Source organism: Nicotiana tabacum, chromosome 22 (genome assembly GCF_000715075.1).
Source record: "Nicotiana tabacum cultivar K326 chromosome 22, ASM71507v2, whole genome shotgun sequence".
Classification (NCBI taxonomy): domain Eukaryota; kingdom Viridiplantae; phylum Streptophyta; class Magnoliopsida; order Solanales; family Solanaceae; genus Nicotiana; species Nicotiana tabacum.
In genome coordinates this window covers 193,574,917-193,647,005 of record NC_134101.1, presented here as the reverse complement: position 1 = coordinate 193,647,005, position 72,089 = coordinate 193,574,917, and the positions used below count along the sequence as shown (strand labels likewise).

Below are 72,089 nucleotides of genomic sequence, written 5' to 3'. Positions count from 1 at the left end.
GATTTGCCACCGCCAAGGAACAAAACAGAGGTAATGAGTTTGCTGGGTAGACTCAATTATATCAGCAGGTTCATCGCTCAACTCACAGCAACTTGTGAGCCCATATTTCGGCTGCTGAGAAAGGACGCTGCAGTAGGTTGGACAACAGAGTGTCAGGAGGCCTTCGACCAAATCAAAGGGTATCTGTCTAATCCACCCGTATTGGTCCCGCCTAAGCCTGGGAAACCCCTAATCCTTTACCTGACGGTCTTGGAAAATTCATTTGGTTGTGTACTGGGGCAACATGATGACACAGGGAGGAAGGAGCAGGCCATCTACTATCTTAGCAAGAAATTCACAGTGCATGAGGTCAAGTACACTCAACTCGAGAAAACGTGCTGCGCCCTAACTTGGGTAGCTCAGAAGTTGAAGCACTACCTGTCTTCATATACTACTTATCTCATATCCCGCTTGGACCCATTAAAGTATATCTTTCAGAAACCTATGCCCACGGGAAGGTTGGCAAAATGGCAAATTCTGCTCACCGAGTTTGATATCGTCTATGTGACGAGGACATCCATGAAAGCCCAGGCACTGGCAGACCATTTGGCCGAGAATCCCGTTGATGAAAAATACGAGCCCTTAAGAACGTATTTTCCTGACGAAGAGGTGATGCATACGAATGAGTTGGAATTACCCAAGGAACCAGGTTGGAAGCTTTTCTTCGATGGAGCTGCAAACGCAAAAGGGGTTGGAATAGGAGCAGTACTCATTTCTGAAACAGGACGGCATTATCCTGTTACGGCTCAACTACGCTTCTATTGCACCAACAATATGGCCGAGTATGAGGCTTGCATTCTGGGTCTGCGCCTGGCTGCTGACATGGGTGTCCAAGACGTCTTGGTCTTGGGAGACTCGGACCTCTTGGTACATCAAATTCAGGGTGAATGGGAAACACGAGATCTAAAGCTCATACCATACCGAAAATGCTTGCATGATCTGAGCAAGCAATTTCGATCGGTAAAGTTCAAACACATCCCGAGAGTTCACAATGAGGTTGCGGATGCCTTAGCCACCTTAGCATCAATGCTGCACCACCCTGACAAAATGTATGTTGATCCTCTACACATCCAGGTCCGTGATCAGCACGCCTACTGCAATGCCATAGAAGAAGAAGCAGATGGTGAACCCTGGTTTCATGATATCAAGGAATACCTCAGGATGGGGATATATCCAGAACATGCCTCTGGGGACCAAAAAAGAGCCCTTCGGCGTTTGTCGAATGGTTTCTTCCTCAGTGGAGGAGTATTGTACAAAAGAACCCCGGATCTGGGATTGTTGAGATGCATAGATGCCAGGCAGGCAACAACGGTTATGGCAGAAGTACATGCTGGAGTTTGCGGACCGCGCATGAGCGGATATGTATTGGCAAGAAAGATCCTTCGAACAGGTTGTTATTGGCTCACCATGGAACACGACTGTATCACTTTTGTGAGGAAATGCCATCAGTGCCAGATACATGGAGATTTGATTCATTCTCCACCAACAGAGTTACATACGATGTCAGCACCCTGGCCGTTTGTGGCATGGGGCATGGATGTCATTGGGCCCATCGAGCCAGCAGCGTCCAACGGTCATAGGTTCATCCTAGTGACCATTGATTACTTCACCAAATGGGTTGAGGCTAAAACCTTCAAATCAGTAACCAAGAAGGCAGTAGTGGACTTTGTTCACTCCCATATCATCTGCAGATTTGGGATCCCAAAAGTGATCATCACGGATAACGGTGCGAATCTTAATAGCAGCCTGATGAGAGAGGTATGCCAACAATTCAAGATTGTACACCGCAATTCCACCCCATATCGTCCCAAGGCGAATGGAGCAGTCGAAGCAGCCAATAAGAATATCAAGAAGATACTGCGAAAAATGGTGGAAGGGTCCAGACAATGGCACGAGAAATTACCCTTTGCCTTGTTGGGGTACCGCACTACCGTCCGGACTTCCATAGGCACAACTCCTTATTTGTTGGTGTATGGAACTGAGGCCGTGATACCAGCGGAGGTCGAGATTCCGTCCCTCCGAATTGTCGCTGAAGCCGGGATTGATGATGATGAATGGGTCAAAGCTCGATTGGAACAGTTGAGCCTGATAGATGAGAAAAGATTGGCAGCAGTGTGCCATGGTCAACTGTATCAGAAGAGAATGGCAAGAGCGTATAATAAGAAGGTGCGCCCCAGGAAGTTTGAAGTAGGGCAGTTGGTATTAAAGAAGATCCTCCCACATCAGGTCGAGGCAAAAGGCAAATTCGCCCCGAATTGGCAAGGGCCTTATATCGTGACCAGAGTATTGTCCAACGGTGCTTTGTGTTTGACAAATGTCGAAGGTAGATGTGTCGACATGGCTATCAATTCAGATGCAGTCAAGAGATATTATGCGTAACTTCTTTAATTATGGCAATTTTTGGTTTATTTGTTTGTATTTGGCATTTGTTGAATAATGAGATGACGGAGGCAATTCTTTCTTCTATCCAAACACTTTTAACATTTGCTTCCCCCTTCGAGCCTAAGTAATTCTTTCATACCCCTCTTTTGGAATCACTAATGGAAAAGACATGGAAAAAGAGAGAAAGAAAAGAGAAAGATAAATGAAAAAAAAGAAAAAAAAAGAGAGAAAAAAAGAAGATGAAATCATAAAGAAATACAAAACCGTGGGAACTACGTTTGACCTGATTCCTCAAAGAGGATACGTAGGCGCCTCACGGCTCGGTCATAGTATGCATCATAGTGATAGGATGCATAATGTACATAGTGTGCGTAAAGCGTGCGTAACGCACATAGCGCAACATAAGTATAAAAAATAAATTCCCCAAGCAAGAAACCTGGGGCAGAAGTTATGTTTTAAAATTCCAACAAAGGTTTGATTCCAAAAGTTGTAGCACATCACCCATCAAATTATTTTCATTTTTTTCATAGCCTTTCTTTAACTCCACACCAGAACCAACATTCAACGTCCAAAAGACCTCCCGATCAATGTTCAAAATATGTCGAGTCAGGTAAATAAGACCGAGAATAATACACCAATCCCCAGCAAAGAAGAGGATCGTAAGACTGGGAATGAATTGATAGCCAAAGGAGTCTCCAGAAGAGAGGGTCGTATCTACAACGCCCCAATTCCTCGAAAGAAATAAAATGAGAGAGTCTCATCGGTGAAAACCTTCGCAGGCACCGAGAGGCGATGTAAGATGAGGGATATGAAATGAGAGAGTCTTATTGGTGAAAACCCTCACAGGCACCATAAGGCGCCGGGAGATGAGAGAAAAGAGAGAGTCTCATTAGTGAAAACCCCTCGAAGGGCACTATGAGGCGACAAGATAGAGCAGCAAAAGCTACCACATTCGCAACAAGATGAACATCCATTTATCATCCCCAGCAAGTCAGACCATCGGACAAATCGATTGATACAAATAGACTGGGTCGGGAATCTATGGTGCGCGCCATGATCACGGGGACCAATCATGTCCTCCAGATAAGTTCTTTTGATTAGCTCCTCCCACAAAATATTGGTTCACAAAGTTTTTCTCTTTTCCATATCTTTATTTTCTTTTCCTAAAATGTGTTTTTAAAGGATTTTTCAAAGCTTACTACCAGAAATCGAAGGGGAATTCATCCAATGCAGGAGAATACAAACAGTCCTAAAAGCCGGCCCCAGGCAATGCAAGGATTGTGCTCGGAAATTTTGAAAGAAGTAAGCTCCAAAAGGGAGTGGTTTCGGGAGGTAGAAGCAGACTCCCACAGAATATGCTTAAAGAGAAAGCAGAAAAGGGGATAAACTGAAAACCGATCCCCAGCAGGCTAGAAACCCCCCCCACCAACAGGCAACTTTGCCCGCCAACCAATTATGGGGACAAAGAGCAAGAGAAGGGGAAGAGAGAAAAATGGCTTGCCAGAAAGGCACCACCACGATTAAAACTGACTAAATCCTTTTGTCTGTTGCAGGAGATCAAAGAATTGATGATGGCAGCAAGATGCAACGCCATGGAAGTCACCAAAAACCGGGGCAGAAAATTTTCTGCCGATTGTCGAAAATTTTCTGGAAGAACGGGAAAGCAATTTCAATACTTTTAAGTTCTAGGTCGCCCACCAGTATAATGCGGGAATACATTTAAGTTCTAGGTCGCCCACCAGTATAATGCGGGAATACATTTAAGTTCTAGGTCGCCCACCAGTATAATGCGGGAATACATTTAAGTTCTAGGTCGCCCACCAGTATAATGCGGGAATACTTTTAAGTTCTAGGTCGCCCACCAGTATAATGCGGGAATACATTTAAGTTCTAGGTCGCCCACCAGTATAATGCGGGAATACATTTAAGTTCTAGGTCGCCCACCAGTATAATGCGGGAATACATTTAAGTTCTAGGTCGCCCACCAGTATAATGCGGGAATACATTTAAGTTCTAGGTCGCTCACCAGTATAATGCGGGAATACATTTAAGTTCTAGGTCGCCCACCAGTATAATGCGGGAATACATTTAAGTTCTAGGTCGCCCACCAGTATAATGCGGGAATACATTTAAGTTCTAGGTCGCCCACCAGTATAATGCGGGAATACATTTAAGTTCTAGGTCGCCCACCAGTATAATGCGGGAATATATTTAAGTTCTAGGTCGCCCACCAGTATAATGCGGGAATACATTTAAGTTCTAGGTCGCCCACCAGTATAATGCGGGAATACTTTTAAGTTCTAGGTCGCCCACCAGTATAATGCGGGAATACATTTAAGTTCTAGGTCGCCCACCAGTATAATGCGGGAATACATTTTAAGTTCTAGGTCGCCCACCAGTATAATGCGGGAATACTTTTAAGTTCTAGGTCGCCCACCAGTATAATGCGGGAATACTTTTAAGTTCTAGGTCGCCCACCAGTATAATGCGGGAATACTTTTAAGTTCTAGGTCGCCCACCAGTATAATGCGGGAATACTTTTAAGTTCTAGGTCGCCCACCAGTATAATGCGGGAATACATTTAAGTTCTAGGTCGCCCACCAGTATAATGCGAGAATACTTTTAAGTTCTAGGTCGCCCACCAGTATAATGCGGGAATACATTTAAGTTCTAGGTCGCCCACCAGTATAATGCGGGAATACATTCAGCTCTAGATTTTGGAATCAGTCACCCCACCTGAAGACAGAAGGTTACAACAGAGATCCCCAAACGGGAAACAATAAAATCCCCAGCACAAGAAGCAGACAACTGCAAAAGCAAGCGCACATTCAAAGGGAAGAAGGAACGCGTCTCAAAAGAAGTAGTTTGGGAACGTTGTAGCATGCCCAGTATAACAATTCTGATGAAAAGCCATACCATTGAAGAAACCATTGGAAGATCTAAAGAAGAAAGCCGTGTCCCCAGCAAATCAAGCAAAGTGATGAGAACTGACATTCAGAAAAGGTGAAGGACCAGCATCATCTCCAAGTTCACAAAATAAAGGCGTCGGAGGAAAGCATTAGCCGACAAGAAAGCAAGGCAACAAGAACAAGTTGAAGATGGATGAAATTTCAGGATCCTCAGTTTAACTTAGCTTCTTGTTTTCCTTTTAGAGCAATGTAATAGGGAGATCGGTTGAGCAGTAGCATCCTACAGCAGCATACAACAGCGCACAACAACAGCAAACACTACAGTCACACGGTAGTCCCAGCTACCAAAATTTCCCGAACTACATTGACCTGATTCCTGTTTCAGCCCAGGATATGTAGGAAACCTCTGAAGCAAAGGTTCGGTCAAATCTTTTTCAAAAATGCTTCACACGGAGTATTCGGACGGGCAAAAATCGCTCGCTTATCTTTGCGCGAAAACCCTTCGTGTCTTCGTGCAAAGAGGGGCAGCTGTAAGCACGTGATTTTTGCTTTACGAACAATCACTCCAAAAGAAAATAAAAATAGTGACAAATGATTTCGCTGTACAATTGTTCGAGTTTTTCGTGACATGTGTTGTTAGTCATTTGTGGATCTGTCCATTTTGCATTTAATCATTAACAAACAAAATACAAAATATGCATGTCAGGGTGATTAAACCATAATTCGGTCAGTAAAAGAAAATTCAAAAAATATATGTGCATCATTCGTTCTAGGCTTTTAGTTAACTTACCGAAATATTTTTGTGATAATTGTGTTAAAATGTTGCATTGTTGTTGGTTTTAATTTCATTATTTTATTGTTTGTTATTTCATTTTTTGTTTTAAAAGAAAAAATAAAATAGAAAACAAAAAGAGGGATTGAAAAACGGGTTAGGCCCAGGAAATAAAAAAAAAAATGGGCCCAAACCAACACAAGTCCGATCCAGACCAGGCCTGCCCAGGCACCTCCTGAAACGACGTCGTTTCAGGGACGGTTAATCTGGGCCGTTCATTTCCATTAATCCGATGGCCCTTATTAGCCCTCATGACCCGACCCATTCCCGTTTTTGACCGACCCCTTGATTAACCAAACGGCACCGTATGGTCTAGCCTCCCCAATCCTGGCCATCAATTTTAATCAATCCAACGGCCAGGATTGAATCAGCCTCCCCGTATATAAGCCTCCTATCATACCCCACGCCCCCTATTCTAACCCCCCACTCATCGTCTTCATCCAAACACTGAAGCCCCCCCAAACCCTAGCAGCCGCCCTAGCTTCCCTTTCACCAAAACCCGGCGGCATGGACGCCGGTGGCCACCTCCTGAACACCCTAGGACCACCTCACTGTCCTGAACACAAATCCACTAACCACGAGCCTCGAATCACTTCCGTTCGTCTCGAATCTTCATTTGAAGATTTGAGTCGAACCCGGATCTATGCCAAACCATCCCATCTTCATACCAGACACTCCCCTGACCTTCCTCGTGACCAAACCAAGCTTGGTTTGGTTCGAATCTACCCACAACTCCTAAAAATCCAGATCTGGAAATCCAGAACTTGAAACACATGCACCTGGGGAACCCGGCCAGTTTTGACATGGGTTTGAGGTCTAATAGACCTTAATCAAGGTGTTCTCATGTGAGAACACCCTGATTAAAGTTTGTTCGGCCTCAAAAATTCGAAGTTGAATCAGATTTGGGTCTGTTTGATTTAAACATTTTGGTAAGTTTTCCTTTCTTTTGTTTTATTTCTAAATAAGTTATCAGCATATCTCTTTGTGTTTGGTTGTTATTTTGTTATTTTTTGGATTTCTTTCATCTCTGTAAAGACCTTTTATTTGGTCGATTGTTTTCTGTGTATGATTTGAATGTATTCTGTGATGAACATGTTCGATTAGATTGGTCGTCAAATGAATAAACTTATATAGGTTCCCAGTAATTGAACACAAAATTGTCTGATGCCCTTTAGGTCCCTGAACATATTGTTTATGTGAGCGACTGATTATTACCTGCTATAATTAGTATAGTCGACTCGATAAATGTCGTTGATTAGTTTCTATAACTAATGAATCAAACGAGCTAATAATGTCGCATGACTAATTGATACTTTGCCACTGATTGAAGGCCCCAGCATTGTTTGAAATAGTTTGTTTGCATTGAAAAATGACTGAAAGGTTCAGTCTAGGCAGTCCTGAATTTGAACTTTCATCAGTTCAAAAATGCCCTGATGCGGCAAAGGGTCAAGACAGTGGTAACCAGGGTTTAACAGGGGTAGTCTGGGGTTTGCAAAGAACAAAAATGATTAGTTTAAATGAGCTGACAAGTAGGGTACTAATTTGGGATTAAATTAATGCCAATGGGGAACAAGACATAAGAGTATGGGATTTAAATTGAATAAAAAATGATGCCCATAACTCCTGATTAAACAAAACCAGACGTGGGAATAAAGGGGGCTGACACCAAAAGATGCTTAGGCATGGGCTTTAAAGAGTATGGGCAGGCTGCAAGTTGCAGCAAAAAAAGGGCAGCTTAACTGCACTGGTTTTTGGCTTATAAATAAGCCATTTGAGAATTTAAACGGGGCTGGACTTTTTAGTCTTGAGAAAAAGAGAGAAAAGCTGGAATTTTTGGTCTTAAAGCTGAAACTTTCAGTCTAAAGAGAGGTTTACTGAGTTCAAAGAAAGCTGAAAACATAAGTTAGTTCCCAAATAGATTGTGACCAAACACCATCTGAAAATTGAATAAGAACTCATATTGGTCAAGCTGCCTTGGCCAAGTTCTGTCGTTCGCATTAACTGAGCTGTGTGTTGGTTGTTGAACTGTTAGTGGTTGCTGCATTGAACACTCTGCTGTCTCTTTTGTTTCCCACTCTGTTTCCTGGGATCACTGGTTTGGTATTCGACTATTTGCTGGTTTCTCTTTGGTTCTGGGAAATATTGTTGTTTGTCTGTGGACTGTGGACACCACTGGGATTGTCCATTTGTTGTTCGACTCTTTGATGAGCTTCATCATTATTGGCTGGTTGTTTGTTTGCTGTGTTGTTGCTGTGAATCTGCTAATTGCTGTTGTTTCCTGTGTGCTGCTCAGCTGATCCCTTTCCTTCTTCTTCTGTTCCTCTACATCAGGTACACAACCAAGGCATTATCAAATGTAATTGGAACATTGAGCATGAATGCAAAAAAGGGGAAAAAGACTTGAAGTTGATTTTCATATATATACTGTTATATTAGATATCATGTATTGTATGATAATTTACATTCTTGTGTTGACAATCGAAGCAGCATGTATGCCTAGTGTATATCAATATAAGTCAGCTAAATGGTAGCTTACATATGTATGCTGATAGATGATAATATGTTCAATGAGATAGGTTGCATCTCAGATTTTAGTTTACTTTGCAGTATATGTTGTAATGCATACCAAGTATGAACACTGTACATCCTAGATTAAGTTCTTCCTTTTCTGATTGATGGCCTCATATAACTAGTAAACCACCTGTTAAGATAAAGAACGCCAAACTTGCAATCTCAACCTCATAAAGGTCGAGTTCAGGCCAAAATAGGCCTAGCCGGCCTGCTTCGAGCAAAGCAGTGGCCCAGGTTTGGCCCATCACGCATGGGTCGAATTTGGGCCCATGATTATTTATTCGACTGGCTGTGCGCGCAGCCTTGTCCCTGATCTTAGCATTTCCGAATTCTGTTATAAAATAACTTACAAGCATTAATTAATTAGGACTATCTACTGCTTTCGATTGATAGAGACAAACACGACAAGAAACGTAGTTGCTATAGGATATCCTTTAAAAATAAGAATGAGATGAGCCTCGCCGAATAAAAATACAGATTGCGGGGCCCTCAGTAAATACTTGTTTTAAATTACTTAGAATTCAGGAGGGCCGCTTAGTGAATTTCGTGGCCTTCCCAAAAATAATAACGCGATAGTCTTTTAGGCGTGTGTTTAATAATTTACTTTCTTAAAACTTGGGGTGTGCATTTCATGAGACCCAAATCCAAATCCCAAAACGTCAAATAAGATATGTTCCGGATTGCGGGTGCATTTCATGTGACGCAGTCCAAAGACATGTTTTAAGCGACGTTCACATTCCTAATAATAATAATTAATAAAGTGGTTAAAAGATAAAATTTGCACATGGTTCATAATTGTATTAAAAATCAGATAAATAAGCCGAATATAACAGTTGAGCGATCGTGCTAGAACCACGGAACTCGGGAATGCCTAACACCTTCTCCCGAGTTAACAGAATTCCTTATCCGGATTTCTGGTACGCAGACTGTAATATAGAGTCATTATTTTTTTCCTCGATTCGGGATTAAAATTGGTGACTTGGGACACCCTAAATCTCCCAAGTGGCGACTCTGAAATAATTAAACCAATCCCGTTTCGATTGTCCTTTAATTGGAAAAAACTCCCCTTGCGTCCTCCCGGGCGCGGAAAAAGGAGGTGTGACACTTACTATACCGATTTGGTCTACTATCAAGATACCCCATCTATCTAAATTCCTTCTGATTCATCTTCAACTTGATATTCCTTCTTGCTGTAGCACCACAATTTCCTCAACCTAGGTTATCACACGAAACCCAAGCATAAAGCTACACCGTCTAAGGCTCCTAAGCCGCTGAATACTCTTTAAGTGTTCCCCAAATCCATTACCTTCACCTTCCCGATACTGATATATAGAATCCCATAATTAATATAGAAAATACCACAAATCTTTCCATCTTCCACTGAGAACTTAGTTTCTATCCATAAGTACAACTTAGAAGCCTCCAATTATTGCATGTAGAGTTTTGAACTAAATATGACCATTCTCTAGAGTCATCCACACTACTCAAACCGTAGTTAGATTGATTAAACGAACCGAACAACCTATGCTTCATTAGCACTCTGACACTGCAGAATGTGACCTTATTCCAATATAACCAAGCAACTTCTTGCCCTATGCACCGAGCATTCGTTACCAACCACAACTCAAGTCATTCCCCGATTTTCGTACACCCATAAAGCATAACATAGCCTTTATTGAAATTTCCTTACTCGAGCCACAACTGATTTACAAATACGCCTCGAACTGGAACCATTAGAGCACATAACCGTGCAATCAACTATTTAATAGCGAACTCCCCCACTTGGCTCGAAGCCATAGATAAACACACGCTCAATAACTCATAACAATTATACTCTATTGATGCCATGATACCATAATGAGATTAAACTCAAATCTTTTATAAGTTTGTGAAAACACAGATCATCTAGAATTTTAACTCTTCTGCAAATCTCGCATTCCACTCTCGCAACAGTTACACCCACTCACTAAGCGACCCAATTTAAGTTGCAACACATATCCTTCACTCGCAAATCTAACAGACACATAAAGATCGTACAACCTCAGAACACTTCGCATGAGATAACCCACTTTCTTCGCCTTAAACTAACATTTATGTATACCTTCCACCGTCATAACCATTACGCAGTCACTTAGTCTTCCTGAGTCTGAACTCATATCGCAATATGAAATTTACTTAACTCCCAACTAGGACACATGAAAAGACTCTTTGCACACCCATAACTCAGGGCTATACCTCAAATCAAGATGGATACATCTCGCAGTACTAACATACTCATCACATAGTTATCCAGCCATCACTCCCACTAATAGGGACACTACCGAACATATAAGTTCAAAAATACTTGCTCACACAATCAGCACCTCGGTGCTCAAGCCATAGGCAAATATTCGGCCTCAAGTCCTCCAGACTGGCCCAACATCAAACTCACAGAGATCACATCTCGCCCCTCAATCGGGGAATCAAGAGACATCAAGGCACATCTGATACTGAGCGCTCATGCGTGCATACGAATGCGTAGAAGGAATTCAAAGAGTTACATTTCAAGCTAAATCAAAGGACGCACAATAAGAATTCAAGAATGTGAAGTTTTCCTAAAGGTTCTGCAGCCTCTCGAGGATAAATACAGACGTCTCCGTACCGATCCGCGAGACTCTACTAAACCTGCTCATGACTCGTGAGACCTATGTAACCTAGGCTCTGATACCAACTTGTCACGACCCAAACCCCGCTCCGGTCGTGATGGCGCCTCTCGTGAAGACAAGGCCAGCCAACAAACCCATATTGCCTTTTCAAAAATAGTTAAACATTAATAAACAATTTAAATATGATTTAATGATATAATTAACTGAAGCACAACCCGACACAGCCCTAACCGGGGTGTCACAAGTCACGAGCATTTACTAGGGTATAAATACAACTGAAAGCCTGGAGTGTACAAATACAGACTAATGAAATGGGGAGAGAGAAAAGCAGTGCTGCGAACGCCGACAACTACCTTGCTAAACCCTGATGACTCTGCCTCCGATCAGCCAAAACATACCTGAATCTGCACACAAGGTGCAGGGAGTAATGTGAGTACTCCGACTTAGTCAGTAATAATAATAAATAAAGACTGAAGGAAAGAAATCACGCAAAAACACAAGGTATTCCATACTGAAGCAGTAATATCACTTTAAACAGTAAAGCAGTGAGAAATCAAGTGAAAATCCCTTTTTTGTCCAACAAGTAAAGCAAGTAGTTTACAAGTGAGTAACAAAAATGATAGAAATGTAAACAGCCCCTCGGGCAAAACACGTACAACAAACTGCCCCTCGGGCATAATATCAACATAACCAGCCCCTCGGGCTCAATATCAGAACAGTGCCATCCCCTCGGGCTCAATATCAGAATAGTGCCAGCCTCTCGGGCTCAATATCAGAACAGTAACAGCCCCTCGGGCTCAATATCAGAATAGTAACAGTCCCTCGGGCTCACTCTCAGAATAGTATCAGCCCCTCGGGCTACCTCACAATCACTCATATCAGCCCCTCGGGCATAGTATCAATCACTCAGAACAATGGGTACCCGTGCTCACTGTGGGTGTGCAGACTCCGGAGGGGCCCCTTACGGCCCAAGCGCTATATCAAGCCACCTCGTGGCATCATCACTCAGCATATCCTCACATCACTCAAACCACCGCGTGGCATATAAAGTAACTCAGGCCCTCGGCCTCATATCACTCGGCCTCACATCACTCAAGCCACCTCGTGGCATAAATAGTATCTCAGGCCCTCGGCCTTATATCACTCGGCCTCACATCACTCAAGCCACCTCGTGGCATAAATAGTATCTCAGGCCCTCGGCCTCATATCACTCGGCCTCACATCACTCAAGCCACCTCATGGCATAAATAGTATCTTAGGCCCTCGGCCTCATATCACTCAGCATATCCTCACATATGGACCTCGGCCTCACTCAGTCCGAAAATCATCATAAGCCCCTCGGGCATTTGTAAAACAATAGTTCTCAGCCCAAAATACCATTTAGAAATATCATTTGAGTTTTCAAATCTGCATAAAAGCGGCTGATTTTGTAAAACAATAATTATCAACAGGACTAAGTTTAAATATAAGTCAAAATAGTGAGGAAATAGTAATAAAAATTTCCAAAGAATTCAAATAATTGGCACGAAGCCCAAGTATGACAATCAGCCCAAATCATGATGTTAACAAATAAGTTTCAATCAAATATACGGTAAAATCATCAACCGGGATGGACCAAGTCACAATCCCCGGTAGTAAAAGACCTCGCGCTCATCATCCAACACATGTCTCACCTCAATATAGTACTACGATGTGCAAATTCGGGGTTTCAAACCCTCAGGACATCATTTACAATCATTACTCACCTCGAACCGGCTAATCCTCTAGCTCGCGATGCCTTTGGCTCTCAAATCGACCTCCGAATGCCTCGAATCTAGCCACAATAATTCGATTCAGTTAATAAAAATTATAGGAATTAATTCCATATGAAATTCTACATTTTCCATTAAAAATCCGAAATTGCATTCAAAATTCGCCCGTGGGGCCCACGTCTCGGAACCCGACAAAAATTACGGAATATGAAACCTCATCCAACCACGAGTCTAACCATACCAATTTTACTAAAATCCGACATCAACTGGACTCTCAAATCTTCAAAATAAACCAAGAGAGTTTTCAAGATTTTCCCAACTAAAATCACCAATTAAATGCCAAAACTAGTAATAGATTCGGGTAATCTAATCAAAATTTAGTCCAGAATTTCTGTGGTTACTGTTCACACATTTTACTGTTCATGGGTATTGTTTATGGTATTGTTCATAGGTACTGTATACGGGGGTACTGTTCATATGTACTGTACACACGTACTGTACACGGGTACTGTTCAAGTTTACTGTACATGGTACTGTACACGGATACTGTTCACGCAGGTGCGGTTACTGTTCACACATGCGAAAAATGCAGAAACTGCCCAAAAAATTGCAGCAGCTTTTCTTTTCACTAAAAAGGCTCTAACTCCATCATACAAACTCGGAATTCGATGATTCTTGTTCCTATGAGTCACAAATAATAATACGAACATAGCCCTTCAGTCGAAACTCAATTCGGAGCTCATTTGCTCAGTTCAATACCCATTTCGCTTGTTAAACAATTAACTCATGTTTCGTGTCAAAAACCTAATCGCGACTTGATGAAATTAGACCAAACTTTCTAGATCAGTCCTATAATTCATTATCAAAATTCTGGAAGTCTCGAAATCAATTTTCGGTCTCTAGAACTAAAAATGGACCTTTGGATCATTACATGCTTATGCTCAAAACGGCAAAATCTTCCAAAAACTCTTCCAAAACATATCTGAGCCTCATGGGACCCCGACCAAACATGAAAACATACCCCATAACATAATTCAAACTTGTTCCAACCTTCGGAACACTCAAAACAACATCAAAACATCAAATCACCCTCGGATTCAAGCCTAAGAATTCCAAAACTTCCGAAATCCGAATTCGATCAAAAAGTCGACCAAACGACGCCCAAATGACCTAAAATTTTGCACACACATCACAAATGACATAACGAAGCTACAAAAACTCTCGGAATTCCATTATGACCCTCGGATCAAAATCTCACCTATCAACCGGAATTCGCCAAAATATTAACTTTGCCAATTCAAGCCAAATCCATCCACGGACTTCCAAAATGCATTCCGATCGCGCTCCTAAGTCATAAATCACCCAACGAAGCTATCCAAATCATAAAATTTCTGATCCGAGCTCATATACAAATAAGTCAACTCTTAGTCAAGCCTTTCAAATTCAAAGCTTTCAACTGAGATTGTTCCTTCAAATTCATTCTGATTTTTCCTGAAAAGCAAAACCAATGATCTATATCAGTCATAATACGTTACATGAGGCAAGTCATGCCTGGGAACTGGAGATCAAAGTGCAAAAGTTCAAAACGACCGGTCGAGTCGTTGCACTCACATACTTAAGTGTGTTGGATAATGATCCCCTCCCTAGCACAAAAGAATTGGAAATGCTAGTCTAAGTCAACTTAACAAGCTAGTCTCCAAGAACTTAGTGATAGGACTGCCTAACATTAAGTTAAAGGAAGACAAAGTGTGTGAGTCTTGTGCAAGGGGGAAGCAGGTAAGATCCTCTTTCAAAACCAAGAAAATGGTAAGTACCACCAGAACAATAGAACTGGTCCATATGGATCTTTATGGACCAATGAGAACTCTGAGCAGAGGTGGTAAGAGATATGTTATGGTGCTTGTTGATGATTACTCTAGGTTTACTTGGACAGTGTTTCTAACATCTAAAGATGAAGCATTTGACATGTTCACTTTTTTGTTAGAAAAACTCAAAAACAACTAGGTAATCAACTTGCATCAATTAGGTCTGATCATGGTACTGAATTTGAAAATGCTAAGTTTGCTGAATTTGGTGATGTGCATGGCATAGATCATAACTTTTCTGCACCTAGGACTCCATAATAAAATGGTGTAGTTGAAAGAAAGAATATAACATTAGAAGAAATAGCTAGGACTATGCTTCTTTCTAGTAAACTGCCTCATAGTTTCTGGGCAGAAGCTGTGAACACTGCATGTTACATCATAAATAGGTGAATGACTAGACCTTTTTTTTGAGAAGACTCGCTATGAGTTACTTAAAGGGAGAAAGCCAAATATATCCTATCTTAGGGAATTTGAATGCAAGTGCTTTGTGCACAATAGTGGCAAAGACTCCCTAGGTAAGTTTGATCCCAGAAGTGATGAGGGAGTATTCTTGGAATATTCTTCACATAGTAAAGCTTATAAGATCTATAACAAAAGAACTATATATGTAGAAGAAAGTGTACATGTGGTTTTTGATGAAACTAACATTCTTTCTGAGAGACAGGAACATGAAGATGAAGTAATTGGGCTGGTAAGAAATTAAAATAAAATCACAGCCCAAACTGAAGCTACACCAGAAGAAGAAACATGTGATGGGACAGGTTCTTTTACTCAGGGGGAACTGAACAAAGAGGAACTGAATCTCAAACCTCGATGGAACCTATCCATGAACCTATTCCTCAGCAACAAAACATTGGAGGAACATCTAGAGGAAACCATCTGTTTGTGAAATCTTATAAGTACCAAAGTTTTCATCCCATTGAGAACATAATTATTGATCCAACCTTTGGAATCAAAACCATATCTGAAGAATCTTTGTGCTTTTAATGCTTTTCTATCTCTTATTGAACCTAAAAATATTGCTGAAGCTTTCCAGGATGCATACTAGGTGAATGCAATGCAAGATGAACTCAACCAATTTGAGAGAAGTCAAGTTTGGCATCTGGTACCAAGACCTAGGGATAGATCAGTAATTAGGACTAAATGTTTCTTTAGAAACAAACTTGATGAAGATGGAATAGTTACAAGGAACAAGGCAAGATTGGTGGTTCAAGGGTATAGTCAAGAGGAGGGCATAAACTATGATGAGACTTTTGCTCCAGTTGTAAGATTGGAAGCCATTAGACTCCTTATAGCACTGCTTACATGGAATTCACTCTCTATCAGATGGATGTCAAGTGTGCCTTCCTCAATGGCTATCTAAAGTAAGAAGTGTTTGTTAAGAAACCTCCGGGCTTTGAAAGCAAGGAATGTCATGATTATGTGTACAAGCTTGACAAGCACTCTATGGGCTCAAGCAGGCTCCTAGAGCATGGTATAAAATATTATCAAAATTCCTACTTGCTCATGGCTACAAGAGAGGTAAAATTGATAACACTTTATTCTTGAAGGAAAAAGGTAAAAACCTCTTAGTAGTGTAGATATACGTTTGATGATATAATCTTTGGAGCAACTACTGATAAGCTAAGTAAAGAATTTGCTAAACTAATGGGGAATGAATTTGAAATAAGTGTGATGACTGAGCTTAATTTCTTTTTAGGCCTACAAATTAAACAAAACTCAAATGGAACTATGATCCATCAGTATAAATATGTGAAAGAGTTGCTTAAAAGGTTTAATATGGAAGAATCAAAAGAAATCGATACTCCTATAGCCAACATCCGCAAAATTGGATATAGATGAACCTGGTTCATATGTTGATCAGAAGTTGTATATGGGAATGATTGGTTCTCTTTTATATCTCACTGCTAGCAGACCTAACATTATTTTCAGTGTAGGCCTTTGTGCTCGATTTCAGACAAATCCAAAAGAGTCTCACTTGACTGCGTCAAGAGAATCTTAAGATACTTAAAAGGCACCACTAACTTTTATCTTTGGTATCCAAAAGGTAGTAATTTCAACCTAGTGGGCTATGCTTATGCTGATTATGCATGTTTTCTTGTGGATAGAAAGAGCACCTCAGGTATGACACACTTTCTTGGTTCATATCTTGTGTCTTGGGCTACCAAAAGGCAAAATTCTGTGGCCCTATCTACTACTGAAGCTGAGTATGTTGCTGCTGCCTCATGTTGTGCTCAATTGTTGTGGATCAAATAGCAATTAATGGATTTTTGAATTGATGTAGGTTGTATCCCTATATTTTGTGATAACACTAGTGCCATTAGTATGACAAATAACCCGGTTCATCATAAGAGAACTAAGCACATAGATGTTAGGCATCATTTTTCTAGAGACAACTATGAGAAGAGTTTGATCACTGTGGAATTTTGTTCTACTAACAAGCAAATAGCTGACATCTTCACAAAAACTTTAAGTAGAGATCACTTTGGGAGGAACGGGTTGGAATTAGGGATGATTAAGATCACCTAAAAGGACCAGTTCAAAGTTTAATAAAAAATAAAAAATGAAATTTTTTGGCTAGAAAAACTGTAAATTGTGCATAAAATTATATCAGTTTTTGCTTAGTCTCATACTTTTAATAGTATACTCTTGTGTCATGTGCTAAAATAACTCATTAATCCCTAATGATATTTTCTCTATTTTCTTGGAAAATTTAGACCTACACAAGAGAATTCTCAGTGAAGAACCTGGTTTATCAAGATCACTCGGTATGTTTTCTACCCTCTGCATAATTTGAAATAACTATATTTGGATCATGATTAAAAGTAGAGTCCCATCTAATCCCAAATCCTTTTTGGACTTATCCGCCAGTTCTGTTCAAAAGAGTCCTAACTGCATTAAAATTTAAAACTGCCTAGATTCTAGGGATAGTCTTGAACGTCTTTTCAAACTGACTTGCAGTTTGATTAGACTTTTGCAAAACTATTGTTACTCAATTGAACTCCACCACTTTATAATGATGAGCATATCAAGAAAATAAACAAACAATTGAAAGAAGGTAGGGAAGAAGAATCCCAGAAATCTGATGAATCTTTCAAGTCTGCTACTGAGGGTGAAGAAACCATTTTTTCTAAAACTGAACCGCTATCATCTGGCCCTAAAGTCACTCCTGAAACTATTTCTGAGGTTGCTACAAATTTAGAGAATAGGTTTGTGCTGGTAGGATCTATAGCAGGTGATGAATCTACAAAGTAGGAAGGGTTGGTGGTAAAAATGAAAAAGGAAAAAAAAAGAGTGAGGGTGCTCAGAGTACTGTGAGGGGAAAGGATAAAAGAGTGGTTGATTCTTTACCCACTCTTGTTAGTCTAACCAAAGAAACAGGTGCAATTATTGTTTGGGAAGAGGAATCTATTGGAATAGAGGAGAGTGTGAGCAAAACAGGGGGAAGTGGGTATGACGAAGCTGCTAAAGGGTTGGTTCAACTTGGGAAAAATATAGATAAACTTGTTCCATCTGAAGAGGAAACCCTCACAGACCTACTGAAAAGAGTGACTGAGAGTTATAACCCAAAGAAGAGAGGAAGTTCAAAGGCTAAAAACCCTGGAACTGCTAGGGCAAACAAGAAAAAGGAAGGCTGCCCCTTCTGTCCCTTCGGTTACTGTTGAAATTCCTCCTACAAGAGGCAGAGCCACAAAAAGCCAAAAAAAGCAGAATGAGGGAAAACTGGAGAAAGCCTTGGAAGAAAATAAAAGAAAGCCAATACTATTGAGGCTGTCGATATTGATGAGATGGACCTGGTCCTTCGAGATAAAGATGAGATAGAAGAAGTGGAGGTTCGGAATCCTAAATCAAAGAAAGCCAAGACTTCCACAAAGAAGTCTGTTTCAAAGTCAAAATCTACAGAACCATCCACTTTAGCAAAAAGAACCAGGTCTGCTGGAAAATCAAGAAAAGTGAAAATTGTAGAGGAAGAAGAATGGAATGGGGAGGAAGAAGAAGATGATTCTGATGTTGAGAAAGACAAGCTGGCCAAGTTTGGCAAGAGAACTATCTTGAAAGGTAGACTCCTCAAGGACTTAGATGAGGAAGGAACGGTGCTGCTTCTGGAAAAGTTTGCAAGGCTGGAAGGACATGGTCCTTCAGATGGATGGCAGGTTGGCCAGAAATGAAATTGTAGAGTTTATGGCCAATTGTGAGGTAAAAGATGGAAGGGTCACCAGTACAGTGAAAAGAGTGAAAGTCACTTTTGATGCAAAGGAACTGGGTGAGATTTTGAGTGTACATACTGAAGGGTACAGTGACTATAAGAAGCTCAAGTGGCTAAGACTAGAAAATCTTCCTACTGCCCTTGCCATTACTAGAAAATTTAGTGATAATGAAGAGGAATTTGAGCCCAAGGCTATCTATAAAAGTGAGATGAAGTCACCCCACAAAGTGTTGTTCGAATTTGTCAACAAATGTGTGCTGCCAAAGCAGGAAAGGAGGCACATTGCTATATTTATAGACTTGGTCCTCATGGAATGTTTGGATAGTGGGAGGCAGATTAATTGGCATGGGTTTATAATCCAGCTTCTTGATAGGGTTCTAATTGGCACCAAGACTCATGCCATACCCGATGGCTTTATCCTCACGGCTGTACTTGCAAATTTCAAGGTACCCATGAAGAAGTGGTAGGTTGGTATAAGAAAGGATCATTTTGGGGCAAATACTCTGACTGCTTGTGACTATGAAGTTCAAACCACTCCCAAAGAACCTGGTTCATCCAAAAAGGTACCAGTGAACAACAAGGTACGAGCTTTGCTGTAAGAAAGTAGGGCTAAGGATACTGAAATTGATAGGCTGAAGAAGAGGTTGGCAGAAGTGGAAACTGATAGAGATGATCTCAAAGCTGAGCTGGCAAAAGAAAAGGAGAAGAATGATGGCATTCTTCAAGATATGCTGAAACTACTCCAAGCCAAAAACCAAGCACCTGATCCTTCCCAACCTTAAAGCTCCTAGCCTAGTGTAGATCAACCAGTGACCCAGTTCAGGATTTCTTTTGCTGCTTTTGCTCATGTTTCCAATGTTTTCATTTCTTCTTATGCTTTGTGGTAGGATCTTATCAATCATCAATGAAATTCACTGTCTTTTGCTCTAACTGTTTGTTTATTTTTATTTGATGGTTAATATCCTTAGCTTGATATATGATGATTAATCCATGACTACATTTGAAGTAGCCCCAGTGGCCATGAGTAATTTCAATAATCTGGTTATCTTACTTAGTTATGTAACTTTTGGATGATGCCAAAAGAGGGAAAAAAGTTGTGCTTTGACCAGTGATGTTTATAACCTAATGAACCTGATCTTTGATAATAAGTGATAAAATGTTCTAACATTGTGTACATTGTGTTGATGTTGAGCTGAGTCGAAATAGGGATTAAGCTTATTAAAAGCACAGAGAAGCACAAAGTTTATCATTACCAAAAAGAGGGAATTTGTTGGCCCAAGTAAAGATTTGTTTTGAAGATTGACAAAGAAAGCTTAGGCAAGAACCAGATCCACCCCTTGTGAACATAGACACGGGCAAGTTCGAGCATATGAGATACACGTTAAGGAGATAAACTTAACTTCGTATATTTGATATCTCTTGATCGAAAAGGTTACATAATTGATAAGGATAAGAACTCCTTACTCAAAGAGAACATTATCTAAGATAAGGAATGAGTTAGAGATTGAAGTTAACTAGAACTTTTCCACCAAGGAAAAGTAGCATTAGAACTCTAGTTATTTTCTACTCTACTAACTCTATAAATAGCAGGATATTCTCACTTTACAGGTTACACACAAAATCAGAAGTTAAACGTGAATTGAGAGCAAAATAGCAAGGCATTTTGCAAGCAGTTCGTGTGTGATTTAAGTGTGCAAACCTGAAGCTACATGAACCAGATAGAAGAATCAGTTCCAAGTGTCTGTCTTTTGTTCTAGTTCAATTGTAGTAGGTGTTTTCATATTGTACCTTTCAACTTTATCTAGAGGTAATTGTAATAGGTACTTTGAGTATTCAAGTTAGAGTTAACTTGAAATTGTCGCAATAGTTAGAGGCTGGTTGCTACAGCGGGATTAGGTCGTGGTTTTTTCACCTTTTGAGCCATGTATTTTCCACGTAAAATACTTGTGTTCTTTACTTTCTGCATTCATTATTTCTGCAATAGTAGGTTAAGGAACACATAGAAGAATCATGTCCTTCTATAGTCTGTGCACACGAAAAATTGGACACCACACAAATTACCTCCCCCTCCTTGTATGGTATTGAAGTATAAAACATCATAAACCCTCTCTTCCTTCTAATGATTCAAGATGTTTATTTTTCTTTTCTGAAATTCTTTATATCAGATAATGAAAATGAATACTTCAACTCTCAAATGACTGAGCTACTACAGACTATGGGTATTACGGTCCAAAGTTCATGTGTATATAATCCACGATAAAATAGAGTGGTAGAGCGAAGGCACAAATACATTCTGAAAGTTGCCAGTCACTGAGGTTCTAGGTTGCAATTCCTCTTAAGTTTTAGAGTGAGTGTGTTAATATTGTAGTGTATATTTTTAATAGACTGCCTTCTTCTGTAATTCAAGGCATGTCTCCTTTTGAAGTTCTGATTGGTCATCCTCCTTCTTTGAATCACATGAGAGTGTTGGGTTTCTTAGGCTATGTCACTAACGTAAGAAAAACTAATAAGCTTTGTCCAAAAGTTGTTCCAACAATTTTTCTTGGCTATTATATGACATAAAAGGGTTACAAAATGTATGGTATTCATTCCAAAGAATTCATGGTTTGTAGATATTATCTTCAAAAAAGATGTGTTTCCTTTTAAGTATATCCACATTGCTGCCTCAACTCTATTTCTATGTTAGATATGCCTACTACTCTTTCTTTAGGTTGTGTGGACACCATAGCTCAGCCTCATGTGCTTCTTACCACCAATGCATATAAGGATCCTAATACTGATCCAATCAGTTTTGATATTGATGATGCTCCTGCTCAAGTTGATTTGAATATTGCTGATACTGAAGCCTCAATAGTGTTGTTACCCATAAGTTTGATGTTGAGCATCATGATAAGCTGTACAAGTAGGAAGTCTTGCAGAGTAAGTAGGCCACCTATTTGGATGAGAGATTATGTTACTCAAGGCAAACAAAAGGCACATAATTATTTCTAACTATGTTAGTTATGCTAGTATGTCTCCTTCCCCTGGCAATACTCTTAGCGACTTATTCTACTATAGTTAAACCAAAATCTTTTGCTAAGGCTATCAAGGATCCCAAGTGGATTGATGAAATAAAATGTGAAATCATATCTCTCGAGAAAAATAACACATGGAGCATAGTTGATATTCCTTCAGGGAATATGTCCATTGGTAGTAGAATGGATATTTAAGGTCAAATACACATCATCGGGAGAGGTGTAGAGATATAAGGCCAGGCTTGTAGCTAAAGGCTATAGCCAACAAGAAGGGTTAAACTACACTGAAAATTTCTCTCTAGTGGCCAAAATGATCACAACAAGGGTTGTCTTGACTATAACAACTGCTAAGCACCGGTACATCAACTTAAGGGATGGTGTCAAAGAAATAAGAAAAGATGCCAGCAATGTACAACTAGCACAACCAACTAAGTTAGTGGAATAACTATCCAGTTAAGAAGTTAATTTATTATTAGCGGTAGCTTAAGGGGTCGTTTGGTATTAGGTATAAAAAGGTATATTGCAGGTATAAAAATTTAATATCACCTTAATACTTTGTTTAGTTAGAAAACTAGGTAAGTTATCCCGGGATTATAATTAGTACCGGGATAACTTATATCTTATAGAGGGTGGGGTAATTAGCACCGGGATAACTTATACCTTCTTCTTAGAAATTATGTAATTATCATTTTTAATACAACATACCAAACAGTGGATAAAAAATAATCCCAGCATAACTTATCCCGGCATAACCAGTATTCAAACCAAACGACCCCTAAGTCAGCTTTGTACAAATGTACAGGCTTGTACATAGGGGCGGATCTACAGTATATGGTATGGGTTCCGGGTAACCCAGTAAATTTTGCCCCGATCATATATTTGTATTAAGAAATATATTAAATATATATATAAGTTATTTTAGCTGGGAACCCAAAATTAAAATTGGTTGTTGGTTCAGCGGTAAAGAAGGACCCAAATTTTGGATTTGTTTTGAAAATCGATTGACGAGGTTTCGAATCTCATTTGGCAGTTTTTAACTATACTTCTGTCTTTTTCACGAAATAGGCACCTGCGCTGTTTCTCTTTTCTTCTTAGAAAAAAAACACTATGAAGCCAAATTAAAAGAGACCAGCCAAATAAAAAAAGCTTGCTGAAAGCAAAGTCCATATCAATTATCGTTCTTTTGCTTGTACAATATTATTATTACATAGAATAGTGGGAAATGAAAGTAGTTTCCTTTTTCCTTTCTCATGCAGCTACTTCATTTTTGCTATTCTAGGAATTCATCATAGGGATTCCAGCTGTTGAATATGACAATATCCCACATCGGTTGGGAAGTAAACTTGGTGGGAATTTTTTCCTATAAAAGGAGGCCTAATGTTTAGGATTTAAACACACCTCTCATTTGCCTTCTTATCTTCTTAAGGCATTTGTATCTTCTCTCTTTAGTATTATTTCACTTGTATTTTTGGAGTGGAATAAAATATTGGTTGTGTCCGAGGAGTAGGAAAAATTAGCCGAACCTCGTAAATTCTGGTGTTTTTTTTATTGTTGTTTTATTGTCTTATTTATTATTTGGTGGTTGTCATAATTTTTGGTATAGTAGTTGTGACTTATTCACACTATATATATTTGGCTTCCGCAGTAATTGGTATCAGAGCCAAGGTACTGTCTAAGTATGCTCTGTGGTTGCAGCATAGTCTGATCTTCCACATCAGAAAAGATTTATCTTGGTAACTGAGTCAAGGTTCTGTCTGAGTATGCTCTGTGGTTACAGCTTAGTCTGACCTTCCACACCAGAAAGGAAATAATCTTGATTTGTGTCAAAGATGTGAGACAATAAACAAGAAGAATCTACATCAAGTGTCAACAATACGTCATCATTGGCATCTTCGCTTATGACAAGAATTGTGTCAAATGCGAAATTTGCGGTAGAAATATTTGACGGGTCCGGACATTTTGGGATGTGGAAAGGCGAGGTTCTAGATGTCCTTTTTCAACAAAGGCTAGATCTGGCCATTGAAGAAAAGAAACCAGATGTTATTGGAGAAGAAGATTGGAAGATTCTCAACCGCGTTGCTTGCGGTATCATTCGATCCTACCTTGCTAGAGAGCAGAAATATCCATACACAAAGGAAACTTCTGCAAGTAAATTATGAAAAACACTGGAGGATAAATTTTTGAAGAAAAACAGTCAAAATAAATTGTACATGAAGAAGAGACTGTTTCACTTCACCTATGTTCCTGGTACCACGATGAATGAACATATCACCAGTTTCAATAAGTTGGTCACAGATTTGAAAAATATGGATACAACTTATGATGATGGTGACTTGGCCTTGATGTTGTTGGCGTCACTTCCTGATGAGTACGAGCACCTTGAAACTACTCTACTCCATGGAAATGATGAAGTTTCTCTCAGAGAAGTTTGTTCGGCTTTGTACAGCTATGAACAAAGAAAGCGAGAAAAACAGAAGGGCGGAGAAGGAGAAACACTATTTGTGAGGGGTCGTCCTCAAAATCAAACGAGGATAAAGAAGGGAAGATCCAAGTCAAGATCCAGACCCAGCAAAGATGAATGTGCCTTTTGTCGAGAAAAGGGGCACTGGAAGAAAGACTATCCGAAGTTGAAGAATAAGGCCAAACATAACAATGGAAAGGCCATTATGGATTCAAATGTAGCTTATTGTGATGATTCAGACTTCTCATTAGTTACAACAGAGTCATCAACATCATCAGACATATGGTTGATGGACTCGGCTTGTAGCTATCATATGTGTTCCAACAGGGACTGGTTCATAGATTTTCAAGAAGGAAAATATGGAGTCATCCACACAGCGGACAACAGCCCTCTTACCTCATATGGAATTGGTTCAATACGATTAAGGAACCATGATGGAATGATCAGAACATTAACACATGTTCGATATGTACCGGACTTGAAGAAGAATCTCATCTCTGTGGGAGCCCTAGAATCAAAAGGGTTCAAAATCATTGCAGAAAATGGAGTGATGCGAGTATGCTCCGGTGCACTAGTGGTAATGAAGGCTAATCGGAAGAACAATAATATGTACCGCTATCGTGGAAGTATAGTTATTGGGACAACGACAGTGACATCCAGTGACGACAAAGAGGCAGAAGCAACCAAGCTATGACATATGCGCTTGGGACATGCTGGAGGAAAATCCTTACAAACTCTATCAGATCAAGGATTGTTAAAAGGAGTAAAGGCTTGTAAATTGGAGTTTTGTGAGCATTGTGTCAAAGGGATTCAGACAAGGGTTAAATTTGGTACAGCGATCCATAATACTAAAGGCATTTTGGATTATGTACACTCTAATGTTTGGGGTCCTTCCAAAACACATTCATTGAGTGGGAAACACTATTTTGTAACCTTTGTTGATAATTTTTCCCGAAGAGTGTGGGTGTATACAATGAAGAGCAACGATGAAGTGTTGGGAATTTTTCTCAAATGGAAGACGATGGTGGAGAATCAAACTGGCAAAAGGATCAAGTGTATTCGCACAGACAATGGAGGTGAATACAAAAATCATTTCAATAAGGTCGGTGAAAATGATGGCATCGTCCGACACTTCACTGTCAGACATACACCACAATAGAATGGAGTGGCAGAACGTATAAACCGGACCTTGTTGGAGAAGGTACGGTGTATGTTGTCCAATGCTGGCTTGGGCAAAGAATTTTGGGCTGAGGCAGTTACATATGCATGCCACCTCATTAATCGCTTACCATATGCTGCTGTTGATGGCAAGACACCATTTGAAAAATGGTACGGAAAGCCTGCTGTAGATTATAACTCCTTGCACGTGTTTGGCTCAACTGCATATTATAATGTGACAGAGTCAAAATTGGATCCAAGGGCAAAGAAGGCTATTTTTATGGGAATTACTTCGGGAGTCAAAGGATATCGCTTATGGTGTCCTATGACAAAGAAAGTAATATTCAGCAGGGATGTTACCTTTGATGAATCTGCTATGGTAAATAAGGTAACAGAAGATACCAAACAAAATGAAGGTGCTTCTAGGCAGGTGGAGTTTGAGGGAAAATTTATTTTTCCTACACAAGAAGCAGAGGAGGAAACAAATAAAGATTACCCTATGGAAGGAGAGCCAGTAGAGGAGATTCCAACTCAGGAACCTCAACAACAACTTGAATCAATAGCAACCAGCAGACCAAAAGAACAATAACGAAACCTGTTCGTCTCATAGAGACGGTTGCTTGTGCAACCTCAATTGTAGCTGATGATGTTCCTACCATTTATAAAGACGCAGTCCAAAATTCAGAAGAAGATAAGTGGAGGATTGCCATGAATGATGAAATACAGTCCCTTCATCAGAATCATATATAGAGATTGGCCAATCTCCCGAAGGGAAAGAAAGCAATTGGGTGCAAATGGGTATTCGCAAAGAAGGAAGGATTTCCTAACCAAGTAGATATTCGCTACAAAGCAAGATTGGTGGCCAAATGATAAGCTCAAAAGGAGGGAATTGATTACAATGAAGTTTTTTCTCCAATTGTAAAACATTCCTCCATTAGAATTATGTTGGCTTTGGTAGCACAATTGGATTTGGAACTAGTTCAGATGGATGTAAAAACTACGTTTTTACATGGAAACTTGGAGGAGGAAATCTACATGACTCAACCAGAAGGATTCAAAGTTGTTGGAAAAGAAAATATGGTGTGCAAACTTGAAAAATCGTTGTACGGATTGAAACAATCTTCTAGACAATGGTACAAGCAATTTGACGAGTTTATGTTGCGGCAAGGGTATAAGAGAAGCAAATACGATCATTGTGTGTATTTGCACAAGCTTAAAGATGATTCCTTTGTATATCTTCTCCTATATGTTGATGATATGTTGATAACTTCTAAGAATTCAGAAGAAATTGATAAGTTGAAGATTCAACTGAAGAAGGAGTTCGAGATGAAGGATTTGGGTGAGGCAAAGAAAATTCTTGGCATGGAGATAATAAGAGATAGACGTTCAAAGAAACTCTGTTTATCTCAGAAAGAATATTTGAAAAGAGTACTACAACGTTTTGGCATAGATGAAAAGACTAAGCCAGTTAGTACTCCACTTGCTTCCCATTTTAAGCTAAGTACTACTATGTCGCCAAAGGATGAAGTTGAACGAGAGTATATGTCAAATGTACCATACGCAAATGCTATTGGTAGCTTGATGTATGCAATGGTCTGTACGAGACCTGACATTTCACAAGCTGTTGGAGTTATTAGCAGATACAGGCATAATCCAGGAAAGGAGTATTGTCAAGCTGTGAAGTGGATTCTACGGTATATTCATAATACTGTAGATGTTGGGTTAGTTTTTGAGCAAGAATGCAATCAGTCTGTAGTTGGATATTGTGACTCAGATTTTGCCGGTGATCTGGACAAACGAAGATCAACTACTGGTTATGTATTTACTTTTGCAAAAGCACCAGTTAGCTGGAAGTCTACTTTGCAGTCAACAGTTGCTTTGTCTACAACAAAGGCAGAGTACATGGCTATTACAGAGGCTGTGAAAGAGGCAATTTGGCTTTAGGGGTTGCTAAAAGAGCTTGGTGTTGAACAAAAAAGTATCACAATTTTTTGTGATAGTCAAAGTGCTATTCAATTAGCGAAGAACCAAGTTTATCATGCAAGGACGAAGCACATTGATGTTCGGTATCATTTCGTACGAGAAATTATAGAAGAAGGTGGAGTCACAGTGAAGAAAATTCATACTACGGAGAATCCTGCTGATATGCTGACAAAAGTGGTGACTGCGGTCAAGTTTCAACATTGTTTGGATTTGATCAACATTGTTGAACACTGAAGATTGAAGATGAAGACACAACCAAAATTTGTTATTGAGAGAGAATTGAAGATGTGGAATTTTTCCAAGGTGGATATTTGTTGAATATGACAATATCCCACATCGGTTGGGAAGTAAACTTGGTGGGAATTTTTTCTTATAAAAGGAGGCCTAATGTTTAGGATTTAAACACACCTCTCATTTGCCTTCTTATCTTTTTAAGGCATTTGTATCTTCTCTCTTTAGTATTATTTCACTTGTATTTTTGGAGTGGAATAAAATATTGGTTGTGTCCGAGGAGTAGGCAAAATTAGCCGAACCTCGTAAATTCTGGTGTTCCTTTTATTGTTTCTTTATTGTCTTATTTATTATTTGGTGACTGTCATAATTTTTGGTATAGTAATTGTGACTTATTCACACTATATACATTTGGCTTCCGCAACACCAGCAACCCATTTCCAGCATTGTCCAACTATATTTTAAGCCCAATACATGCTCATTCAACTGCTTACTTCTAAATCAACCGTCAATACCAACTCCTATATTGATACACATACCAACATAAGACATTGAGATTATACTCTAATCATATTTATCGTTGAATAATATGACATGAAGCTTCAAAGGTGTCAAAATTATCTGGGATTTAATAGTTGACTGCGAGAGAAAGAAATTTTCATATTGGTGAAAATACAAGTACAATTGAAAATAATAAAAAAGTAAAAATTTCATCAAGCTGAGATTCAAGTTCGTTGTGGTAGAATCTTCATCGATCCAACAGTAACAATCTTGACTTGTCTCCTTTAAAATAAAACAACCGACGATGTCGTACAATCCAAACAACTTTTGGACTAGTTTTTGAGTCCAAAGCTCCACAAAAAAGAATATATTCATTTAATAAAATAAAACTTTCTTTTGTAGTGAATACATGGGAGACTTCCACTTTTTACTTTTTTCAAAACTCTTTTTTTTTTGCACAAATACACCCTTATTTTTTTTGCACCCTAGAATACTTTTCACACGCCATCACAATGTAAGAGATACTATTATTTGTAGGTATAGAAATTTTTTCTCGTAGTAAATTGAAGGTAGTGGATATAACGACCCGACCGGTCGTTTCGAGCATTGATATTTTGTTCGATGGTTTGAGGTCTTGAATAGTATATCATATGATGTATTACGACTTGCATGCATGGTTGGTTCGGTTCCGGAATAATTTCGGAGTGATTTGGAACACTTAGTTCCTAGTTTAGAAGCTTAAGTTACAAGTATTAATCAAGTTTGTCTTTTATATATTTGACCTCGAATCGGAGTTTTGATAGTTCTGAACGGTGCTTTTGAATTTAGATGTATGTCCGGATTTGGATTTAGAGGTTACTAAGTTTATTTGGCTCTAATTGGCAAAAGTTGGAAGTTTGAAGGTTTAGAAGTTCATAAGTTTGACCCATAGGTGACGTTGTAGTTATTGATATCCGTTTGAGACTCCGAGAATTGGAATAGGTTCGTATGATGATTTATGAATTGTGTGTAAAATTTGAGATCATTTTGCGTGGTTTAGGCATGTTCGGCATAAGTTTGGAATTCAGAAATTTAGATTACTTCATTAAGCTTGAAGTGCTGTGTAATTTATTATTTTTGATATTATTTTGTGTGATTTGAGGCCTCGAGTAGCTCCGTATTATGTTTTGGTATTGGTTCGAGTAATTGGACGGGGTCCGGGGGCCTCAGATGTGTTTCAGATGAGTTTCGAACCATTTTACTCATGTTTGCAGTTGCTGATGTTTGGTGTTATGGTATTCATCGCGATCGCGGAGGGAGTGTTGCGACCGGGAAGTGTTTGGGTGGTTATAGATTTTCCCTTTGCGTTCGCGATGAGGCTCTTGCATTCACGGAGCATGGAGGGCAGTAGTGATCGCGTTCGCGTCCTGGTCGTCACGTCCGTTATCAGTGCGTTAAGGCATAAAGTGACTCTAAGCTATTGGTGCACTGTGTGAATGGTCTTAACACCACCCCTTGGAGGATAGCTACAGAAGTTCAAGAGCTCAAAGAGATCATGAATCAACCCAAAGTCACGCTTAATTATTGTTATAGGGAAGGTAATTAGGTGGCAGACAAATTGGCCTCACTAATAGCAAGTTTGGCCAAGCTTCTTTTTGGCCAAAAATGCTTTTTTTTGGCCAAAAGACTTTCGGCCAAAAATGTTTTTTTTGGCCAAAAGACTTTCGGCCAAAAATTGAGGTGTTTGGCCAAGCTCCTGGACGGAAAAAAAAGTGTTTTTGAGGAGAACCAGAAGCAGTTTTGGAGAAGCAGAAAAAAATAGTTTCTCTCCAAAATTTCTTTTTTGAGAAGCACTTTTGAGAAAATACATTTAGAAGCAGTTTTTTAAAGCTTGACCAAACACTAATTGCTGCTCAGAAGTGCTTTTCAAACTAATTAGCCAAACACAAACTGCTTCTCACCAAAAGTATTTTTGAGAAAAGCACTTTTCAAAATAAGTCGATTTTTGTAGCTTGGCCAAACAGGCTATAAGTCACAATGCAACTCAATTCCTGACGTATGACTCCTTTGCAGAGCTGCCTACTCATGTTAGAGGTATTTTGGATATGGATAGATGGAGATGGCATGTTTTTCGCAGATCTATAAAAAAAAATAAAATCCAACATCACCTTCGAGCCACCTTGATCCCAATATGATTTGTAAATTAGTAGGATTAGTCCTTTTGGAGGTTCTTTTGTATGGAATGGATACTCATGGTTGATGCCAATGTATCCTCTCTCCAATGCATTTACCTCATCTTCATTTGTATCAAAGATAGTTTATGCTATCTTTCAAAAGTTAGTAGGGAGGTAGTTAGGTTTTTTTGATTACTACCTCAACTCCAATATAATCTTTTTGAACATGAATAAAATGCAAAGTTTGAAAAAAAATAAAAATTCATAAGCACGATTTGGTCTTGCTACTTTTTAACAATAGACAAATGTGTTTTACTTTTACTATATTTTGGTCTATAATCATGTGTAACTACTTTGTTAAGTTAGATAGATTGCCACATTAATTACACCAATACGAGTTTTATGGTCAAAATTATGTAATTTGATAATCCAATTACTTGGCACTTTTCAGTTTAATCATTTTTCAACTTAAACATTTAGATTGTAGAATACCTTTTTAAAAAAAGGTAAAACATTATATGGCCCGACTATCAAAAGTCAAAGCAGCTTCAATGCTTAATAGGATTTTATATAAATTACATAACAATTTAAGTTCTACTTTTGCCAATTAAAGTTAAATTAAAATAAATCAGAAGGATTTCACTCTGGAATCCCTTTTGGGAGGTTGCTTGCCTTTTACAAAAGAAGCGCCAAAGGAATTGGATCCACAGACAGAAGTGGAAAACGCAAATAACTGTCCTCTAATTTAGTCTATGCCTTCACTTACGCTAAGATTTAGTTTTTCTGGTTTCCCATGTTCACGTTGCTGCTCCACTCCCACTCCCAAACTCTCTTCTTTCACCTCTTTTCAGGTAACCCGTCCTTCTCTCTCTAGAAGTGTGTGTGTGTATAATTGTTTTTATTTGTTAGTAAGCTTTTTTCTGGGGAAGATTTTTTATGTATATTCGCCCATTCATCTGTATATCTGAAATTTTATTGGGTGTGCTGCGATTTTTGTAATGAATCAGTTCTGATATACATTAGCTTTTGTCTGTTGAGATTTGGGTGATTGAAATGAACCTGGGCTGATTTGGCATTTTTAGATCTTTCTACTTGTAGATTGTAAGGATTTTCTGTTTCTCTGGTGCTTTTATTAGGAAAATTTAACTAATTTTCTTTAATTGCTGAAATCGCTGGAATTATAAGTGAATTCATTTATTTTAAGTTCAGAATATAGTTAAAGAAAAATGTCTTTAGAATGTAGTGATAGTTCTAGAAGTATTCCTAGCCCCTTTGCCAAATTCAAGTTTGCTCCAGCAGATTTCATCTTAATTTTGATTTGTATCTTTATTTTGTAATGAGCGGAAAGTTAAATAATTTTTTTATGCCTTGATACCTGAGCTTGCTATTGTGATTTGGGTTAGCTTAAAGTTTGATCAGCTTTTGTTCAGTCCAGTCGATGAAGCTGGCCTGTCATTCAGCTGTCAATAGAACTCCAAAACAGCGTGATATATTGGCCGAAACTCTTAACTGCGAGTGTCACAAACCCAAGTTATCCTAACTGCTCAACATATTTGTTCGGTCAAGCTTGACTGTAGAAGTTGTTTTTCTTAGTCATTCCTTTATCAAATTGAAAGCTAATCAGGTTTAGCATTTTCCAAATTAAAATGCTCTTGTCAAGCTTTATATGTTAAAGTGGATGATATGATACATAGACAACTTCCTTATCCAAAAAAAAAAAAAAGATACACAGACAACTTCCTGCATTTTAAGCGATCAAGATTGATATATGAATGAATATGATTTATCCAAAAAATAGTGGTCAAAATTGATATTTCAAAGTGTTTAACATTAGTGGAATGTTTATTCATGATTCGTTCTATTCTATGTCCAAAGATTTAGCTGCACTTTATATTTGTTCAAACTCAACTCTGGCAAGAGATCTTCTAGACATTGCTTGGTTTGGGACCTTCAAGTTTCTTTCTCTTAATTCCCCATTTCATTCATGCTTCTAGCTTAACAGATCATTATATGCAAGAAGATTAAACAGAAAGGAAAATTTCATGTTCAGATGACCTTAGTAATTGATGGTTGAAAGCTGAGGCAATGTGCTCCACATGAATGCTTCGTTACTTCTCTTTCTCCTATTCACTTGTTAATTGCCGTCTTTGCATGTGGAACGTAATTTGATGCAAAACATGCACAAATTCTGTTTACTAAGGGCAATTACTTGCTCCAGGCACCTTGAGTCTATAGTGTTGTTTGGTTTTGAGATAAGTGATGTATTTAAGTGGGACTGGCCTAATTAGTCCAGCGTGTGGTTTCATGGACTAGTTAGTCTATGATACTCATGGTAATTTTGTTTTCATATGGATAGCTAAAATCTCCTCATCACTGTCCCTTCCTCGTCCTTTAAGTATAATCTGGCTGTGATTTGATCCTACCTACTCCTATAGCTAACCAAAAGCTCCAATGGGGTTTTTGAAAATCATTAATTGATTATGACATGATGTGACGAGGAGACAAAGAAATTATTGGGCTACATTACGAAAGAGTTAGCTGCTATTTGCTTCTGGCCTGCTATAGGCATATTTCTTGTTGAGAAGAGCTTTCTCTTGCTTACTTTCAATGATAGTTGAAAGATGATAGAAACTAGGACTTCAAGGCAATCTGTGTCTTCTAGCCTAGAAAATAGAATATAATAATGCTTACTTTTAGTTTCTCTTAGTTTTGTGTATGGATGTGCATTCCAGAGGATAGGCAACTTCCGTAATACTTCTTCATGAAAAGTTTACTCACTTTTCTTCTCCTGCTTCTTTCTCTTGTTTCAGACTGAAGTTAATTTTAGATCAATCATGGATCGGCTAACCAGTGCTGCACGTCTCATGATAGTCTCAGATCTTGACCATACCATGGTGGGTTGTTGTAGTTCGCCTTTCCTCCTTATGCTGCTGTAACTTATGTGAGGCTTTCATTACAGGTTGATCATCATGATCCTGAGAACCTTTCTCTGCTTAGGTTTAATGCTTTATGGGAGGCCAATTATCGTGAAAACTCCTTGTTAGTGTTCTCAACTGGGAGATCACCTACCCTTTACAAGGAGTTGAGAAAAGAGAAGCCCATGCTAACCCCAGATATTACCATTATGTCTGTGGGGACTGAAATAACTTATGGTAACTCTATGGAGCCAGATGATGGTTGGGAAGCATTTTTAAATGATAAGTGGGATCGGAAAATAGTGACAGAGGAGACAAGCAAATTTCCTGAACTCACCCTTCAGGTACAACTTATGTTTGCGTCATTTTATATATTGCTTCACGAAGTTTAAATTTTGATACCAGAATTGCAAACACTTTCGGTGTAAAATCAGTTTGTATGCTGGATATAGTTATCGTAATTGATGTCTCATATATCAACTTCTTTTCACCCTTCAGTCAGAAACAGAGCAGCGACCACACAAGGTCAGTTTCTATGTTCAGAAAGACAAGGCTCAAGATATAACGGGAACTCTTTCCAAGCGCTTGGAAGAACGTGGGGTATGATGCCACTTTACACTTCTAGATTATGGCACAATATGATGTCCCTTAAAAGTAAAATCGGTGCATGTACCTGTTGTCGTGCTGGAGTGAGCAGAATTTTTGATAATGTTTCATATCTGTTTATTCCGATTTTAATATTTCTTTATTTACCATCAGTTGGATGTCAAAATAATTTATAGCGGAGGGATGGATTTGGACATTTTGCCACAAGGTGCTGGCAAAGGACAAGCACTTGCATATTTGCTTAAGAAATTAAAGAGTGAGGGCAAGTTACCAAACAACACGCTTGCCTGTGGTGACTCTGGAAATGATGCTGAGCTTTTCAGTATCCCAGATGTTTATGGTGTGATGGTCTGTAGTTTAGCTACTTCTCCGATTTATATTTTGTGATCTTATGATTTATTGCTTATATTTTGAGTTCAGAATTGCTCTAAAAATCTAGTCTCACTCTGCAGGTAGCGAATGCACAGGAGGAGTTATTACAATGGCGTGCTGCAAATGCAAAAGATAGTCCAAAAGTAATTCATGCAACAGAGAGATGTGCCGCGGGTATAATACAAGCAATTGGGCATTTCAACCTGGGACCAAATACCTCTCCTAGAGATGTTACAGATATGTCAGACTGCAAGATGGAGAATTTTGTTCCTGCTTATGAAGTCGTCAAATTTTACTTGTTTTTCGAGAAATGGAGGCGTGGAGAAATTGAGAATTCTGACCTTCACTTGTCAAACCTGAAAGCAGTTTGTGTATGTTAAGTACCCTATACCTATTTTGGTATTGTTGTCTTCTGTCGAATGATTGTGGTAATTCTATCTTTGAGAATTATAGATGGATGCGAGCTTCTTTTCTTTTCATTTTTTTTCTTTTTTCTTATCTTTCTGGTGTGCTTTCCAAATATAGATTCTACCTAGATCTTAATTTCAACACTGCTAACAGCCTCTCCTGCTGCCATATAGAGAAAAAAAACTGTTAATTTTCCTTTGCTTATATGACTATAAAGTGACAAAACTTATGAGTTTCCAGTATCCTATGCTCTTCATTTCCTTTCTCTCTCTTTCCTTCATTTTTTTCTTGTTATTCGATTGAGTCAGTTGGGAAGGGGTAGAGGCTGTGGGTGGGTTGAACCTGAGTTTTGGTTATTCGCTAATGCCTTTTCTTTTACGACAATCTGAATTTGCTAACTCTTTTGTTGCTGCAGAGACCATCTGGTACTTTTGTGCACCCATCTGGAGTTGAGAAATATCTTGAGGACTGCATAAATACATTGAGAACTTGTCACGGTGACAAACAGGGTAAACAATTTCGTATTTGGGTTGATCTAGTGTTACCTACACAGGTTGGTTCAGATTCATGGTTAGTGAGTTTCAAGAAATGGGAGCTTTGTGGTAAGTGTCTTTTGCCTCATTAGATGGCCTTTTATTTTTCTTGCTTCATTTCTCGTGTCTCATTTGACTTGATTTTATACAGTCCAGCTGAAGCTTTCCCCTACACGGCTTTGGCTGCAATTGTCTGTGACCGCATTCAGAAAATTCTCTTTAACCCTTCCTTTATGTGCTCATATCATGTGTGGCTCAAGCACTGTTTCATTAGACCTGCCTCTCTTTCTATGAGTGATGTTTGATTATTGTGATTCTGTAAAGGAGGTGTATTAATTAACTGCAGCTGAAGATGCACTACAATTGGGGTTGCACTTTCAGCAGCAGAGACTAGCCCTGTTTTGGAACTTTTTGATGCCTCAAGCTAATTATATCTAACCAATAAAAGAATGGCTCTTTCTACCAAACTCTTCCCTGGCTCCCGTATTCTCACACAAAACTCTGCACAGATAGACAGCCCTGCAACCACCACTATACTCTACTATATGTACACTGATTCTGTGCCTTGTCCAAAAAGATGTTTTGTGCACTTACCATAGTCTGTATCATGCACTTTTATAGCATCAGTGCCAAATAAGCCTCAGAATGAACATTTAACAACAACAACAACAACAACGACCCAGTATAATCCCACAGGTGGGGTCTGAGGAGGGTAATATGTACGCAGACCTTACCCCTACCCCGAAGGGTAGAGAGGCTGTTTCCAGGAGACCCTCGGCTCAAAAAAGCAACAGGAGCCGATATATTAGTACCATAAAAATACATAATAAAATAACAGCAATATAAGAGATATGAAATACAGAATACGAAATACGAAATAGATGGCTGGTATAGTAAAAATACAGAATGAACATTTAAATTTGCAGCAAATAGTTAGATGATTGAGGTGTCTAACCTTTTCCATATTTGAGCTACTTTGCAGTGGAAGCATTTTGATATTAGTATTTGAGCCTCCATTTTTCAGATTATGGTGCACACCATGTGAACTAGTGCTTTTTAGCTTTTGACACTTGAAATTTTGTTAAGATGCTCTAGGAAGATATTTTCACCCACCAGGAGGTCAAACCAGAAAAAAGTTAAGTTATAAACCAAAGAGGCACCGTTTCTACGATGGGTCGTAATCGGTCAACCGTCTCTTCTAGGGATGCTAGACGCTCCCCATGATTCACCATGGTCAGAAATGGTGATGATGGCAAATGTTTTCCCTCGTCCGATGTCGAGCCTAGGCTCTGATACTAACTGTTACGCAACGCCTTCCTGATGATCTTTGGAAGGGCAACGTAAGGCTAAGCAACCGATGTCAGTGTGGTTGCTGTCCGCCAATGAGGTCCTCGCCGCACGCTAGACTAGATTGTCAGTGCCGTGCGGGAAAACCAATGTCGTGGGCAATTGCGGAAGCTGAGAGAGAATTGGGTTTTGAATGATGATGTTGATTTTATTGCTGAATGAAAATGATGATTACAATGATGTGGTGTCGAGGGGGAGAGACACCAGAAAATGCTGATTGAAATGTTTGATTGTTTGGTCCCCCTTAATAATGCTTAAAAAAAATAAACCAACATTACAAGACTAGTCCTAATAAAGCTGTAGAAGCACACTGAAAATGAAAATGATGTAAACTAGCCTATGATTACAATGAAAAGGACTTAGATTATTACAAGGAAAAACTAAGTCCGATGGCAGCATCTTTGTCTTGCGGGTCTGCGCGCGCGTTGCTGTGGGCGCGCGCGACACTTGATGTGCTGGCCTGAGGCTGGGCACTGGTGCTTGGCATCAGGGTCTGTGCGCGAGGCGCTGTTGGAATGGGCCTGCAGCTGGGCGCTGGCGAGGCATCAGGATCTGCGCGCGCGGCATTGTCAGGGCGCGCGGCGCTGTTGTCAATAGCCAGCCCTTGGGCGCTGGCGAGAGGCATCGGTGGGGCGACAGAGGCACATGCGCGCTTGTCACTTGGCGCAAGCCAAGACCACGGGGCCGACCATGGCGCTAGGCATTGTGAGGCTTGCTAGGCCGCCATGGGGCGCGGCCAAGGGGTCATGGGGCATGTCTGGAAAGCAGCCCATGACATTCTCCCCCACCTGAGTTGGCGCCGTCCTCGGAGCCTTATGATGATGATGATGATGATGATGATGATGTTTCTGATGGTTGTTGGATGGGAGGTCTGCGCCCCTCTGTTGTTTGAGCTTGCTGTTGTAGCGAAGCAATGATTTCATGCGGCTGACATGGAAGACTGGATGGATCTTCCACCAGGATGGAGTTTTCACCTGGTATGTGGACTCCCCAATGCGTTTTTCAATGGACAGGGGCCCAATGTATTTTTGTTGCAGGCGAGGGTCATGGGTCCTTTCTGCAAACAAGTACTGCCTTGGGATGCGTAGCATTACTTTATCCCCTGGTTGATGTTGGGAAAAGCAACGCTTTTGTTCGGTGAACCTTTTTGCCCGCTCTTGGGCCCTGGTGAGATAGCTCCGCACTATCTCCATGTTGCGCTCCCATTCGCTCGAGAAGTTGGCAGCTCGAGGAGATTTCGGCATGGTTGATGCATTCACCGTCTGCGGGAGAAGCGGTTGCTGTCCGGTAACAATTTCAAAAGGGCTCTTGTTTGTATGATGACTCTTTTGAGAATTGAAACACAGTTGAGCAGCATCCAGGAGCTTCACCCAATGCTTCTGTGATCCGGTTGCGAAGTTGCGGAGATATTCCTCCAGCATGTCATCGAACCGGTCTGTCTGGCCATCCGATGGTGGATGGATGTCTGTGTTGTGACTCAATGTTGACCCAAAGCACCTGAAGAGATGGGTCCAGAAGTTGCTAGTGAAGCGTGAGTCGCGCCTACTAACAATGTTTTTGGGCAGGCCCCAATGTTTGACAATGTGCGAGAAGAAGAGTCGAGCTGTATCTTCTGCTGAGATGTTTTGCGGGGCTGCTATGAAAGTTGCATAGTTTGAGAACTGATCTATGACAACCATGATGGATGCAAGATTGCCGACTTGGGGCAATCCCGTGATGAATCTGAGGGAAACACTTTCCCATGGTCTCTGAGGGACATGTAATGGCTGCGAGGGTCCCGGCTGTGATGAGTGATCCGACTTGTCCTTGTGGCATGGCTGACAAGTCTTCACACGATGATGAGCGTCACCAGTCTTTTGAGGCCGATGACATGATGACTGATTGTTGCTGCGAAGGGTAGCCTGAACCTGAGGTTCATGTCTGTTGACTACCTTCTCCAACTGCATGGCCGAGATGTTTTCAGCGGCCATCTTTATGGGAAAGCATGGTATGGTGCAGGGCTTGGCCCCGTTTTCTCCCATCATCAGGAGCATGTTGGCAAATGGTACTGGAATGGTGTTGGTCTGCCTCATGAACTCCAGACCCACTATGATGTCGAAGTCATCTATGATTGCGATGCGCAGGTCGATGCTTCCTTTGTATGGGCCAAGTTTCACTGGGACATTTTTAGCTGTTCCACCCAATGTCTGGGGTGGTGAGTTGATAGCCTTGACGCGGCCTTTGCTCTTTTGCACAACAAGACCTAGGCGCTCTACTTGCGTTGATGACAAGTAGTTGTGGGTGGCACCCGTGTCTATCAAGGCGTGAAGGGGCTTGCCGTTCACTTTCAATTCGACGAACATTAGGGTCCTCGCTTGCTTAGGAGGTCCTTCGTCCATCTTTTCTTTCCCTTTCCTGGTGATCGGGACTGATGTTTTCTTAGGAGGACATGCACTGGTCCCCGCTAAGGCATGAGGGATAGAGCCAACAATTGCATTGAAGGCGCCTACCTGGTTGTCTTCTGATGTGTCTGATGCATCTGTCTCATCCTCGACAGTCTGATGAGCATTGACCTTGATGTTTGGGCATTCATTGTTTCAATGTGCCCCGCCGCAATGACGGCATTCTGAGGGAGGCTTTCTCCCCTGATTGTTGTTGATGGATGCAGCACTGTTGCTGTTGGAGGGAGGAGTCTTAGTTTTGGATGCACTCCGATCTCCCCCACTTTTGCTTGGGCCACCATTGCTGGGATGGTGCCCGTTGGATCCCCCTCGGACAGACGGCTGGGGCCTGTCGTTCTGAGTTCCCAAATGATAGTCGCCAAGGCATTCTGCAGCTTGAATGGCCTTGGGCAGGGTGTCTACCCGTTGTCACTGTAGTTCCATACGGGCATGAGGTTTCAAACCTTCTATGAATGCGAAGAGTTTGTCTTTGTCCCCCATGTCGCGTATGTTTAGCATGAGTGCGGAGAATTCGCGCACGTACTCCCTCACTGATTTGGTGTGGCGGAGGTCCCGTAGCTTTCTCCTTGCATTGTATTCCACGTTTTCGGGAAAGAATTGCAGGCGTATGACTACCTTCAATTCGTCCCATGTCTGAAGAGTATCTTCACCGGCCTTGATGGCTTCGTATTTGACCCGCCACCAAAGTTTGGCATCGCCCTGAAGATACATGGCAGCAGTCGCTACCTTTTTGGATTCCTCCAAATGGCCCACGGCATCGAAGTATTGTTCGATGTCGAAGATGAAGTTTTCCACTTCTTTAGCATCCCGGGATCCGTCGTATGGCTTTGGCTCCGGTATCTTAAGCTTTTGTGGAATGGGGGTGAGGTCTGCTGCACCCCTGATGTGATGGTTGCCTTCTCGAAGTAGGCTCTGTAAGGCAGCATTGACAACGTTGAGCTTGTCAGTCAAGTCGTTTATGGTTTGCTGCATGGCAGTTAGTCTGTCTGCCTCATGTTGCTGATGGGCTAAATCGTCGGCACGCTCCTGTTGGAGGTCCTCAAATTTGCCATGAATATTGGCAGTTTCGATGGCTGCCGTTTGTCGGTCCTCGTCGGAGTCACGACTGATGTTTGCAATGTCATTTTCCGCCTGCCGCATTCGGCGGTCCAGGTCGTCCAACCTTTGCACTAGGTTGTTGCTTTGATCAGGCACCGTTTCTACGATGGGTCGTAATCGGTCAACCGTCTCTTCTAGGGATGCTAGACGCTCCCCATGATTCACCATGGTCAGAAATGGTGATGATGACAAATGTTTTCCCTCGTCCGATGTCGAGCCTAGGCTCTGATACTAACTGTTACGCAACGCCTTCCTGATGATCTTTGGAAGGGCAACGTAAGGCTAAGCAACCGATGTCAGTGTGGTTGCTGTCCGCCAATGAGGTCCTCGCCGCACGCTAGACTAGATTGTCAGTGCCGTGCGGGAAAACCAATGTCGTGGGCAATTGCGGAAGCTGAGAGAGAATTGGGTTTTGAATGATGATGATGATTTTATTGCTGAATGAAAATGATGATTACAATGATGTGGTGTCGAGGGGGAGAGACACCAGAAAATGCTGATTGAAATGTTTGATTGTTTGGTCCCCCTTAATAATGCTTAAAAAAAATAAACCAACATTACAAGACTAGTCCTAATAAAGCTGTAGAAGCACACTGAAAATGAAAATGATGTAAACTAGCCTATGATTACAATGAAAAGGACTTAGATTATTACAAGGAAAAACTAAGTCCGATGGCAGCATCTTTGTCTTGCGGGTCAGGGTCTGCGCGCGCGTTGCTGTGGGCGCGCGCGACACTTGATGTGCTGGCCTGAGGCTGGGCACTGGTGCTTGGCATCAGGGTCTGTGCGCGAGGCGCTGTTGGAATGGGCCTGCAGCTGGGCGCTGGCGAGGCATCAGGATCTGCGCGCGCGGCATTGTCAGGGCGCGCGGCGCTGTTGTCAATAGCCAGCCCTTGGGCGCTGGCGAGAGGCATCGGTGGGGCGACAGAGGCACATGCGCGCTTGTCACTTGGCGCAGCCAAGACCACGGGGCCGACCATGGCGCTAGGCATTGTGAGGCTTGCTAGGCCGCCATGGGGCGCGGCCAAGGGGTCATGGGGCATGTCTGGAAAGCAGCCCATGACAGAACTAGTGCTTTTTAGCTTTTGACACTTGAAATTTTGTTAAGATGCTCTAGGAAGATATTTTCACCCACCAGGAGGTCAAACCAGAAAAAAGTTAAGTTATAAACCAAAGAGGCACCCTGTTATCCTATTTGATTCCACTGTAGGTTGAGTGCATGTAATGATGTTGGTTCAGAATTCAGGTTATTAAGCTGGAGTACTTTGATCAAGTCTTTAATGGCTTATGTTTGATCGACCTAGTTGCCAAGCTTCTCTAGATGTTGTACTTGCGGTCACCTACCACACTGTTTTAAGCATTCTCCTGGAGGAAAATTGCCTCTGTATTCATATTTAATCAAGTGATTAGAGAAATGAAATGTCTTAAAACAGTGTGGTAGGTGAGCTCAAGTAATTATGAAAATGACTTATTTTCTGCACGAATGTTAATACTTATTTGATCCACTTCTTCTTCTTCCTGTTTGGAACATTATTTCTAATATTGATTTTTACAATATGCTGTTTCTTGCAGGCGAAGAGCGACAATGTTGCATAACTACTGTCTTGTTAAGTTCAAAGGTGATACTTGTTACAGGATCATTTCACTTGTATCTTACAAGCCAAACCTGTTTATAATTTGCTTTTTGCTTCCAGAATGTGACGGTCGCGGATGGGCTCACTTGGACACATGTGCATCAGACTTGGCTGCAGGGAGCAGCAGCAAGTGACTCTGCGACCTGGTTCTTTTAAAATTGTCATCAGATTACCAGCCCGACTGAATAAGCACAACATCATATTTTACCTATAAGCATCGATGGCCCCCCTCCCAAATACCTCTGTTTGCGGCCCTCTCTGTTTCTTACCCTGTTTGTTGTCACTCTTCTTTGATGATGAATGTATTACCATAATACCATCTAAATCTGTGAAGATGGCTACTCATTTAGGTAATAATTAGTGTTATTCTTTTGTGACAATTGTAGCTGTCAAGTAACTAAGAGATTGTCACAAATAATAAGCGCCTCTGTACATCGTGATATTTCAATTTGGATTGCAACATGAATATAAGTTTTTACTTGAAAAGAAAGTCTTTCTTTAAGCTTGCGTTTGTGTATTTTGTTTTTCACATAGCTAACAGGGAGTAGGAAAGACCTAATAGGTTGTGTGAGCTGTCAGAATTTGAATTCAAACACTTGCGTCAGTGCACTAACATCTGTTAAACATGCAGAGGTAAATTTAGGATTTTCTACAGGGATAGGACAGCAATAGACTGCAAATTGTCGATGAAATTTAGTACTCCCTCTGTTTTATTTTGTGTCTTAGTTTGACTAGGCACAAATTAAGAAAGTAAGGAAGACTTTTGAATCTTGTGGTCTTAAATTAAAGATGTGCATAACGTACCAACGATGCTCTTTGAATATTGTGGCCTTAAACATGCCGTGTCATTCTTATACGGAAGTGCCCTTAGGGATAAAATGAGTTTGTTTGAATTAAAGGGTTACCAAATATAGAAAGTGACATACTTTTTGGAGCATACTGAAAAGGAAAGTAAGACATATAAATTGAAACAGAGGAAGTAATATACATGTAACCATATAAGTAAGATAACGTCAAATTAAAAGTTCATTTTTGTAACTATGCTCTTTGCTCAATGGTGTTAAACCAAATGGCAGCTCAAAATTAGTCGGTGCCAATTTCAGCTGAAGTCTTGGGTTAAAATTAGCTCACAAGCGTTTCTTTGATTAACTGTTATGCATTTGAGGGCAGTTAAATCAGTTAGTTACAGTTGATGAAGCACATGTTAATTGCATGAAGTGAAAAGAGTCCGATTTACACTAACTCAGAGAGCAGCGCAAGTGAGATGAGTGAGTTACAATGGAGTATTTAGTCAACACCAGTTGTATTGCATGAGAAATGGGATATAAATAGTAGTATATGTTATAGTTCATTCCGAAAATTTCACAGAACCTCTCTACTTCCTACCAACGCGCAAGAGGCTTCTCAAACTTAAGTTGAATCTTTGAGGTCTTTCGAGATCTCTTAATTCAGTTGCTTCATATCAAACTCATCTGAGATTATGAATTATCGTTCAGTTGGTAGCGAAGACGATTGCCTTCACAATATGATGGAAAATGCCTAAAGTGATTCGATGAGATGAGGAGCCTGCCAAGGATATAAAGCTCAATGAGCTTGTGCAACAACTTTCAGAGTGGCGGCTGAATTGAAGAATTCCAGCTAGGAATTGAAGAAGAAAGTAAAGTGGAGGAAGAACATCATGTACGCAGATTCGGGGGTCTGCACCAAACCTAAACACTCCACTATGATGGATTCTGGAGGTAATTCTCTAGCTTAAGACTCCTACTCTGAGTGCTACCAACCCTTAATTTTTTTCTAGGCTATCTGAATTAGATTCTTTTGAAGTTTAATTAAGAGGATCATGATAGAAGGGAAAAAGGTGTATCTGCTTTTGTGATAAAGAAATTGTGTTATGACATATGTGCAAGGGTTCTAACCAGGTTTATTTTCTGAAGGTGGATTTGAGTGGAGAATAGATTGCCTAACTTGTGAGGAACAAGAGGAGTCTAACTCATCTGTTATGTGAGAGCGTCTCTTTATGACACACTATGCTTTGAATGCTTCATTAGGCTTCTGGCCAATAAGGGCATTGGTGAATCTTCTCATAGTCGATTAAGCTAAGAAGCTAAAGACAGGTGATTCACAAGGATGATTCCACTTCAAGCAATATACTAAGAGGACTTTGTCTCTTAGTTATGGGTTATGAGACACTGTACAAGAGGTCATAATTGGTGAAAGGTACGAAAGACTAGTACTTGGTGATTTGATGAATAGCTTAAAAGTGCAATAAATAACAAAATATGTAAAAGGAATACTAGAGGAACCCATAAATAAAAGAAAAGGCTTTTAAAATTATATTGAATTGGTAGAAAGAGGAACATGATATGTTCAATTTGGATGATGATATTATGTACAATTTTGGCATATTCATAGAGATATGACTAGCTATTGGGCATGCTTTACCCGTACCCCTTTGCATCCCTCCAAAATTTTGTATGTTCCAGATCATGGGGTGGTAGTTGGCAGCTTTATTGACTGTCCTTCCTTATTCTAGAACTCTATTTAATTAGCCGACTTGATCCTCATTCAGTTGATCCGTATACGTTCCTTGGTTTGCGGTTAATAATTTACTAATTCCACCTACTGTAGAAGCTGATCTTCTTGAGTAAGTCTAATACAATAACTTATTCTTGTCATGGTAAATTCTGCCTTACCCGCTTAGTTTGGGTGTAATTGCGGGTCAAGTCTTTGCTTAATTGATTGAGGCGAGTTTATTCTAGGCGTAGCTCCTAGCATGTAAAAGGTGAAAGACTCTTGCTCAACTAAGCAGTTGACGTGAGTTCAAAAGGCTAGCCTTCAACTTGACTGACCTGTTCATTCAGCAAGTCTGTCAAAATTTTCAGTAAGTTTTTGTCTATTTTGGGTATTAACAAAGGATTACTGGACATCATCACTGTTCAAATCTTGATTGACACTGGTAGTACCCATACATTTTTTCTATAGTACGTTTCTGAAGCATTCAAGTGCAATACCATCCCAAAGAACAGTCTGCAAGTGTTGTTAATGGCACCTATGTAGGTTTCTGAAGCATGTTCTAGATTCCACCATATGTGGCAGGGGTCTTTCTCTGCAGATTTTGTTATATCATCTTCTGAGACAAGTTATGTGGAGCTAGTTGTTCAATGCCTGCTGAACCTCGGTGCTACTAAAATGAATTTCACTAGGGAATTCATCATCTATGATAGCAATAAACACGTACTGGGAGGAGCAATTGGTAATGCGAGGTTTGCAACTAATTGAGCATGTCATCTGAGGATCCCGCATCTGCATATAAAACTCATTCAAGGCATATTTTTCTTTTAGGATCAAGGCATTATGAGTATCCTTTTGAACTAACCAATGCGCCTATTACCTTTCAAGGTTAATGAATTCAGCTTTTAGTAATATTTGCGCAGATTTATATTGATCATCTTTGATGACATTAGTAGTAGTTGGCAAGAATGTTGGCAGAGATAAGCTTATCTGGGGTTGCCTGGGAGCAGGCTACTGAGAAGAGGACCAAGAAGATGATGAGAAAAATGCATAAGCATGAACCGACAAAGAAGGCATTTGAGAGCTCAAACGTTCACTAGTGAAACTTTGTCAGAGAAGGGAGAGCAGCGTTTATATACAATAAGCACCCCCTGCCCTCCTTGTTCAATTAGTTCAAGTGCTAAGAGTCAACTATTGCCCTACTTTATTATTTTCTTAGAAGAATGGCACCAATATATTCCTAAAAAGTGGATTCTCAGAGCCTTTTTGGATAACCTTTTTCTGGCCAGTCAGACTTCTAGTTTCCCTCGATTAAGCAGTTTCTACTAGACCTTTGGCTGAGCAACGAAGAAAGATTGTAGGAAGGAGGCTATGACAAGTACAAGCGGACACCCACTATTGGAGATTATCAGAATGAGACTTGGAACTTAATTTGATGTTGTTGTGCGTAGTTTAAATCAATTGAACTAAGGATGGAAAACAATAAAATTTAGAGCTACTTGAATCGAAATATGTGAAATAGATTCATTATATATAGTTTAATCAAACAGTACTATGTAGCATAGAGTCATCACCACATTTTCCCCCTTAATACAACACAATCCACAGTGTAAAGAAGACACAAGGAAAATGTTGAAAAACCGTCTCATAATATCACTTTCTTCCCTTTTCTTCTCTTTCAAAACGTCACAGTTATTCCACCAAACCACTTGACTTATAGAGCAACCACCAACTCTTGGTTTCATATGTTATAAATTGAATACTATATTAACTGCTCGCGCCAGCGACTTTATCAAGACAATCGCTGGCAATGCCTTCAGCCCAATTCTGAAATTTCTGAAAGGCAGGGTCATCTCCATACATCTCGGCAGCACAGTCTTTGCAAGTCTCAATGAATGAGGTCATGGCACTAATATCCACATTGGCTTTGAAGTAATTTCCTAAATTGACATCTTCTGTGGCCTTCGTCATGGAATCCATGGCGTCTTCGTAAACTTCCTTGCATGTCTCGAGGCAATCCTTTTGATAGCTATCCATTTTTTTATTTGCCAACCTTTTATCAATGACATTCTTGATGAATTCCTCGGTCTTGGTCATGGTACCAACCATACTTGCTTTGACAAATGAAGGAATATCACTTGCTTTGGCAACTAGAGGTTTTGTGGGAATGTCAAAGATTTGAGAGGAGGAGGAGGAGGAGGAGACAGATGATGAATCTGAGGATGAATCTAAGGATGGTGATGGTGAAAGAGATGTTGATGGGTACTCATATGCCTTAGAGGGAAGGATTGCTAGGAAGAAAGAAATGGCAATAACAACAAGCATAGTTTGTGTTTGGAGGGCCATTGCTTTTTCCTTTGCTTTGTTTTAGCGTAGAAAGAAGGAGAAAACCAATGGGATAAGGGTAAATGATATGAGGAAAGTGGGGTAATATTTATACATAAAAGTTTTACTAGCTAGTGGCTATGCTTAAATATAGATTGTCTAAATATATATAACAAGTAACCTTCATTTCACAGGTTCATTTTAGAGTTGCTGGTTCCAGGGAATTTAGCACCTCTCTTTCTAGTTTATTCTTAGAAGAGAGCTTTTAATTTCCTGACACATGTTAATGCATATACTATGACTTGAAAAGCTCAAAATGATAGAACAGTTATTTTAGTTTCCGTAACAATAACCTCCCAGGTGATTTAGATATTACGTCCACCTCCTTTACTTTGATTCGTAACATTTCTTTTATCTATTTATTATATAAAAAAATTACAACACGACATTACCTTACTAATATACTCCACCAGTGATTTGCAAAAAAAAAAAAAAAAAAAGAAGAAGCAAAATTCAATTTATAAATATAAATAAACTAATTATAATATCAAGTTATTACTGCATATATGAGCAACCCCTGCGTCTTAGTTTGAAGACATGCGAGTTCTAAAAGGCACTGCGAGCACAAGTCGAAGTTCAAGTTCATGGGTATACTATTTACCAAAAAATATAGATCTTGGTTCAACTAATTAAATTTATATTAATGAGGATTAATCTTACCTAACAATAATATTCCAAAGATGAAATTCTCGGAAGTGCAATAAATGATATGCAGAAATATTTTCACTAGCAATGACGGCACACAATCAATATTTAAGAAGTCAAAGGAAGTAATATAGCATTAAATAGTGATGAACAATAATAAATGACACTTATGTAAATAGAACGGATGAGTCACCCAAGAAAGGATGAAATCAGTGAATGTTCCTTCTAACAATGATGAATAATAGATAAGCCTTTGAATATCTGAGTTATTCTCGAATCCAGAGGGAAAGTAGGAATGAGAATCTTAGTGAAAAGGTTATTTTGTATGCTTACAATAAGATCTGATTCTCTCTTTAAAGTCAAAGTGTATTTTACAAATGAATATCACATGTCCCCTATCATTGTGCTTCATTCTATTTAAAGGGAACATGCTCCTAAAAATCCAAACAGTACAAGTTCAGAGAATATTCTCTTTTATGTCCTATCTTGAAACTAGCCGTTATAACTCTGTCAAGGGTGCTCGATATTGGCCTTGATCCTTGATGACTCCTCGGCTTCAGCCCTTGTTGACTCTTCGACCACAGACTTCACCGTTTCTTAGATTACTTTGACAAGTGATAGTTGGGAACATTCCACCAGTATTATTTTGACTTAAGTATTCTAAAGATTAATTTTGACCCATACAGTTAGTCCCTCCGCTTATTGAGGCCGGCTTCGCGAACGGGTTCGATGAACGGATCGTGTTGTTAGTGGTCGAGCTAATCAAGCCGGCTACGTAGGTCATGATAGTTCTGGCTAGTAGGTAACGTGGCCCTCTGTGGGCCGCATATGTCAAATGCTTCGAATTTTCTGGGCGATTTGCTGGCATTGTGCTGTCCATGAGTTTGGATGACATCATGATGTCATGTGTCATTATGACACATATTCCCGATTAGACCTGCCGCTTATGTTCCGGTGCCAATCATGATGAGACGTTTTCGGTTTCGGTGCCATGACCTTTATATATAGAGGTATTTGAACACGATTTTGGACTTTAAATCTTCTAACGCTTCGAAATCCCATACCTTTCTCTTGCTCTGTTCTTCTCCGAATTTCTCTTCTTTGTTTCAGCGACTTACATTGTTCTTCATTCCCTCTCGTTTGTTATTATTCTTCCTTACGTTGAATCATGTCTAACATACCTTCTGAGGCTAGAGAGGGGAATCATGTTGCTCCATTGGCAGTGGTGTTCCCCTTCCATAGGGAGAGTGTTCCTGCCACTATTGAGGATGAAACCTTCCCGTCGGTGGAGGAGATAATACCACGCAACCCTGATTCCGGATCCGATTTCACCAAAACACCAGAGACCGCACCTGGAGCTTTTCGGTCAGTGATGATGGTGAAGGAATTAGCGGAGCTTAAGGCAAAATTCGGCCTTCTCAATCATATCGAGTTGATCCCGACCGAGGGGGATACAATACAGGTCCACCATCCTGGGTATTGCGCCCTCTACACCTACCCCTTCCAAGTCAGCTATTCTTTTCCCCTACTTCCGGTGGTAAAAGAGTTATGTCATCACTACGGTGTTTGTCCTACTCAGCTTGCGCCGTACATCCATAAAGCTATAAAGATGCTCACTAAGTTTACTGAGCTGGCTGGGGTCGAACTGACACCGCTACACTTAATTCATCTATTCGCTCCTAACTTTTATAGGGGAACGATGCTGAACCTTCACCACCGAGGGGGCAAATGTTTGGTGGTGAAGATGGACGCTAAGGCCAATTGTCAATTCTGGTTTAACTTTTTTTTTTGTCAGAACCGAGGACGTTGTGTCCAATGTCAATGACTTTCTAGAGGCTTGGAACTATACTAGTAAGTACTTTGGTTTCTCTCCCGTGTTCGTTCCTGAATTTTGACTTCTCGCCTTCTTCTTTTGCAGCCAAGACCTCGCCTCCTCCTTTGGACGCAATATTTCTGACTGGGTCGAGTGGCTCCTCCCTCACATCGTAGGGAATCGTGAATGGCCAAGCTTTTTCAAGAAATTCGGGCCTGTTCTCCCTTCGACTGGTAATTTTCTTTTTACCATTAGCGTCTTGATTTCTTTGTTGGTTTTCCTTCACTGATTTTCCCTTTTCCTGTTTTTCCTTAGCTTCAGCCAGGGGGTCTATAAGGAGGTATAGAGCTCCACACCCTTGTTTCGGAAGAGGAAGGCTACTATGCCCTTAGTTTCCGCCCCTATTTCGATTGCGGTTGATCCCATCTTTGTCCAAACTCATCCTGTTGCCGCATCCGACTCTGTTTCTGCTTCGGCCGTGGAGACTTCGGCTCCTCCTCTATATTCTCTCATTGACGAGGATTATGAGCCTTTGTCTAGTGATGGAGATCACTAACCTCGAAAGAGGAGGTCTGTGGATATCGGTGAAGGAGTCACCCGGGCCGTTGATTTGGCAGAAAGGGACACTTCACTGTGTGAGACGATGACTATTGTAGTGGGGTATGATGTCGAGCCGAGTTCCGAGGCTGCGAGGTCGGTAGGAACCTATGTGGATGTGTCTCTTCCCTCTGCGGTTATGAAGACTTGAGAGAAGGTTGTTGACGTTCTTGACCCTTCGCAGCGAGAGGAGGCATCGACTTCTCGAAAGCCACAGATACCTCCTTGCCTACTAGCGAGAGGTGCAACGACATCGGTGAGGAGGGCGATGAGTCAGGTTCTGACATTGATGTGGACGACCTGAGGATGAGGGAAGAATGTCTTACCCAGCTTGAGATAAGGTTGGAGGGGTCTACGAGGACTATCGCAATCCCCAGGGATCGTCATCTATTGGTGAACATCGAGGAGGTAGTCCTTGCCCTCGGCCCTCTCTTTTCCGAGATAGAGGGTAAGACTCTTAAAGAAATAGACGATGGTGCTTTGTCGAGGAGCATTGTTGGACTTGATCTTAGGGTGAGTGTTTGTGCTTCGACTTCTTTTTTTGTTTTTCAGGGCGTCTTTTTGGTTCTGACTTCTTTCTTCTCTTTACATTTTATGATTGCAGACGGTGATTTTGGAGATCGAGAGAGCCCGCAGGGAGAAGAGGCATAAAGAAATCTTTGTGAAATTAATATATAAGTATTTTGAGTATCATGGAAAGTATCGAAATCACCGCAGGCAATTTTGCAAAGGCGGCGATATGCAGGCCCTTCGAGACGAGTTGAAAGAGAAGGATGATGAGGTGGTGCAGGCCATCGAGAAATGTAGCGTCTTAAGGGGACGTTGAGGATTAGGGAAGAGGAGCTTGAGGTCAGCAGGGGCATGGAGGCCCATTGCAGTGACCTTCAAGCTCAAGTGGTTGAGTTGTGGGGGGCAGTTCGAAGAGTGCCGACTTCACCTGGAGACCCTCTATAATGAGATCGCCGAGAAGCAAAAGGAACTTGAGAAGGTGGAGTCCTCTCATTTGGATGCTCGAAGGAAGATGGAGATGCTTAAGTTGGTGAATAGGACTCTCCGAGCTGAGCGGGAGAACGATCAATCAATAACGAGAGGTAAGGAAGATCGACTCAAGGAGAGGATCAGAGAGCTGGAGAAAGATAACTCCGTTCTTCATGATCGAGTGGCTGCTTTGGAGGCCGAGAAGGCCCAATTACTTGCACAACCGTCCTCTTCCCGTATTTCATATTTTCCCAATGTACCTTGGGAGTTATATGAAGAATGGATTCATACCGAGGCCCAGTTAGATGTATTTCGAGATTTGCATGCTGCGGGGTCCGTTTTTGTGGTTTCCCTTGAAGATGCTCGTGTTAAGGCTCGTGATGCTCGAGTCGCTTGTGGATATGATCCTACTACGTCTGAGGCTGATGAGAAAGATGGGGACAAGTGTGTAGACCGGCTTGAGGAGAACACCTAGTATGATACCGCTTATCCTCAGGGCAAAGGTAGCGATGGCGAGGGGGATCGAGATGGTAAGGGTATTGGTGGTCAAGGTGGTGACGCCGTTGAAGACCAAGCTCGCGAGGACACTGAAGGCCGTGATGGCCATGACCAGCAGTTTTCTTTTTAACTTTTTTGTGTATTTTTGTCGGTGTCTTCACGAGCCTTTGTAAACAGTTTAAGTATGAAATCTCAAAGTTGTTCCTTGCATCTTCTTCCGTATTTGTGGTTTATTTTCTGTACTTGTATGCTTTTTGCTTCTGTTGTTTACTTGTTTCGCTTTTTATCCTTCTTATTGTTGTTATCTTTTAGCTGGCCATGGCTTTGGAGCTGAACATTCATAGGACACATTCCTTTCTTCGTTGAGAGATGGTTGATAAGTGGGGATTTTGACTACTTATTAGCGCCTTTTAGCTTTCGTTTTAGTCCAAAATTGTTTAATTGTATTTCCGAAAACTAATGAAATATGCTTAATTGCAGGAGTATTGAAAAATGAGCCACTAAGATGAAATCCAACTCAAGAAAAAACAGGCACAAAAGCTCAAAGTGCGAAATGCAAATTTCCATCTGCGGCCGCAAATTGTGAATGAAGTTTATCAGAGACCAAGTGCAAAGTGTGGTCCGCACATGAAATGTCCGACCGCAGAAGCTAAGCAAGAGTAGATGTTCAGAGAGTTCTCATGTCAAATTTCTATGCAAAGTGCGAACCGCACAATTATTGTGTGGCCGCAGAAGTCAGCTACGCGGCTAGACCTAGAAATGTGCGGTCCGCAGAAGAGCCCTGTGCGACCGCACCCGCATTATAGAATTGTGCGGCTGCAGATTCAAATCCTATCAAGACTGAAGCAAAGTGCGGACCTCATATGGAATTGTGCGGCCGCAGAACCTCTGAAAGGGCATTTTTTGTCCGAAAATTCTAGATTTGTATAAATAGAATAGTTTCACGGAATCAGGTCATGTTTTGAATACTAAAAGTGCTATAGCCATTTCTTCTTGCTTCTTTAGGCAAGAAGGAACAACCATTATGGGTCCCAACAGTACTAGCATATAGCCTAAACATGATTTCTAGCATGATTGGTAACTCAATTACTTTATCACATGATGAAAACACGGATAACAACAAGATAAATCCGATACAGAGCTCCCTAGAATCGACCTAGTCACGGTTCTTACAGTGCACGCCCACATGCCCATCACTTAGCATGTGCATCACCTCAACACCAATCATATAACACAAAACTCAGGGTTTCATACCCTCAGGACCAAGTTTAGAAGTGTTACTTACCTCCAACTGCGCAAATCTCTACTCCAACACGCCCCTGCCTCGTGAAATGGCCTCCGAATGCCTCGAATCTAATAAAAAATAGTTCGATACAATCAATACGAGCTGAAGGAATCAATTCCATAAGAAAATACCAAGTTCTAAATCAAAGTCAAAAGGTCAACTCAAAAGTCAGCCCCGAGCCCACATCTCAAAACTCGATAAAAGTCATAAAACCCGAAAGCCCATTCAACCACGAGTCCAACCATACCAAATTTACCAAAATCCAACACCAAATCGCCACTTAAATCCCCAAATCAAACTCTACAAATCCCTCGTCTCAAATTCCCAAATTTCACCTCAAAACTACACAATCTAGGTAGGAAAATCAATGGGGAAACAAGATTATTGAATAAAAATGAGCACAAGTGACTTACCTCAAGAAACCCCTCAAAAATCCTAATTCCGAGCTTGAAATGTTAAAAATGGTGAAAATCTCGGAACCATCATTTTAAATAAATTGCCCGGGCATTCTCACTTTTGCGGCTCATTTAGGCGCTTTTGCGGCACCGCTTTTGTGGTCAAACAACCGCATCTGCGGAAGGCACTAATGCAGACCAACCGCTTCTGCGGTCGAAATCCTCGCTTCTGCGAGCACGCACCTGCGCAAACAATCCGTTTATGCGGACCAGGCTCCTTAATCCAATTCCACTTCTGCGATCCTCCATGCTCAGGTGCAAGTCCGCACCTGTGGAATCCGTTCCACATCTGTGCTCCACAACCCCTAGTCCAACCTCCACTTCTTCGCTACCCAGCTCGCACCTGCTACCAAATCTCCGCAGGTGCGATTGCACAAGAAGGCTTCAGCTACAACAACCTCTCAAATTCAACTTTTGATCCGTTAATCATTCGGAATCAACCCGAGGCCCTCAGGACCTCAACCAAACATACCAACAAGTCCCAAAACATCATACGAATTTGATCGAGCCTCCAAATCACATCAAATAACATCAAAAACACAAATCACATCCCAATTCAAGCCTATTGAAACTAAGGAAATCCAACTTTTACAAACGACGCCGAAACCTATCAAATCACGTCCGATTGACCCCAAATGTTTTACACAAGTCACAAATGACACCACATATCTACTCCAACTCTCGGAATCCCAACCCGAGCTTAGTAACCACAAAGTCCACTCCTAGTCAAACTTTCAAATTTCCAACTTTTTCCATTTCCATCCTAATTCCACTATGGACCTCCAAATCCCAATCCGGACACGCTCCTGAGTCCAAAATCACCCAACAGAGCTAACGAACCATCAAAACTCCAATCCGGAGTCATTTACACATAAGTCAATATTTGGTTAACCATTTCAACTTAAGCTTCTAACCTTGAGACTAAGTGTCTTAACTCATTCCGAAACCTCTCCGGACCCGAACCAGCTGCCCCGACAAATCACATATCAATTGTAAAGCATAAAATGAGCAGTAAATGAGGGGAACGGGGCTACAACTCTCAAAATGACCGGGCAGTTCGTTACATGAATAAAGACATAAGATTAAATAAGAGAATAAATAACAGGTTCCCAAAATAACATCATGGCATAACCTTATAACACAAACACCAGAGCTAGCCGTTACGGCATGCAACCCCAATATCATTACAGTGTGCAATCCGATTCAAATCACAATACCATCAACAATCAATACTGTTGCAGCGTGCAACCCGATTCTAATCTCAATATCTTATATAATCAATACCGTTACGGCATGCAACCCCATCCAACATACCAAATCATAAAGGAATACCCGACAAGCAACCAAGAATGACAAGATTCATAACATAACACAAAGAAAACAAATGCACATAATTCAACAAGGAAAAATAAACTCGAACAAAGTATGATAGACAACCCAATATACAAGAGCTAGCCTCTCACATATATCTCAACAAGGACTCTAACAACCATAAGCACGTGAACAATCTAGCAGTCACACACAATCAGACATAACATAAAAGAATAAGTCATGAAACAAGCAAAGACATAACACAAGTAAAGGCATATGACAAGTGAAGGCATATGACAAGTAAAGGCATGTAACAAGTAGAGGCAAGTAACAAGCAAATACATATAACAAGTGAAGGCATAAAATAAGCAAACATGAAATATACTAGTTTTTCCCGCGCTCTTTAACCTATAACAATGTATAGACACTATTCACCTTGCATACATGCCACCTCCAACACATAGAACATGTAGAAAATAGACCCAAGTTACATCCTTATTCTCTCAAATCAAGGTTAACCACAATACTTACACTTTTCTAGAATAAATCAACAATCCACTACTGCTTTTCCTTTAGAATAAGCCTCCAAACAACCTGAATCTAATCAAATATTGCTCAAATAGATAAAAACAAGCTTAAGAAATCCTCCTAATAGTAAAAAATTTCAATTTTTAACATATTTGGAAAACTCAACGAGAAGTCAATCTAGACCCATTCGGTCGAAATTCAAAATTGGGACTAAATCCTGATTACCCATTCATCCACGAGTTCAAAAATGTGATTTTCTTTGAGATACGGCTTCAAATTAGGTCTAAATATTTAAAATACAAAATGTTAAGTTGCTACACAAAAATCCCTTTATTACTCTATCAAAATCCTAGATTTGGGGATACAAATCTGTGGGGAATAATAGAAAAACAATTTAAAGTTACTAACCTATGAAGTTGGGAAGAAAATCATCTAAAAAATCTCCTCCTTTCATAGTCTAGGTCCAAAAAATGGAATAAAATAAACTAATGCCGAAATCCCTTCTTTTGATCCTAGCTGCAGATATCGCAATTGAAAACTTTTCTTCGCAATTGCGCTGCTCACAATTGTGAACCATTGGTTGCAATTGCAAAGAGCCCATGAGCTAGAGAAGTCACAAATGCGACACTCCCTTCACAATTGTGAGCATCACAAATGCAATCCAGTTCGGAATTTACGAAGATGGCCTCCCCTTCCCAAACTTCAAAGTGAGGTGTATTTCACAATTACGAACTTCATATTTTCGAGTAGCTCATCGCAATTTCGATGACTGCAGCACAAGCAATGAAAACTTAGAAAAATCAGTCCGAAATCAATTTGAAACTCACTCGAGCCCCTCGGGACCCCATCCAAACATTCAAACAAGTATATAAACCTCATACGAACTTGCTCGTAAGTTCAAAACATCAAAATAACATCTATAATCAAGAATCAAACCTCAAAACACAAAGATCTTCAAGTGTTCATAAGTCCACATTCCAACTTTCAACAATAAGAAGCCGAAACAGCCTTGGGTCACCCGGGACCCAAACCAAACATACGTACAAGTCCAAAATAATCATACGAATCTACCGAAATTGTATGGTCAAGTCTAATAACTTTAAAGTCTAAAATTAAAATTTCTTTGTAAAAACACATCTAATCTTTTTGGGTATCAAAACAAACCATGTACACAAGTCATAAATCATTAAATGAAGTTATTTAAGGTCCCAAATAACGAAACAAAAAGCTAGAACTCAAAATGATCTATCAGGTCATTACATTCTCCACCTCTAAAAAACTATTTCTCCTCGAACGGATATAGGAGTGTAACTGAATTGGTAAAGAGATACAAATATATACTCCTCATATTGGACTCAGACTCCCAAGTAGCCTCCTCAGTCGGCTGTCTTTTCAAAAGCACTTTCAGGGAAGGAATTTCCTTAGATCTCAACTTTCAAACCTTCCAATCCACAAAGGGTTCCAGCTCTTCTCTATAAGTCAAACTCTCATAAAGCTGTATTGTGCTGAAGTTTAATGCATGCGACTTGTCTTCATGATACTTCTAAAGCTAAAAATATGAAATACAAGATGAACTCTCAAAGGACTAGGAGGCAAAGCAAGTCTATAAGCAACCTCTCCAACTCTCTCTAAGATCTCAAATGGTCCAATAAACCTCTCACCCTTCTTCCTAAATCTACCATGCCCTTTATAGCTTTCATAGGCAAAACCTTGAAAAATGCCTTCTTTTCTTCCATAAAAGCCACATCATAGACCTCCTTGTTCACATAACTCTTCTGTTTACTCTACGCTGTCCGAAGACGATCCTGAATCAACTTCACATTATCGAAGGCATCATGAAACAAATCTTTATCCAACATCCTAGCCTTACTATGCTGTAACCAACAATGCGAGAAAGAAACCACCTACCATATAAAGCCTCATACGACTCCATTTGAATACTGGACTGACAGTTGTTATTGTAGGAAAACTATGAGAATGGTAGAAACTAGTCCTAATGGCCTCAAAATTCAATAACACAGGTCCTCAACATATTCTCAAGCATTTGAATAGTCCGCTCGGACCGGCCATCCATCTATGGGTGAAATAGGATGCTGAACTCCACCTGCATGCCTAACTCTTCCTGAACATCTCTCCAAGAAGTGCAATGTGAACTGAGTTCCACTGTCTGAAATGATATAAATGGGCACACCGTGCAAGCGAACAATCTCTTTGATGTAGATTTGAGCCAATCTCTCTGAAGTGTAAGAAGTTATCACTGGAATAAAATGCGAGGACTTGGTCAATCTATCCATGATGACCCAAATGACATCAAGCTTCTTCAAAGTCTGTGGTGATCCTATCACAATGTCCATGGTAATGCACTCCTATTTCCACGTTGATATAACCAAACTATGAGTCAACCTGTTTGATTTCTCATGTTCATTCTTCACCTACTAACAATTCAAATACCATGATACATTCCCAACAATATCCTTCTTCATCTCCATCACCAGTAATGCTACTTCAATCCATGGTACATCTTCGTGATACTCAATAGATTAGATTACCTCAAAATGTGAGCCTCATGGAGAATCAAATCCCTCAAACCATCAATATTTGGAACACAATTCTGACATTGAAGTCACATAACACAGTCATCACCAATCACAACCCTCTTGGCACAACCTTGCTACACCATATCCTTCAACACCAACAAATGAGGATCATCATATTGGTGAGCCTTACAACGCTTCAACAAGGACGATTGTGCCACCACACAAGCAAGAAGTCTACTTGGCTAAAAATATCCAACCTTACAAATCTATTATACAAGGCTTGAACATCCATAGCTAATGGCCTCTCCTCGGCTGGACTAAATGCCAAACTACCCATACTCTCTGCCTTTCTACTCAAGGCATCAGCTACCACATTTGCCATCCCCGGATCATATAAGATGGTTATATCATAGTCTTTCAAAAATGCCAACCACATACGCTGCCTCAAATTTTAATCCTTGTGCTTGAACAAATGCTGAAGACTCCGATAATCAATGTAGACCTCATATGACATACCATACAAGTAGTGCCTTCAAATCTTAAGTGCGTGTACAATAGTTGCCAAATCCAAATCATGAACCAGATAGTTCTTATCATGGGTCTTCAACCAATGAGACACATAGGCGATCACCCTACCATTCTGCACCAAAACTATGCCAAGTCCAATACACCAAGTGTCACAACACACGGTATAATACCCCGAACCTGTGCGCAACACCAATATTGGAGCTGTAGTTAAAGCAATCTTTAGCTTCTAAAAGCTCTCCTAGTACACATTTGACCACCTGAAAGACACACCCTTCTGAGTCAACTTGGTCAATGGAGTTGCAATAGATGAAAATCCCTTAACAAAGTTGCGATAGTAGCCTACCAAACCCAAAAAACTCTAAATCTTCGTAGCTGAAGTAGGTCTAGTCCAATTATGAACTACCTCAACCTTCTTAGGGTCTACCTTGATACTATCACAAGACACAACATTACCAAGAATGCAACTGAGTCCAACTAGAACTCAAACTTCAACAATTTGGCATAAAGATGATGATCCTTCAAAGTTTGAAGTACTACTCTCAAGTGCTGCTCATGCTCCTCTCTACTACGAGAGTAAACCAAGATGTCGTCAATGAACACAATCATAAAGGAAGCCAAATAAGTCTTGACCACTCGGTTCATCAAATCTATGAAAGTTAATAAGGCATTAGTCCACTCAAATGACATCACCAAAAACTTATAATAAACATAGCGTGTCCTAAAAGTTATCTTAGGGACATCTGAAGCCCTAATATTTAGTTGATGATAGCCAAATCTCAAATCAATCTTGTAAAACGCCTTGGCATCCTGAAGATGATCAAACAAATCATCAATCCAAGGCAATGGATACTTGTTCTTGATAGTAACCTTGTTCAGCTGCCAATAGTCAATGCTCAATCTCATAGAACCATCATTCTTCTTCAAAATAACACCTGTGTATCCAAGGAGAAACATTCCATCTAATGAATCCCTTATCAAGAAAATCCTGCAATAGCTTCTTCAATTCTATTAATTTAGCTGGAGCCATACAGTATGGTGGGATCGAAATGGGCTGAGTGACCCGAACTAAGTCAATGCAAAAATCAATATCCCTATTGAGTGGCATACTCGGTAAATCTTCTAGGAACTCCCTCACAACAAGTACTGAATTCATAGAAGGAACCTTTGCATTAGAATCTTAGATTTAAGCCAAATATGCTAAATACCCCTTCTTAATCATATACCGAGCCTTCAAAATAAAACCTAGAGAATCATGAGGCAGCCAATCCATACCATGCTATACTTAGACGGGGATGGCCCTACGTGGCATATGTAGTTCTAGGTTGTTCCTTGAACTTTTCTGTATGTACTGATTCTTTCATATGCTATTCACGCCTTACATACACAATACATTCTTTTTGTATTGATGCGCTTTTGCTGGGGCACTGCATTTCAAACTATAGGTCTAGGTAGAGAGTCTGGAAGGCCACTTTAGTAGGTGGTTGCTCATGTTCAACGGTTGATCGGTAAGCTCCATGTCTCCCGGAGTTAGCCGAGTCTAGAGGTTTTGGTATGATTATGTGTATATGTGTGTGTGTACATGTATATATATATATATATATATATATATATATATGTGTGTGTGTGTGTGTGTGTGTATGTGTCTGTGTGTGTGTGTATGTATTAGGGGTAGGTCGGGGCCCTATCTCAACCATCTAACAAATGTTGTACTCTTAGAGGCTTGTAGATAGATTGTTGTATATCTAGTATGTTTTGTATGGCCTTACCAGCCTTGATGCTGTCATGTTGGCGTCTTACTTTTATGTGTATGTGTGTGTGTGTATGTATTTATATAGGGTTGCCCACCTATCAATGTTGTTATGTCTTCAGATTAATGTATGTTGTGTCCTTGTCAGCCTCAAATGTTCTGCATATCCTAGTTATGTGATTTTAGGTTGGTAAGCTCAGTTAAGGTACCAGATGCCCGTCTCGCCTCTCTAGGTTTTGGGCATGACAAACTTGGTATCAGAGCCAAGTTTGTGTCCGAGGGAATCTACAAGTTGTGTCTAGTAGAGTCTTGCTTATGGATGTTCTATACACCATACTTATAATCAGGAGGATATCGGGCATTTTGGGATGACCACCTTTCATTCATACTTTAGACTATGCGATAGAGAAGATTCATAAGAATTAGATTCCTAATCCATGCCTTTTCTTGTATTACAGAAATGCCTACAACTAGAAAGACAACTGCTAGCCAGAGGCCGAATATGTTGGTGGGAGAAGGAACTAGTAGAGTGACACCCTCTAATGTTGGTCAGAGTGACGCCTAGAGAAAGATGCCCTCTTAGATAGCTCAGGCTCCGCCAACACCAAAGGAGATTAGAGGGGCCCAACACCTTCACTTCCTCCACTGGTACATCAGACGAGGATATTCAGAATACAATTGTTGGCTTGGTTAGTGGCTGTGCAGACTCAGTGCTAGATTGGAGTGGGCCCTGGTTCTGGACATTCAAAGAGGTCGGGTAGTTCGAGAGCTTGGAAGTTCATTAATTTGGACCCCTTAGTATTTACATGGTCTGATCCAAATAAGGACCCTCAAGACTTCATTGAGCAGCTTCAAAGTACACTCGGAGTGATGCATGCTACCGTGACTGAAGTAGTAGAGTTGGCATCGTATGGATTGAAGGATGTGGCTATGTTATGATATGAGGCTTGGGAGTGGTCCAGGGGATCTGATGCACCTCTAGCTATGTGGAAGGATTTTTCATAGGCTTTTCTGGATCACCATTTATCATTAGAGATTCAACAGGCCAGAATTGATAGGTTCTTAGCTCTCAGGCATAGCAATATAAGCGTGCGAGAATATAGTGTCAAATTTGATTCCTTGGCAAAGTATGCTCTAACTATTATGTCTACGATGCGAGATAAGGTACATTGGTTTGTGGCTGGTCCTTGGCCGTATTTGATTGGATATAGTAACATCTCTATACCAGGATATGGATATCTCCTGGATACAGGAATTTGATCAGAACTTAAATGACCATAAGAGCCAGCTCCAGGTTACTCAGGATATAGAGTGGTAGCAGCATAAGAGAGACAGATATGTTGGGTGCTATGGAGAGTCGCGGGTTGGTTTTAGACCACAATCTTCTAGGCGACCAACTAATCTTGCTAGTTGTGCTCTGCCTCAGTTTCAAGGGCCCATGTATGATCGGTATGCTAGTGTGGATCAGGTAAGATTTCGCAGGCACTTGTTTCTCACCCTTAGAGGAGCTCGAATCAGACGAGGCCATATTTTCCGCCCTACCATAAGTGTGGTAAGATGCATCGTGGACCATGTTATCGAGGTTCAGGTGCATGTTATTGCTGTAGGTTTTTAGGCCATATGATGTGGGATTGCTCAAGGAGGGGCGAAGGTGGCAAGGGCCCAGTCAACTATGTCAGTAGTAGCTTCATCACTTATAGTTCATCCTTTAGGGAATGGTCCACAAGAACTAGTTAATCGAGGTAGAGGTAGAGGAGGAGCATATAGTTTAGGAGGTACCCAAAACGACATTTATGCCTTAGCGGGCCGACAGGATCTGAAGTCGTTACCAGGCATTGTTATAGGTATATTGTCTGTCTCTTCACATGATGTTTATGAATTGATATATCTAGGATGTACTCTGTCATATGTCACTCCTTTTGTCAGTGATAAGTTTGGGATATATAAATAATCCATTTAGTGTATCTACGACAGTTAGTGAATTAGTTATTGCCAGGCGGGTCTATCGAGGTTGTACGATGGTAATTTTTAGATTTCATACCTCAAATAATCTAGTTGAGCTAGAAATGTTAAATTTTGATGTTATAATGGGTATGGATTGGCTAGAAGCATCTTGTCATGCCATGGTTCATTGTCACACTAAGGTTGTTAGATTTCAATTTTCGGGCGAGCTAGTCCTGGAATGGAAGGGTAACGTTGTCACCCTAAGGGTAGGTTTATTTCCTACCTTAAGGCGAGGAAGATGATCTCTAAGGGGTACATCTATCATCTAGTTTGAGTCAGAGATGTGGATGCAGAACCACCAACTATTCGGTCTATTCCAGTGGTTAGTGAATATCTAGACGTGTTATCGGAAGAACTCCTTGGCATTCCTCCAGAGAAGGGAGATTGATTTTGGTATTGATGTGCTTCCAGACACCTAACCGATATCTATCTCTCCTTACCAAATGTCTCATGTCGAGCTGAAGGAATTGAAGTAGCAATTGAAGGATTTGCTGGAGAAAGGATTTATCAAGCCTAGAACTTCATCGTGGGGTGCACCCGTATTGTTCGTACATAAGAAAGACAGTTCTTTTAGGAAGGGAAATGATTACCGGCAGCTGAATAAGGCTACCATAAGGAATAAATATCCCTCCCCAGGATCGATGACCTATTTCATCAGTTGCAGGGTGACTCTTCATTCTTGCCTTCAACTTCCTTTCTTCATATCCTCAATGGTCATCTGCTTCTATTGCTTCAACTACTCTTGTTACTTCTCCTTGTCTTGTTATTATAGTCGACAATTTTCCCTCTACAGTAGCTCCAATTAGGAATAGAAGAAGGGGAGAAAGGCTTCACAGCCTTGGTTTTATGGTAAATAGAAATAACTATTCTTCTGTCAAAGGAAGTTTTTCAAAATTTGCTTCTTCTTCCAAATCTAGAACTTCTTCTACTTCTAAGTCTTCTTCCACTGGTAAAGCAATCATCGATAATGAACCCTTAGCCGAATTCTTAGCATCTGAGATTGTTCCTCAAGAATTTAACTTTGTTGCTGATTGTGTCGAATAGAACAATTATTGATACCCAATGTTTCCCTCATATTTTCTCAAATAGTATATATACTTTCAAAACATTATTTTTGCTTCATTATTTGGCTTAAAAACCTATACGAGCATCTTCTATAATTTTCCATAATTTTTAGAGCTTTTAAATTAATTTTTCTGTATTTAAATTGCTTGAATAATTATTAATTATTCCTTCAAATTATTTTGCGATGAATCAATTACCTAAAATTATTATTTTTACATCTATAATATTTTCTTTAGGTATTTTACTCTATTTTTATAATTACATTAGTATTTTCGGTTGTTTGTATAATTTTGCAATAATAGCCTATCTTTACAATTGTATTGCATTTGTTATTTTATTCAAGGTCGGAATAATATCTTACATTTTTATAATCTTCTAATATTATTTTAAAATATTAATTTTCATAAATGGCATTTTTATATTTATTTAATTGGTTTATTAAATTATTTTTCCTTAATTTCTATTTTTAGAACCTAGCCCAAAATTGGTATCAATTTCGGACCAGACAAGCCCAAACCTCTGGCCCAACCCCCCTAAGACCAATCCAAACAACCCTTTATCCCTAACCTAGTCCAATAACCCGCCGCAATCCCTTTTAATCCTGGTTGTTGATCTTAAGATATCAACGTCCTACGATGAACCTCCTCTTTTAATTACCCACCCCAACCCTAATCCTCACATTCCCTCTACCCAGCCGCCCTAAAACACTCTCCACTCCATTCTCTTTCATGAACCCTAGTCGTCACACCCCAGTTCCTCCCAGATTCCAACCTAGAGATGGAATCTACCTATGATATACTTACCTTATTGGTCTTTTCTCACTATTAGTCATCCATTTATGGTGTTACTTAGGTGCTTGCCTAAGTTTGGCAAGTGAGACCTTCTCAAATATTTGATTTTGGCTTTATTTGGTCTATATACACTCAGTACCAGGCTATATGAGTCCGATTCAGTGAGATCTCTCACTATTTGCGTTCTCCCTCTTGAACTAGGGTTTACCCGATTTCTCTCATAAATTGATGCTGATTTGATATTGCATGTTTTCTTTCCATATTCTATGTTTGATTTATTTTGTTTTCTTGTTTGTTCGTTCAATTTTACTGGTATATAAACCCCTCCTTATTCCCATTTGAGGTAGACCCTTAATTGCTAGATTTCACTAAAAATTGAAGCTATTGTTCTGTTATTCCCTCATTCTCTTGTTGTGTACTTTGGTTTTTGGCCGGCTGAAAGCCAAAGCCACTGGGATTTGATTATTCAACCTTTTCTTGGTGCGAGTATTGCCCGGGGTTCCTTTGAAGCCCTTGGGAACTTTGACGCATTAAGATTCTGGGTTCTTGTGGAATTTTGTTCTTTGTTGTTGTCCCTTTAACTGGTAAGTCACTTGACATTTATAATTTTGTTCTTATGTGTCTATGATTTGCATATTCTTACTTCTGAAATTCATGGCTTAATGTGTTTCTGGGATGCTTTTGGGTGCAACTTTGTTAGCTTTACACTAGCTTTGAGCCTCTTTAGCATTTAATTTTACCTAATGCTGCTAGTTCTGAGATTATTTGAATAAATTGAACCCTCTTAAGTACGTTTAGCTAATGTATTCGGGGAAACTCATGTATGCAACTTTGTTAGTTTTGCACTTGCATTGAACCTTCTTAAGTTCATTAGTCTACTGTGTCAATAACTGAATGCCTACATTTGCTATTTGACATGAGCTTGCTTTCCCATTCTGTTCTGAATCTCTGTAATAATAGACTTGCCTATGTAATGTGTTCTAATCTATGTTAAGACCTTTTCTATCAATTATGATCTGCTCCCCTATTAGTGTGTCTCACAACATATCTCTATTTTGCTTAGTCCTATATCCTTAGTAACTGTTTGAAACCTTTAGAATGGTCATCATTGTTTGTGTTTCCATACTATGCTTGATACTTTTCTGCTTCATGATACAAGTTAACATGGTTGTCTTATGATATTGTGATAAAATCCCTAGCATAATTCAAACCTTTAAGCTTTAAACCTTTGAAGTTAGTGCCCTACTTAGACTTGTTTGATAATATGCACCTTCGTATGATAATCTTGTTAATCCTGCAAACTTGTTTCTCCCCTAACTCTTTCAATATGTTTCTACTAATGTGTTGTTTTGCTAAGTGTTGAACCTGCTTCTAAGTCTTATTGACCTTCTTGATTAGCTATTATGTTTTCTCAACTTTGCTATGTATACTTTTTAAACTATAAGTGTATTTCCTCAACTTCTGCCCTTAACCGTTGTTCATTCTCTCTTATTTGTTACCTATGTTATTCTGAACTTGGCCGGCTGAAAGCGAAGGCCACCAAGACTCTTACTACTAACCTCCCTAGTGTGAGCACTGCTAGGGATCCATTTGAGACCCTTGTGAACTCTCACACACTAGGATTTAGGGTCTTTTGGCCACTCTCTTTACTACTGAAACCTGAATATCTCTGATACTCAATTCTTTCTTCCTACTGTCTCCTGAATATGTAAACTGGTTGGTTTAAGTGATTCAATGTCTGAGTAATATAGTGGATCTATGGTTGTGTGATTTGGCGTGAGTTATTCTATGGATTCTGGGTTGTGCCGATGAACATAGTTCCCTGTTGGAAACTTGGGTATGCCATGTGAGAGTTGTTGAAGTCCCAGGCAATGCTGGGTATTTCTTTTGGGCCTGCTGTGGGCAAACTGTTATTGTTTGTATAATCCTTTGTAATTACATTCATTCTTGGGCCCGTAATAGCTTTGTAATGAACAATTAGGGATGTTAGTGAAATTGAGGGAACATGTATACTCTAATATTTGTATGCAAGGGTAGAAAACATGCCCATAAGATTCATGTGATTTACTTGTGATCTGACTTGTTGTATATGCCATATAAGCTTCCACTGGTAGAAATCATGCCTTTAGGAGACTCACACACTCACATAACTTGTCTACTATCAAAGCACGAGTTTGAATGCTATGTCTGCTATTATGTGTTACTAGAAAACCTGCCTATAGGAAACAAATACCACTGAACTTTCTTTCAATTCGCATAACTGCAACATATCCACTAGAAATCACGCCTGTAGGATTTTAATTATTCCATTTGCTATTGTATCATTCTGTTCATCTGGAAAATATGCCTATAGGAGTTAAAAAATAATAAAAATTGGTTCTAATCGCCAACTTTTAGAAATCCTGCCTATAGGGTATAACTACTCAATCTAAAATGTTAATGTTGAATTTCTCAAACGCTGTTTACTGCTCATTTACGCCACTGTCAGAAAGCATAAGTAACTTTGGGCCTTTTTCCAATAGATTTCACTATCCGTTACTACGTAAATCACTTAGGCACAACATCTATAGGTTCAATAATTGGAAATCTATAATATCAATAATCAGCTTGCAACAACTGTATAATTATTTGGAAATCTTGTCTATGAGCAGCGCCTTGCATCTGAAACTACCTGTATGTTTAAAGTCAAAGCCACATAGAAATTATATCTATAGGGCTTAAGGTTCTTAATTCTGAAACTGTCTGACATGAAAACCTGTTTCGTGTGCATTTGTTACTTAAATGTGGAGGCTAACTTGAGCCATTAACTGCCCATATTTGAAGTCCAATTTATTTTTGTATGTCGCCTAGTTTTAACATTTTTAGCAGCCTAAGTAAGGTCTAGAATCACACAAATAGAGGTCCAATGCCTCATAGACCATAGGTATAGGACGAGTAGTGCATGCATAGAGCACGACTTAGAATTGAATAGAGCGCTTTTAGGTAAACAACTTTAACATAGTAATCGGGTAGCAGAAGATGATAGTCTGTGCCCGCTGAATAATATGAATAACTCCCTACCTCAAGGGAATTGTGAAGTATTATTTATGTCGCATGGGGTGATCCTTTAGGCTAAAAAACTTAGGACCCCCCCTCCTTTATATGTTGATATTAGATCTAAATAGTTGTATCCCTATATTCGTACTAAGACCTGTACTAATTGGGTTATAATGAAATTATTTGACCTTTATATTCCCTTTGTTTATTTGATCACTTAGCCTAATTGTAATTCACATAATCTTTAGTTCGGTTGGGACCCATAGTTGTAGGCCTCAAAAAGTGCCTAACACCTTCTCTTTGAGGTAATTTGAGCCTTTACCCGATCTTTGGTGGCGTTGACTAGTCAAACAGAGTTATTTGCATAATAGGTGCCCTAACGCACCTCAAAAACATTAGGTGGCGACTCTTCTTCTTCTAGTACTCTATCTCCCATCTATTGGAGTTGTCACGACGTCAAAACCTGCTTTCGCGAGAAAATGGGGCGCGACAGCATGGCGACTCTGCTGGGGATTTACACTTAGGCTCTTACTATATTGAACTTGGCTTATGTGGATTATTTTTGTTATAAAACGCACATTCCTTTTCATTTGTTTTTGTTTAAATTTTCTATTATATGCACACCCCTTCCCTATTCACCGTTATTCGTTTAAAACAGTTATAACATGCACACCCCTTCCCTTCTCCACCTTTATTTGTTTAAATTTGCTATTACATGCACATTCCTTCGCTATTCACCCTTATTTGCTATAACTGCTCTTCATTTGTTTAAAGACTGCTATATCATGCGTCTCCCATTCCTACTCCCTTGTTTGCTTTATTACATTCTCACATATATTCCCCGAACTAATTTCTTCATTTGTCTTTGTTTTATATATTTCATGTTTTACCATAATACTGTATTTACCGCTTTTTTACATATTTATCATGCAAATACTTGGCAATGTGTTATTATCTCTGCATAAAGCATGCTCCATATCATACTTCACTCGTTCCAATTATCAACATAGCGACACTTGATGAGTGTCCCCGCTCTTCCAAATTACCTTTTTAAATCGGAAAGGCTTATTTACGGTAGACTAGTCGATTAGCGGTGTAGTCGGCGGTCCTATGCTTTTCCCTCTTAAGTTGTCCACTTGAGAGTACCAGTCTAGACTGTTCTAGAAACATTACTCCAATATCAAATGTACATGCATCATGTTTAACCTAGTACGGGTTAGAACATTATTAACATGATAACCCGCTAAGATAAGCCTTGTCCAATGTCCGACGGGATTTCCACAATCCCAATGGACACCATCATGTTATATGCATTACTTGGAGGAAATATGCTAATATGTTGATCATTATTGTGTAAATAGTCGAATCTGGAGGGGGAAAGGGCTAACCTTTTTTGTTTGCAAAAAATGAAGCACGAAGTCAATAGGTTCGGCATGATCCAAAATATCCCACCTCTACGGCTTGATTGTTGGAAAAATCTCGCGCCTAAAGACAAGAATTATGTGAGAAGGGTCCTTGGTAATTTACAGTCCTTGCTAGACATCCGACCGAATAGAGCATTGATTGAGGCTGCCACTATGTTTTGGGATGAGAAAAGGGTCGTCTTCAACTTTGATGACATAGAAATGACTCCTCTCCTAGAAGAAATAGGAGGCTTCGCTAAGATGCCATGGGATAGTCCAGGGTTATTAGTGCCAGAGAATTGCACCCCATTGCCGTTTTCTAAAATGTTAGGTTTCAAGAAAAATGATGAGTTGCTTTGTTTGAAGAAGTCATACATCCCATTTGAATTCCTTTATAAGCGTTATGGGCATAACAAATCATATCACCTTCATCATGATGAACTTACCATTACTTCATCGGGTTGGACTCACCGTCGATTTTATGTGTTCATTGTCTACTTCTTGGGGTTGTTGATATTTCCGATGAAAGGGGGAAGGATCCACACTCGTCTAGCTATGGTCACCAGGACCCTGATGGAAGGCATCGAGGGACAAACCTATACTATTGTCCCCATGATCTTGGCTAAAATGTATCGTGCTCTAGATCGGTGAAAGCAGGGATTCGAGCACTTCGAAGGCTGTAATCTATTATTGTAAGTTTGGTTGTTGGAACATTTTCAGAGGGGAGAATATTGCCAAGAGCTTCTGCGACGACCATTGAACGACTACATAGCATACCATCACCCAAAGAAAATGACATTTATCCCAGGCATGTTTGCACAACCTGGAATCAGAAGGTTATTATGGAAAAGGACACTATTGAGCCAGACAGGTATCCCATCATGGTTAGTGGACGATATAGCAGGAGACGTCAAACAGATAATTAGTCTAAAAAACAGGATCATAGATGACGTTGCTGAAGCACATATCAAGTACAAGAGGTTATGCAAGAGGGTCTTCGAGTCTGAAGCTAGGCATCTGGAACAACACAAAGTGGATATGGAAGCAATCAATGAATGGAGGGAAATTGCCACTAAATCAATAGAGAGATTGGAATATTTGGAGCAAGGGTTGATGGAGCTTGAGAGAAAGATGAGGAAGAGGCTTTCATATTGTCAAAACACGGATGGCAATGAAGGAGGGCATCTAGCAATTAAGGCTTACCTATTGTTGGATATGCACAACCTGGGGAACCTGATTGATGGAGTCAAGAGAGCCAAGCATGGGGAAGGTCCTTCTAGGACCAAGTAGATTAGGAAATGATGTTTTTTATTGCTTTCTAGCTTAGTTTTATATTTCAATTGTAATAAGGCAAATTCCATTAGTAACTTTCTTATTATTGTCGTTTTAGTAAGGATTTAATTCATTTTTGCATTAATGAAATGCCACAATTATTGGCATCAATTTTATCCAAGTCTATGTGTTGCTTAGGCCTACCTTGGGCGCAACGAAGTCTCCCAAATTAGGATGCAAATTTATTGCATGATTCTGCAAAGCATGTTCAATATTGCAAGCATTCTTTTAATATCCCTTACTGACTTGGTTACCTTTTGTTTATTTTTCTTTCTTTTGATTATTCCCATTCACCAAGGTTAGTTTGTGCATACTCTCATCATCCGCATATCACACTAGATCCAGAGGTCCTCCACCTCCTCCTCCACCAAGTTATCCTAAAGGCAGAAGCAAAGGGAAAGGAAAAATGGACGATTTAAGCGCTATTAGAAAAGACAATGCAGAAAATGTTGAAACTTCAGATGGTCGAAGTACTCCAGCACAGAACGAATTGGTCCTATGCCTGGAATAGAAAATACGGGAGCTACAAGGAGAACTTGAGCAGGTTCGGAACTTGGCAAACCTTTCCCTCACCTTAAATGTCCCTGATATCAACCAACAAAACCCAAACGCCCAAAACCCGGCACCTCCCCAAAACACACAGAACCAAAATCCACCGCCAAACCCTCATGCACAACATCAATACACCACACCTCCTCAGAACCATAACCCTCCACCGGTACCTACTCCTTAACAATACCATCACCATCCAACTCAATATCTACAAAACACCACTTACCACACTTCTCAAAATGCACCGCAACCTACTCTTGATCCCCAAAACTCAACCAATGACCACCATTATGCCCAGATTCCCAGAGTCCACCAAAGAAATCCTATATATGTGGAAACGTTACCCCACACCCCACAACAAACCCTATACTTACCGAAATCCACCAAGAAGGACCTACTCATCAAGAACATGGCGGAAGAACTCAAGAAGCTCACTGGAAGAGTTTAGATTGTCGAAGGTGGTAAGGGCATTGAAGGTTTGAATTATGAGGACTTGTGCATTCAACCAGATGTGGAACTGCCGGAGCGTTACAAACCTCCCAAATTCGAAATGTTCGACGGAACTGGTGATCTTAAAGTGCATCTAAGAACATATTGTGACAAACTTGTAGGAGTTGGCAAAGATGAACGAATATATATGAAGTTGTTCATGAGAAGCCTCACAAGAGATGCTTTGTCTTGGTACATCGGTCAAAACCCGAATAAGTGGGTTAATTAGGTGAGCATGTCGTCAAATTTTATGGACATATTCTGGTTCAACACAAAAAATGCACTGGATGTTTTCTACATTCAAAATCTCAAGAAGAAACCAACTGAAACTTTCAGTGAATATGCTACTCGGTGGAGATCTAAAGTTGCAAAGGTAAGGCCAGCGCAAAAATGAATAAGTTCTTCGTCAGAGCTCAAGAGCCGCAATACTATGAAAGGCAGATGGTTATTGAAAACTATAAATTCTCCGACTTCATCAAGCTGGGAGAAAGAATAGAAGAATGGATCAAGAGTGGAATAATGACAATATTCGAAGCGCTCCAAGCCACGAATAAAGCTTTGCAGTTAGAAGGTATCTCTAAGAAGAAAGAAGTGGGTGCTGTTATGGTAGCCCAATGTCCCAAATCTCCTCTCATGTACCAAACACCTCCACCCACATACCATCATTCACCCCCAAATACCAACAACCTGCTACCACCTACCACCCTTATAACACCCAACCCGCATATTACCACTTACCACCACCATCCCACCAAAATTACCAAAAACCAAGACCAAATTTCGATCGCAGATCACCCAGACAATACACTCCAATTGCTGAACCCATAGACCAACTGTACGAGAGACTGAAGGATGTTGGTTATGTCACTCCCATTCCCACTATTGCTATGGAAAACTCTTCTCTGTGGATTAACCTAAACAAGATATGTGCCTATCAGTCATGCATGAAGGGCCATATCATTGATGGGTGTTACACTCTCAAGGACAAGATCCAGAGATTAATCGACACTGAAGTCATACAGGCAAAATAGGCTACACCCAATGTTTGTAACATTCATCTCCCGGATCATAGAGGTAAGGGGGTAAATGTGATAGAGACCGATGCAGAATGCGATCTAGAAGGGTCAATTAGACTCATTCGGGAGGAGGATTATCCTAAAACATCTTCAGTCACCCTCACGCCCATTGTGGTACAAACCCAGGCACCATTGGAAGTCAAAGTAACTACACCAGCACCATTTGAAATTGAGGTAACCACACCCTTCACCATGATGGTAGCACCCACGCCATCTTATAAGTCTGATGCTATACCATGGGATTACGTTGTAGATACAAAAAGGAAAGGAAAAGCAAAAATGGAAGAAACAGGTGAAGCACAAGGCATCACTAGAACTGACAGGGTTTATACACTTGAAAACTTGGGAGGAATAAGCAAAGAAGCTGCATCCAAGCCGCCTGTCATTGTGACCGGCCTTGATGACCTTTGGAGAAAAGTGCGAGCGAGAGAATACTCTGTGGTTGCCCATTTGAACAAAACTCCTGC

General features: G+C 40.2%; 2 protein-coding genes across 5 annotated transcripts; one reads left to right on the top strand and one right to left on the bottom strand.

The window, feature by feature from the left end:
- The first annotated feature begins 31,231 nt into the window (after nt 1-31,231).
- On the top strand, nt 31,232-42,546 carry LOC107767908 (sucrose-phosphatase 1). 4 transcript variants are annotated; one of them, XM_016587022.2, is made up of 9 exons: nt 31,232-31,553; nt 33,513-33,596; nt 33,662-33,961; nt 34,116-34,217; nt 34,377-34,571; nt 34,676-34,966; nt 35,419-35,605; nt 41,995-42,041; nt 42,117-42,546. In XM_016587022.2, exons 1-9 carry the CDS (start codon nt 31,455-31,457, stop codon nt 42,210-42,212), a joined length of 1,401 nt encoding a protein of 466 aa, XP_016442508.1. In that variant the 5' UTR covers nt 31,232-31,454; the 3' UTR covers nt 42,213-42,546.
- A 3,531-nt stretch (nt 42,547-46,077) lies between these two features.
- On the bottom strand, nt 46,078-46,972 carry LOC107767901 (uncharacterized). The gene has a single exon (XM_016587008.2). It carries the CDS (start codon nt 46,911-46,913, stop codon nt 46,335-46,337), a length of 579 nt encoding a protein of 192 aa, XP_016442494.1. The 5' UTR covers nt 46,914-46,972; the 3' UTR covers nt 46,078-46,334.
- Between the last annotated feature and the right edge of the window lie 25,117 nt (nt 46,973-72,089).

Coding starts and splice junctions, on each gene's coding strand:
- LOC107767901 (XM_016587008.2), bottom strand. CDS start 46,913: ATGGCCCTCCAAACACAAACTATGCTTGTTGTTATTGCCATTTCTTTC.
- LOC107767908 (XM_016587022.2), top strand. CDS start 31,455: ATGCCTTCACTTACGCTAAGATTTAGTTTTTCTGGTTTCCCATGTTCA. Junction 34,218..34,376: donor AGCGCTTGGAAGAACGTGGG/GTATGATGCCAC, acceptor ATTTACCATCAG/TTGGATGTCAAAATAATTTA. Junction 34,572..34,675: donor CAGATGTTTATGGTGTGATG/GTCTGTAGTTTA, acceptor CTCACTCTGCAG/GTAGCGAATGCACAGGAGGA.